The sequence below is a fragment of the Hordeum vulgare genome, chromosome 2H (genome assembly GCF_904849725.1).
Source record: "Hordeum vulgare subsp. vulgare chromosome 2H, MorexV3_pseudomolecules_assembly, whole genome shotgun sequence".
Classification (NCBI taxonomy): domain Eukaryota; kingdom Viridiplantae; phylum Streptophyta; class Magnoliopsida; order Poales; family Poaceae; genus Hordeum; species Hordeum vulgare.
Window position 1 is genome coordinate 39,592,579 of NC_058519.1, and position 72,089 is coordinate 39,664,667.

Consider the following 72,089-nt stretch of genomic DNA (forward strand, 5'->3'; position numbering starts at 1 on the left):
TATTTTGCTTAGAACGACGGTAGCATTATGAGGTGATCTCTCACTAAAATTTCAAGACGAAATTGTGTTCTCCCCGACTGTGCACCGTTGCGACAGTTCTTCGTTTCGAGACACCACGTGATGATCGGGTGTGATAGACTCAACGTTCACATACAACGGGTGCAAAACAGTTGCACACGCGGAACACTCGGGTTAAGCTTGACGAGCCTAGCATGTGCAGACATGGCCTCGGAACACATGAGACCGAAAGGTCGAACATGAATCGTATAGTTGATATGATTAGCATAGAGATGCTTACCACTGAAACTATTCTCGACTCACGTGATGATCGGACTTGAGATAGTGGATTTGGATCATGTACCACTCAAATGACTAGAGAGATGTACTTTTTGAGTGGGAGTTCTTAAGTAATATGATTAATTGAACTAATTGTCATGAACATAGTCTAATGGTCTTTGCGAATTACGATGTAGCTTGCGCTATGGCTCTACTGTTTTTATATGTTCCTAGAGAAAATTTAGTTGAAAATTGATAGTAGCAAACTTTGCAGACTGGGTCTGTAAAACCGAGGATTGTCCTCGTTGCTGCACAGAAGGATTATGTCCTTAATGCACCACTCAGTGTGCTGCACCTCGAGCGTCGTCTGTGGATGCTATGAACATCCGACATACACGTTTCTGATGACTACATGATAGTTCAGTGCAAAATACTTAATGGCTTAGAAGCAAGGCGCCGAAAACATTGTAAAACGTCACGGAACATAAGTGATGTTCTAAAGAGATGAAATTGTGATTTCATGCTTGTGCCCTTGTTAAGAGGTACGAGACCTCTGACAAGATTCTTTGTCCACAAAGTAAAGGAGAAAGGCTCAATCGTTGAGCGTGTGCTCAGATTGTCTGAGTACGACAATCGCTTGAATCAAGTGGGAGTTAATCTTCCAGATGAGATAGTGATAGTTCTCCAAAGTCACTGCCACCAAGCTGTGAGAGCTTCGTGATGAACTATAACATATCAAGGATACATACAATGATCCTTGAGCGATTCGCGATGTTTGACACTGCGAAAGTAGAAATCAAGAAGGAGCATCAATAGTTGATGGTTTGTAAAACCACTAAGTTTCAAGAAAGGCAAGGGCTAGAAGGGATACTTCGTGAAACGGCAAAACAGTTGCTGCACTAATGAAGAGACCCAAGATTAAACCCAAACCCGAGACTAAGTGCTTCTGTAATGAGGGGAACAATCACTGAGGCGGAGCAACTCAAGATACTTGGTAGATAAGAAGGCTGGCAAAAGTAAAGAGAAGTATATTTGATATACATAATGTTGATGTGTACTTTACTAGTACTCCTAGTAGCACAAGGGTATTGGATACCGGTTCGGTTGCTAAGTGATTAGTAACGCGAAATGAAAGCTACGACATAAACGGAGACTAGCTAAAGGCGAGGTGACGATACGTGTTGGAAGTGTTTCCAAGGTTGATATGATCAAACGTCGCACGCTCCCTCTACCATCGGGATTGGTGTTGAACCTAAATAATTGTTATTTGGTGCTTGCGTTAAGGCATGAACATGATTGGATCGTGTTTATTGCAATACGATTATTCATTCAAAGAGAATAATGGTTACTCTATTTGTTTGAATAAACACCTTCAATGATTTATTGAATCTCGATTGTAGTGTTACACATTGGTGCCAAAAGATACGAGTTAATGATGATAGTACCACTTACTTGTGGCACTGCCGCTTGAGTCATGTTAGTATAAATTGCATGAAGAGGCTCCATGCTAATGGATCTTTGTACTCACCTGATTTCGAATCACTAGTGACATGCAAATTATACCACATGAGCAAGGCCTTGTTGTCATTGAGATGAAACAAGATAGTAACTTGTTGGAAGTGATACATTTTGATGTATGCAGTCCAATGGGTGCTGAGGCAAGTAGTGGATATCATTATGTTCTTACTTCAATGATGATTTGAGTAGATACTAGAGTATTTACTTAATGAATCACAAATCTGAGATATTGAAAAGTTCAATTCTGTTTCGGAGTGAAGTTCATCGTAACAAGAGGATAAACTGTCTACGATATGATCATAGAAATGAATATCTGAGTTACGAGTTTTTGGTACACAGTTAAGACAATGTGGAAGTTGTTTCACAGTTCATGCCACCTGGAACATCATAGTGTGATGATGTGTCTGAACGTCATAGCCACGCACTATTTAGTATGGTGCATGCTGTGATGTCTCTTATCGAATTACCACTATCGGTTATGGGTTATGCATTAGAGACAACCACATTCACTTTAAATAGGGCACCGCGTATTTCCGTTGAGATGACACAGTATAGACTGAGGTTTAGAGAAATCTAAACTGTCGTTTCTTGAAAGTTTGGGGCTTCAACGCTTATGTGAAAAAGTTTCAGTCTGATAAGCTCGAACCCAAAGCGGATAAATGCATCTTCATAGGATATCCAAAACAGTTGGGTAAATCTCCTATCTCAGATCCGAAAGCAAAGTGTTTGTTTCTAGAAACGGATCCTTTCTCGAGAAAAGGTTTCTCTCGAAAGAATTGAGTGGGAGGGTAGTAGAACTTGATGAGGTTATTGAACCATCACTTCAACCAGTGTGTAGCAGGGCATAGGAAGTTGTTCCTGTGGCGCCTACACCAATTGAAGTGGAAGCTGATGATGGTGATCATTGAGCTTCGAATCAAGTTACTACAAAACTCGTAGGTCGACAAGGTCGCGTACTGCTGCAGAGTAGTACGGTAACCCTGTCTTGGAGGTCATGTTGTTGAGCAACAGTGAACCTACGAGTTATGGAGAAAGCGATGGTGGGCCCAGATTCCGACAAATGGCTGGAAGCCATGAAATCCGAGAGAGGATCCATGTATGAAAACAAAGTGTAGACTTTGAAAGAACTACTTGATGGTCATAAGACTATTGAGTAAAGATGGATCTTTAAAAGAAGACAGACGATGATGGTGATAAGTCACTATTAAGAAAAGCTCGACTTGTCGCAAAGATGTTTTCGATAAGATCAAACAGTTGACTATGATGAGACTTTCTCACTCGTAGCGATGCTAAAAGTCTGTTAGAATTATGTTAGTTGTTGATGCATTATTTATGAAATATTGCACGTAGGATGTCAAAACATTGTTTTCTCGACGGTTTCCTTGAGCAAACATTGTATGTGATACAACCAGAAGGTTTTGTCGATCCTAAAGATACTAGCAAGTATGCAAGCTCCAGTGATCCTTCAATGGACTGGTGCAAGCATCTCGGAGTTGGAATATACACTTTGATGAGATGATCAAAGATTTTGGGTTTGTACAAGGTTTATGAGAAACTTGTATTTCCAAAGAAGTGAGTGGGAGCACTATAGAATTTCTGATAGGTATATGTGGTTGACATATTGTGGATCAGAAGTAATGTAGAATTTCTGTAAAGCATACAAGGTTGTTTGAAAGAAGTTTTCAAAGGAGTACCTGGATTACGCTACTTGAACGTTGAGCATCAAAGATCTATGGAGATAGATCGAAAGCGCTTAATAGAAGTTTCAACAAGATGCATGCCTTGACAAGTTTTGAAAGAGTTCAAAATAGACCAGCAAAGAAGGAGTTCTTGGTTGCGTTGTGAGGTGTGAATTTGAGTAAGACTCAAAACCCGACCACGGCAGAATAAAGAGAATAGACGAAGGTCGTCTTCTATGCCTTAGCCGTAGAATCTAAAGTATGCCATGCTGTGTACCGCACCTGAAGTGTGCCTTGACTCAAAGTATGTTGAGAGGTACAGAGAGTGATCCATGATTGAATCACTAGCAGCGGTCGAAATTTATCCTTAGTAACTAATGGACTAAGGAATTTTTCTTGATTATGGAGGTGGTTAAAGAGTTTGTCGTAAAGGGTTACGTCAATGCAAGCTTTGACACTAATCCGGATAACTATGAGTAGTGAAACGGATTCGTATAGTAGAGTAGATATTTGGAGCATTTCCGAATAGCCCGTAGTAGCAGCATCTATAAGATGACATAAAGATTTGTAAAGAACGCACGAATCTGAAAGTTTCAGAACCGTTGACTAAAACCTCTCTCACGAGCAAGACACGATCAGACCCCATAACTATATGGGTGTTGGATTCGTTGGAATCACATGGTGATGTGAACTAGATTATTGACTCTAGTGCAAGTGGGAGACTGTTGGAAATATGCCCTAGAGGCAATAATAAATTAGTTATTATTATATTTCTTAGTTCATGATAATCGTTTATTATCCATGCTATAATTGTATTGATTGGAAACACAATACTTGTGTGGATACATAGACAAAACACTGTCCCTAGTAAGCCTCTAGTTGACTAGCTCGTTGATCAAAGATGGTCAAGGTTTCCTGGCCATAGGCAAGTGTTGTCACTTGATAACGGGATCACATCATTAGGAGAATCATGTGATGGACTAGACCCAAACTAATAGACGTAGCATGTTGATCGTGTCATTTTGTTGCTACTGTTTTCTGCGTGTCAAGTATTTGTTCCTATGACCATGAGATCATATAACTCACGGACACCGGAGGAATGCTTTGTGTGTATCAAACGTCGCAACGTAACTGGGTGACTATAAAGATGCTCTACAGGTATCTCCGAAGGTGTTCGTTGAGTTAGTATGGATCGAGACTGGGATTTGTCACTCCGTGTGACGGAGAGGTATCTCGGGGCCCACTCGGTAATACAACATCACACACAAGCCTTGCAAGCAATGTGACTTAGTGTAAGTTACGGGATCTTGTATTACGGAACGAGTAAAGAGACTTGCCGATAAACGAGATTTAAATAGGTATGTGGATACTGACGATCGAATCTCGGGCAAGTAACATACCGAAGGACAAAGGGAATGACATACGGGATTATACGAATCCTTGGCACTGAGGTTCAAACGATAAGATCTTCGTAGAATATGTAGGATCCAATATGGGCATCCAGGTCCCGCTATTGGATATTGACCGAGGAGTCTCTCGGGTCATGTCTACATAGTTCTCGAACCCGCAGGGTCTGCACACTTAAGGTTCGACGTTGTTTTATGCGTATTTGAGTTATATGGTTGGTTACCGAATGTTGTTCGGAGTCCCGGATGAGATCACGGACGTCACGAGGGTTTCCGGAATGGTCCGGAAACGAAGATTGATATATAGGATGACCTCATTTGGTTACCGGAAGGTTTTTGTGCATTACCGGAAAAGTTTCGGGCTCATCGGTAGTGTACCGGGAGTGCCGGGAGGGGTGCCGGGGACCATCGGGAGGGGTGTCACGCCCCAAGGGGTCTCATGGGCTATGGGAAGAGATAAACCAGCCCCTAGTGGGCTGGAATAAGTTCCCACTAAGGCCCATAAGGTTTGAGAAGGAAAAACACAAGGTGGAAAGAGTTTCCAAGTGGGAAGGTGGAATCCTACTCCAAGTAGGATTGGAGTAGGACTCCTCCACCTCCAATTTCGGCCAACCCTTGAGGGTTTGAGGCTGCCTCTTCCCTCCCCCTCCCACCTATATATACGGAGGTATTAGGGCTGATTAGAGACGACTTTCTCACGGCTGCCCGACCACATACCTCCATAGTTTTTCCTCTAGATCGCGTTTCTGCGGAGCTCGGGCGGAGCCCTGCTGAGACAAGATCATCACCAACCTCCGGAGCGCCGTCACGCTGCCGGAGAACTCTTCTACCTCTCCGTCTCTCTTGCTGGATCAAGAGGGCCGAGATCATCGTCGAGCTGTACGTGTGCTGAACGCGGAGGTGCCGTCCGTTCGGTACTAGATCGTGGGACTGATCGCGGGGCGGATCGAGGGACGTGAGGACGTTCCACTACATCAACCGCGTTCTCTAACGCTTCTGCTGTACGGTCTACAAGGGTACGTAGATCACTCATCCCCTCTCGTAGATGGACATCACCATGATAGGTCTTCGTGCGCGTAGGAAATTTTTTGTTTCCCATGCGACGTTCCCCAACACTTAGCCGGCGGAACATACTTGGATATGTAAGCATCTTTGCACTTATCACAAGAATCGATACTATTTTTGGGCAAAGAAGAAAACCAAGTTTTTGCGCGATCTCGCAACGAGAAAGGAAAAAAGCTTCAACTTGATCACGTCATTATCCACATCTCTTTTCTTTTGCATATCGCAAAGCTCAATGAAGGTATTGAGATGGGATGCGGCATCTTCACTAGGAAGGCCAGAGAATTGCTCTTTCATAACAAGATTCAGCATAGCTGCGTTGATTTCATACGATTCCACACTAGTGGCGGGAGCAATCGGAGTACTAATAAAATCATTATTATTAGTGCTCGAGAAGTCGCAAAGTTTGGTGTTTTCAGCCATGATGCCTTCAACCAACAAACAAGCACACAAACCAGCAAGAAATACGGCAAAGGCAAAAGAAAAACGGCGAAGGAGAAAGGCAAATGAAAACGGTAAATGTGAAGTGGGGGAGAGGAAAACGAGAGGCAACTGACAACAAAAGTAAATGCAAGAGATGAGTTTGTGAGACCTACTTTGATAGATCTTGATTTCTCCTCCCCGGCAACGGTGCCAGAAACACTTCTGATGTCAGTTGTGCTTCCCCGGCAACGGCGCTAGAAATACTTCTGCTACTGCAACAAAAGACCTTCCAATGGTGCCAGAAATAGGCACGTTGACGGGATAATACTTGACTTGATCATTCTGCTGCGGCTACGCCTTAAGGGACTTCCTAGGCAAGTATGCAAAGGATTTCCCCCGCGGCCTTGGAGCCTTGCGTTGGTGTTCCCTCGAAGCGGAAAGGGTGATGTAGCGTAGCGGTGGTAAGTATTTCCCTCAGTTTGAGAACCAAGGTATCGAACCAGTGGAGGAGTATCACAAGAGCCTGAACAAATACAAAGAGCTTGCTCCCAACGCTATGAAGGGGTTTTCAATCCCTTATAGATTGTTTGCCAAGTGAGAACTGAAAGCAACAAATTAACAAAGCAAAGTAAAAGCGGAGGTGTAAACGATGGATGTGAATAGACCTGGGGGTCGTAGTCTTTACTAGTGGCTTCTCTCATGAAAGCAAGTAGACGGTGGGTGAACAAATTACTGTCGAGCAATTGATAGAACCGCGCAAAGTCATGACGATATCTATGGCAATGATTATATCTATAGGCATCATGTCCAAAACAAGTAGACTGATACTTTCTGCATCTACTACTATTACTCCACACGTCGACCGCTATCCAGCATGCATCTAGTGTATTAAGTCCATAAGAACAGAGTAACGCCTTAAGCAAGATGACATGATGTAGAGGGATAATCTCAAACCAATGATGAAAACCCCATCTCTTTACCCTTGATGGCAACTACTTAATGTGTGCCTTGCTACCCCTACTGTCACTGGGAAAGGTCACCACATGGTAGAACCCAAAACCAAGCACTTCTCCCATTGCAAGGATCATAGATCTAGTTGGACAAACAAAACCCAAGACTCGGAGAGACTTACAAGGATATCAAATCATGCATATAAGAAATCAGCAAAGACTCAAATATATATCATAGATAATCTGATCACAAATCCACAATTCATCGGATCTCGACAAACACACTGCCAAAGAAGATTACATCGAATAGATCTCCATGAAGATCATGGAGAACTTTGTATTGAAAATCCAAGAGAGAGAAGAAGCCATCTAGCTACTAACTACGGACCCGTAGGTCTGAAGTGAACTACTCACGAGTCCTTGGAGGGGCGATGATGATGATGAAGAAGCTCTCCAACTCCACAGTCCCCTCTGGCAGGGCGCCGGAAAGGGTCTCCAGATGAGATCTCACAGAAACGTAAGCTTGCGGCGACGGAAAAGTATTTTCGAGGCTCCCCTGATTTTTTGCTGAATTTTTGGGAATATATAGGCCAAGGATCTAGGTCATGGGGCGGCCAGGGAGGCCACAAGCCCTGACCCCGCTGCCTCCCCTGGTGGCGGAGTGGGAGCTTGTGGGCTCCCTGGAGCCCACCTGGCTTGGCCCAGAGGCCCCCTGATCTTCTTCCGTTCGGGAAAAAAATCATTTTGGGGTTTTTATTTTGTTTGGACTCCGTTCCAAAATCAGATATGAAAAGAGTCAAAAACAGAGAAAAAACAAGAACTGACACTTGGCACTGAATTAATAAGTTAGTCCCAAAAAGATATAAAAGGTACATAAAACATCCAAAGATGACAAGATAACAGCGTGAAACCATCAAAAATTATAGATACGTTTGAGACGTATCAGTGACCACGAAGGTCTGTTTCCTGCACACAAACGAAGAACAAGCAAGAAACCGAGATGCAATCAGGATATTGCGAATATAAGAGGAAAGATTTATTGATGAAGGTGGGGTTCTATGACGCCTTTGTCTGGTCGTAGAACACAAATGAAGAACGCGAAGTTGCAGCTATGGCGAACTTGTAATCTAAACAAAACCCAAGTCTAAACGGTGCCCTAAGGGTTGTATATATGAGGGAATAGAGAGGCAATTTCGTGACCCTTGGAGGAGGGGTCCGAAAACAGCCCTAAACTCGATTTCCCCACACATACGGACTCTAAAAATAGCCTATATTATGGTATTTCGAAATTACATGGGCCTGGCCCAAAGATAAGGTGGCGCAACACCTATAATAGCCTATGGACGAAATTTATAAAGTGACGTCTTGAATATTTTGTCCAAAGCCTTCACGCTCTCCTTATGGTGGCTTTAGAGTGCGAAAATCACCAGTGGAAGCTCCATTGTTCTCTCCCGCGCGTGCACCTTCTTCTCCATGCGTGATCCCGCTCCAACGGATATCCTTCTTGTCCATGCTAGGTCCTTCATTCATGAGCACAACAAAAGTATCTAACTTAGGCATCATCATATGTTCATGAACATTAGAAGTATTCCCAAGAAACGAAAGTACCTGGTAATTCAATTGGCGTGCATGAACTCTAGTAATTGGTCGAGTATGTATACCGGCTGGGGTTGTGGGTGTTACAATGGTGTTGACGTCCTCATCATCCTCCCCTTCTTGAACTGAAGTCGCCTCGACGGAAGCTCATCTTCCTCACCCAAATATGGCTTCAAATCTGCAATGTTAAATGTGGGACTAACCCCAAAATCTGCAGGCAGCTCAAGTCTATATGCATTATCATTTATTTTCTCTAACACTTTGAAAGGACCATCAGCATGCAGCATTAGTTTTGACTTGCGCAAATCAGGAAACCTATCCTTACGCAAATGCAACCAAACAAGATCTCCAGGTGCAAAGACAACATGTTTTCTACCCTTATCTCCAGCAAGTTTATATTTAGCATTCTTGCGCTCAATGTTTTCCTTAGTTAACTCATGCATCTTTAATATCAAATCAGCACGTTCTTTAGCATCAAAATTAACCTTCTCCGGAGATGGAAGAGGTAACAAATCAATAGGTGCACGAGGTAGGAAACCATACACAACTTCAAAAGGACACATCTTTGTAGTAGAATGCAGCGAACGATTATAAGCAAATTAAATATGAGGCAAGCATTCTTCCCACAGTTTTAGATTGTTCTTCAAAACAGCCCTAAGCATAGTAGACAAAGATCTATTGACTACTTGAGTTTGTCCATCAGTTTGGGGGTGATATGTAGTACTAAAAAGCAATTTTGTCCCCAACTTAGCCCATAAACATCGCCAAAAGTGGCTAAGAAATTTAGCATCACAATCTGAAACAATCGTATTTGGCACACCATGCAAGCGAATAATTTCATGAAAGAATAAATCAGCCACATTAGCGGCATCATCACTTTTATGACATGGTATAAAGTGTGCCATTTTAGAAAATCTGTCCACGACAACAAATATGCTATCCCTCCCCTTCTTTGTTCGAGGTAAACCTAAAACAAAGTCCATAGATATATCCTCCCAAGGAACACTAGGTACAGGCAAAGGCATATATAAACCATGAGGATTAAGCCGTGACTTAGCTTTTTGACATGTCGTGCAGCGAGCAACAAAACACTCAACATCCCGTCGCATCCTTGGCCAAAAGAAATGTCTAGCAAGTACGTCCTCCGTCTTCTTTATGCCAAAGTGTCACATCAATCCTCCTCCATGCGCCTCCTGTAACAACAAAAGACGAACGGAGCTACCTGGAATGCATAGCTTGTTAGCACGAAACACAAATCCATTATTAATGATGAACTTATTCCACGTTCTCCCTTCTTTACAATTTTCCAACACATCTTTGAAATCAGCATCATGCACATATTGATCTTTGATGGTTTCCAAACCAAATATGTTAAAGTCAAGTTGTGAAAGGATAGTATAACGACGAGACAAAGCATCAACAATAACATTTTCTTTACCCTTCTTGTGTTTAATGACGTACGGGAAAGTCTCAATGAATTCAACCCATTTAGCATGTCTACGGTTCAGTTTTGCTTGACTTTTAATATGTTTCAAAGATTCATGATCGGAATGTATGACAAATTCTTTGGGCCATAAATAATGTTGCCATGTTTCCAAAGTCTGAACAAGAGAATATAATTCCTTATCATAAGTAGAATAATTCAGACTAGGCCCACTTAATTTTTCAGAAAAGTATGCAACAGGTTTACCATCTTGTAATAACACACCTCCTAATCCAATTTCACTAGCATCACATTCAAGCTCGAAAGTCTTATTAAAATCAGGAAGTTGGAGTAAAGGAGCATGTGTTAACTTATCTTTGAAAACCGTGAAGGCTTCTTCCTGTGCGGTACCCCAAGAATAAGGCACATCCTTCTTTGTAAGCTCATTGAGAGGTGCAGCAATGGTGCTGAAATCTCTCACAAAACGCCTATAAAACCCGGCGAGTCCAAGGAAACTCCTCAGTTGTGTGACCGTTCTGGGTTGCGGCCAACTCTCAATAGCTTCAATCTTGGCTTTATCAACTTCAAGTCCCTGTGGAGTAACAACATAGCCAAGAAAAGATACTCGGTCTGTGCAAAAGGTGCCCTTCCCAAGGTTACCAAATAGACGTGCATCACGTAGAGCAGTAAAAACAACACGCAAATGATCCAAGTGCTCCTCCAAAGATCTACTATAAATCAGTATATCATCAAAGTAGACTACCAAAAATCGTCCAATGAAAGCATGTAAAACCTCATTCATTAATCTCATGAAAGTGCTAGGTGCATTAGTCAATCCAAAAGGCATAACTAACCACTCATATAAGCCAAACTTAGTTTTAAATGTCGTTTTCCATTCATCTTCCAATTTCATGCGAATTTGATGGTATCCACTACGCAAATCAACTTTGGAGAAAATTGTAGAGCCACTTAATTCATCAAGTATATCATCTAGCCTAGGAATAGGATGACGATAACGAATAGTAATATTATTAATGCCTCTACAATCAACACACATACGCGATGTACCATCCTGTTTCGGCACTAGAATAATAGGAACAGCACAAGGACTAAGAGATTCACGTATATAACCTTTGTCGAGTAGCTCTTGTACTTGATGCATAATCTCCTTCGTCTCCTCTGGATTGGTACGGTATGGTGCACGGTTAGGTAGCGATGCACCGGGAATTAAGTCAATCTGATGTTCAATCCCTCTAATTGGTGGTATTCCAGGTGGCACGTCTTGTGGAAAGACGTCAGCGAACTCGTGCAAAATGTTAATGACAGCAGGAGGCAAAGAGGGTGGTGTTGGGGAACGTCGCATGGGAAACAAAAAACTTCCTACGTGCACGAAGACCTATCATGGTGATGTCCATCTACGAGGGGGATTTCAGATCTATGTACCCTTGTAGATCACACAGCAGAAGCGTTAATAAACGCGGTTGATGTAGTGGAACGTCCTCACGTCCCTCGATCCGCCCCGCGAACCGTCCCACGAACCGTCCCGCAATCCATCCCACGATCCGCTCCGATCTAGTGCCGAACGGATGGCACCTCCGCGTTCAGAACACGTACAGCTCGACGATGATCTCGGCCTTCTTGATCCAGCAAGAGAGACGAGAGGTAGATGAGTTCTCCGGCAGCGTGACGGCGCTCCGGAGGTTGGTGGTGATCTAATCTCAGCAGGGCTCCGCCCGAGCTCCGCAGAAACGCGATCTAGAGGGAAAACCGTGGAGGTATGTGGTCGGGCTGCCGTGGAAAAGTTGTCTCAAATCAGCCCTAAAACCTCCGTATATATAGGTGGGAGGGGAGGGGCCTTGCCTTGGGGCTCAAGGAGCCCCAAGGGGTTCGGCCGAAGGGGCGAGGAGGATTCCTCCTCCAATCCTAGTCCAACTAGGATTGGAAGCTGGAGTCCTTCCCTTCCTTCCCACTTCCCCTTTTTTTCTTTTCTCTTTGATTTTCTTATCTCCTGCGCAGGGGCCTCTTTGGGCTTGCCCACCAGCCTAATAAGGGCTGGTGCGGCACCCCTAAGGCCTATGGGCTTCCCCGGGGTGGGCTGCCCCCCCCCCCCGGTGAACATCCGGAACCCATTCGTCATTCCCGGTACATTCCCGGTAATTCCGAAAACCTTCCGGTAATCAAATGAGGTCATCCTATATATCAATCTTCATCTCTAGACCCTTCCGGAAACCCTCATGATGTCCGTGATCTCATCCGGGACTCAAAACAACATTCGGTAACCAACCATATAACTCAAATACGCATAAAACAACGTCGAACCTTAAGTGTGCAGACCCTGTGGGTTCGAGAACTATGTAGACATGACCCGAGGGACTCCTCGGTCAATATCCAATAGCGGGACCTGGATGCCCATATTGGATCCTACATATTCTACGAATATCTTATTGTTTGAACCTCAGTGCCAAGGATTCATATAATCTCGTATGTCATTCCCTTTGTCCTTCGGTATGTTACTTGCCCGAGATTCGATCGTCAGTATCCGTATACCTATTTCAATCTCGTTTACCGGCAAGTCTCTTTACTCGTTCTACAATACAAGATCCCGTAACTTACACTAAGTCACATTGCTTGCAAGGCTTGTGTGTGATGTTGTATTACCGAGTGGGCCCCGAGATACCTCTCCCTCACACGGAGTGACAAATCCCAGTCTTGATCCATACTAACTCAACGAACACCTTCAGAGATACCTGTAGAGCATCTTTATAGTCACCCAGTTACGTTGCGACGTTTGATACAAACAAAGCATTCCTCCGGTGTCAGTGAGTTATATGATCTCATGGTCATAGGAATAAATACTTGACACGCAGAAAAGAGTAGCAACAAAATGACACGGTCAACACGCTACGTCTATTAGTTTGGGTCTAGTCCATCACATGATTCTCCCAATGATGTGATCCAGTTATCAAGCAACAACACCTTGTACGTAGTCAGAAGACCCCGACCATCCTTGATCAACTGGCTAGCCAACTAGAGGCTTGCTAGGGACAGTGTTTTGTCTATGTATCCACACATGTATCTAAGTCTTCATTCAATACAATTATAGCATGGATAATAAACGATTATCTTGATACAGGAATTATAATAATAACGTATTTATCATTGCCTCTAGGGCATAATTCCAATAGGTGGCATGTCCTTGAATGAAAATAATACCTCTTTGCATACAAAGCATAGCGAACAGATGTAGCAATATCCAAATCAGTAATATCAGATTTAGTGGCAAGTAAACAACCACTCTTCAGTTTTATTTCAGAGGCAACACTAGATGATGATTTAGTAGGCTTATTGTGTTGCTCAAATTCCTTTGCTACAATCTGATTTTCAGTCTTATGTAGGTCTTGTTTTGCTTTACTAACTCTAGCAATAATGTCATCTTTCATAATATGTTCAGGAGACATAGGAAGCAAAGTTATATTTTGATCCTTATGAACAAGAGTATACTGATTTGTTCTACCATGGTGTACATAATTTTTATCAAATTGCCATGGTCTACCAAGTAAAACGAAGCATGCTTGCATGGGTACATGATACGTCCCAAACGTATCTATAATTTTTGATGGTTTCACGTTGTTATCTTGTCTTCTCTGGTTGTTTTATGTACCTTTTATATCTTTTTTGGGACTAACTTATTAATTCAGTGCCAAGTGCTAGTTCGTGTTTTTTCTGTGTTTTTGACTCTTTTCAGGTCTGATTTTGGAACGGAGTCCAAACGGAAGAAAATCCCTGAAATAATTTTTTCCAGAACAGAAGAAGATCGGGGGACTTGAGGGCCAAGGCAGGAGAGCCACAAGGGGCCCACAAGCCCTGTAGCCGCCACCAGGGGGGCCGGCGGCTACCAGGCTTGTGGCCCCCTGGAGCTCCCATGCCCTAGCTCTTTCGCCTATATATTCCCTAAAATCCCAGAAAAAATCAGGGCATCCACGAAAACACTTTCCGCCGCCGCAAGCTTCCGTTTCCGCGAGATCTCATCTGGAGACCCTTCCCGGTGCCCTGCCGGAGGGGACTTTGGAGTTGGAGGGCTTCTACATCAACATCATCGCCTCTCCAATGACTCATGAGTAGTCCACTTCAGACCTACGGGTCTGTAGTTAGTAGCTAGATGGCTTCTTCTCTCTCTTGGATCTTCAATACAAAGTTCTCCATGATCTTCATGGAGATCTATCCGATGTAATCCTCTTTGGCGGTGTGTTTGTCGAGATCCGATGAATTGTGGATTTGTGATCAGATTATCTATGAATTATATTTGAACCTTTGCTGATTTCTTATATGCATGATTTGATATCCTTGTAAGGTTCTCCGAGTCTTGGGTTTTGTTTGGCCAACTAGATCTATGATTCTTGCAATGGGAGAAGTGCTTGGTTTTGGGTTCATACCGTGTGGTGACCTTTCCCAGTGACAGAAGGGGCAGCAAGGCACGCATCGTGTTGTTGCCATCAAGGGTAACAAGATGGGCTTTCATCATATATTTGAGATTGTTCATCTACATCATGTCATCTTGCTTAAGGCGTTACTCTGTTCCTTCGAACTTATTACACTAGATGCATGTTGGATAGCAGTCGACGTGTGGAGTAATAGTAGTAGATGCAGAAAGTATCGGTCTACTTGTTTTGGACGTGATGCCTATAGATATAATCATTGCCATAGATAACGTCACGACTTTGCGCGGTTCTATCAATTGCTCGATAGTAATTCGTTCACCCACCGTCTACTTGCTTTCATGAGAGAAGCCACTAGTGAACACTACGGCCCCCGGGTCTATTCACAACTATCGTCTCCACTTTCACTTTTACTGTGCTTTATTTTCCTTTTTGCTTTCAGTTCTCACTTTGCAAACAATCTATAAGGGATTGACAACCCCTTCATAGCGTTGGGTGCAAACTCTTTGTGTTTGTGCAGGTACTTGTGACTTAACGCGATCCTCCCACTGGATCGATACCTTGGTTCTCAAACTGAGGGAAATACTTACCGCCGCTGTGCTACATCACCCTTTCCTCTTCAAGGGAACACCAACGCAAGGCTCCAAGGCCGTGGGGAAATCCTTTGCATATTTGCCAAGGAAGTCCCTATAGGCGTAGCCCGTAGCAGCAGGATTCCTGGCGCCGTTACCAGGGAAGGTCTATTGTCGCAGTAGCAGTACCACATCACAATCAACAAAATCAGAATATGTAGCAATGCGAAAATGCACACGAACAATACGTGTTACCTTAACCTTGCTACTGTTGTTGAACCACTTGATATAATAAGGATGAGGATGTGGTCTAGTGGTGAGAGACAACTTCTCCACCATCTCCATGCTAGCTAAGTTATTGCAACTCCCTCCATCGATGATTACGCGAATAGAACGTTCCTTTACCACTCCCTTAGTATGGAACAAGTTGTGCCTCTGATTTTGCTCAGCCTGTGTTACCTGCACACTTAAAACACGTTGAGCAATTAAGCTTTCATACCTGTCAGCGTAGTCAGCAGCCATGTATTGTGTCTCTTGTTCAGTATCATCTACACCCCGTTCTTCACTTGCAATAAGAGCCAAAGTCTCCTCGTCATAATCACTAGTGGAGTCATATCCACCATCCTCAGTAATAATCATCACGCGCTTGGATGGGCACTCTCTCGCATAATGACCTCCACCCTTGCAATTACGACAAATAACCTCATGTGTTTTCCCTGTGGATGCCATGGATGAAGAAGAGCTCTGTGCAGGCCCAGAAGGTGTGCTATTGGCGAAGGTTGTGGCAGGGGCATGTTTCCTGGTATCTCTGGTGGAATTGGCGGCTGAAGTAGAAGGTGATGTAGTAGGACGTGTGGAAGTAGATGTGGTTCGTGGCGTCCATGAGGAAGTGCGACCTGCAGAAAAATTAGTTCTCGCCAATGCATGTCGATCCTGCACTTCACGTTCAGCTTTGCAAGCAAGATGGAATAAACGAGTGATAGTGTTATAATCCTTATATTCTAGAATAGTCTGAATATCTCTATTTAATCAACCATAAAACGTGCAAGCATAGCTTCATTGTCCTCAACAATACCACATCTAATCATGCCAGTTTGTAATTCCTGATAATATTCTTCTATAATTTTTTTTCTTGTCTTAAATGCTGCAAGTTTTGAAGTAATTCACGTTGATAATATGGTGGAACCCAACGAGTACGCATAGCAGTTTTCAAAGCAGGCCAAGTAGTTGGAATATTAGCATGATGTATTCTACAATATTCAGACCACCAAACACAAGCAAAACTAGTGAAAGAACAAACAGCAGCAGCAACACGTCTATCTTTAGGAATTGCAAGCATGTAAAACGTTACTCTGTTTCTAACTCCCAAGTAAGATACATATCAGGAACATATCGACCATCAAAAGTAGGAATATTCAATTTAAGTTTAGGGAGATGGTCATGATCCCGTACCTGAGGGTGTGGTGCATCCCTACCATTGCGATTGTATCCATGTGGACGACCAACGACTTGTCGTGGTGGTTGTTGTTCCTTGTGCCGAACTCGAGCAACCTCTCCCTCATCATCGTAATCACCATCGTAATCATCATCATACTCCCCATTCTGCTCAGCCATAGAAACATCAGTAGTAACAGCAGGAAGAGCAGCAGCAGTACCAGCAACAACAGTAGGAGCAACAACACCAAAATTCTGCACTTGGCCGACAGGCACGCGTCGCGCTCGTAGCCATTGTTGTGGTTGAAGAGGGACAACAGCTGCAGCTGGTGGTGGTAAATGGGCAAGCACCTCATTGAACTTGGCGTTCATCTTGGTGTCGAATTTCTTCTCCATACCTTCGAGCTTCTCCATGGCCTCTCCAAAGGTTGTCACGAAATGCTGTACCTGGTCAGACATCATTTGTTGAAATTTATCATGGAGCGCCTGGTTGGTCAGGTTCTCCCAGTCGATCTCCTCGTCGTGTGATCCTGGCATGGTTAACAGCAATAGGAACACAGAAGAATAAGAACCTACAGACTACTAGGAAGTGGTGGTGGTGGTGTGTCACAAATCTGTCAAGCAAATCCCAATTTCTTACCAATTCTGACCCAGCAGCAGGTGGCGATCGGCAACCGGTGTAGTCAAAACTCTCAAAGCTTGGATAGAGCGATTGCCAGGTGGTGTCAAACACACGATGTAGATGTATGTGGAGCTGGGAAGGCTTATAATATGGTAGCAAGAAGGGTTAGCAATAATCAGTTCAGAGATGCAAAATTGAAAAGACGCTCAACGACGGTACCGTGCTGGTCCTAGGCTAGACCGTAGTAGAGACGCGAGCCTAGAACACCAATGAAGTCACGACGACACGTACTAATCAAGGAAGAGCCACTCTGATTTTTTTTTCGAAACCTACTCAGGTAAGGAAACGCGAAACCGAAATCAAACAGATCTCGAAATTAACCTAAGACGAAAAGGAGGCAGACTAGGATTGTGGTGGGTATATGGTGGTGGTGTATGGCAGCAAGGCTAATGGTGGCGTGGTGGTGGTATATGTCAGCAACGATGATGGTAGCGTGGAGGTGATATATGGCAGCGATGAAAGACGGTGCGGCGGTGGCGTGACAAACTGTGAAACACAACTCAAAACTCTAAAAGGACTAGACACTAAGATGAGCAACTCGACACGACGATGTAACCGCAAATTCAACTAAGCAAACTATTGAAAAGACTATGCAAAGGCTCAGATTGGTTCAGATATGATGATCTAACCCTAATTTTTTTGGCTTTTTTGTGGACGATAGGTATGAAGAACAGATGCGATATAACTACGAAAAACTGGTAAAATCTCACCGAGCAACCTGGAAATATGATACCACTTGATAGAGGCGAAGTTGTCCCTGTCTTTCAATGAGATCGTGGGAATCGTTTTGGTGGAGTAGACTTTGACGATCCGACTACGAACGTGTGAGGACGTCGCGCCTTAGCAATCGCTAAACCAACTCCGAGAGGTTATTGACCACGCCGGAGCACGATCAACCTGACCATGAAGGTCAGTTTCCTGCACGCAAACGAAGAACAAGCAAGAAACCGAGATGCAATCAGGATATTGCGAATATAAGAGGAAAGCTTTATTGATGAAGGTGGGGTTCACTGACGCATTTGTCTGGTCGTAGAACACAAACGAAGAACGCGAAGTTGCAGCTATGGCGAACTTTTAATCTAAACAAAACCCAAGTCTGAACAGTGCCCTAAGGGTTGTATATATGAGGGAATAGAGAGGCAATTTAGTGACCCTTGAAGGAGGGGTCCGAAAACATCCCTAAACTCGGTTTCCCCACACATACGCACTCTAAAAATAGCCTATATTATGGTATTTCGAAATTACATGGGCCTGGCCCAAAGATAAGGTGGCGCAACACCTATAATAGCCTATGAACGAAATTTATAAAGTGACGTCTTGAATATTTCGTCCAAAGCCTTCATGCTCTCCTTATGGTGGCTTTAGAGTGCGAAAATCACCAGTGGAAGCTCCATTGTTCTCTCCCGCGCGCGCACCTTCTTCTCCATGCGTGATCCCGCTCCAACGGATATCCTTCTTGTCCATGCTAGGTCCTTCACTCATGAGCACAAGAAAAGTATCTAACTTAGGCAGCATCATATGTTCATGAACATTAGAAGTATTCCCAAGAAACGGAAGTACTTGGTAATTCAATTGGCGTGCACGAGCTCTAGTATTTGGTCCAGTATGTATACCGGCTGGGGTTGTGGGTGTTACAATGGTATTGATGTCCTCATCACCAGTAACCCTAGGGTGGCGCACCAGCCCTTAGTGGGCTGGTGGAGCCAGCCCAAGAGGGCTATGGCGCCACAAGTGAAAAAACCAAAGGAAAAAAAGGAAAGAGGGAGGTGGGAAGGAAGAGGAGGACTCCTCCTTCCCCAAACCGAATTGGAGAAGGAGTCCTCCTCTCCCTTCGGCCGACGCACCAAGGGGCTCCTTGAGCCCCAAGGCTAGCCCCTCCCCTCCTCCTATATATACTGGTGGTTTTAGGGTTTTTGAGACACAACTTTGCCACGTGCAACTCAAACCTATACCACGTAGTTTTACCTCTAGATCGGATTTCTGCGGAGCTTGGGCGGAGCCCTGCAGGAGTAGATCATCACCACCACCGGAGCGCCGTCACGCTGCCGGAGAACTCATCTACTTCTCCGTCTCTCTTGATGGATCAAGAAGGTCGAGATCGTCATCGATCTGTACGTGTGCTGAACACGGAGGTGCCGTCCGTTCGGCGCTAGATCGGAACGAATCGTGGGACGGATCGTGGGATGAGGTGAATTGAATCACAAAGCTTTACCACTACATCAACCGCGTTTCTTAAACGCTTCCCGCTTAGCGATCTACAAGGGTACGTAGATCTAATCTCCTCTCGTAGATGGACATCACCATGATAGGTCTTCGTGTGCGTAGGAATTTTTTTGTTTCCCATGCAACGTTCTCCTACATTCCTCTCCTATTTTTCTCTCCAAAAATAGGATTATATAGTGCTGAGGTTAGGCTCCGCGGAGCCCCAAGGACCCCACTACCCACCTAGTGCCTAGTGGGCGCCTGCCCCCCTCCAATGGGTCTTGGTTCCAGTATTTTTGTTTTATTCCATCAAAAATCTCCACAAAGTTTCATCCAATTTCGAGAAATTTTATTTGTGCACAAAAACAACACCATGGTAGTTCTGCTGAAAACAACATTAGTCCGGGTTAGTTTCCTTCAAATCATACAAATTAGGGTCCAAAACAAGAGCAAAAGCGTTAGGAAAAGCAGATACGATGAAGACATATCACTGGGTCCATATATCGAGGTGGAACATTGTGTCATTTTATGGAGAAAGGAATGCATCTTGCTTCCAAACTCGGCACCAAGGCCAGTGACTCCTCCGAGTAGCAATACACCTCGATCTCCGCCGCGTGAGCCGACTCCACCCCATGTCGATATCATGGAGCTCAGCACGAGTCCACGTCGATCTCCATCACGTCAGCCGACTCCACCCCCTATGTCCCAGTAGGGCCAAAAGCGGAAGACCACTGCTCGGTCGACGGCTAGTCCTGTTCACGAGAAAGTAAAGGGCCTTCTGCCAAAAAGAAGTTAGCTTACCATAAGACTGACGAGGAACTGGACGAGGTCGTGGCTTCCGAAGTGAAATCCCATTTTGCATCGAATCCGCCCCCGCTGTCAAAGGGGAAAATACCTGAAAAAATCATGGACCATTTGTGGAATTTCTTCAGCGACCGCTGTCACATGTGGCGAATAGGCCATCAGACTATGACCGCTCTCTTAGGATATTACATAAAAAATTATGCAGGAGTCGAGACCTACACATAGTAAAAAAGCATGAAAACAATTCCCCAGCTCGGAGAATAGGCAATGCAATCGACCCTCCTACTCAAGGTGATGAGCGATGCTGCTACATACATCGGTCTAAATTTTAATCAACTTTGAGGCATAGAGGATATCCCCGTGGCTGAAGTAGCATGGCGATATTTCGCCGGGCAACCTTTGATCAAACCTGAGCAGATCCCTGATACGTCTCAAACGTATCTATAATTTTTGATGGTTTCACGTTGTTATCTTGTCTTCTTTGGTTGTTTTATGTACCTTTTATATCTTTTTTGGGACTAACTTATTAATTCAGTGCCAAGTGTCAGTTCCTGTTTTTTCCGTGTTTTTGACTCTTTTCAGATCTGATTTTGGAACGGAGTCCAAACGGAAGAAAAACCCCAAAATGATTTTTTTTCCCGAACGGAAGAAGATCACGGGGCCTTTGGGCCAAGCCATGTGGGCTCCACGGAGCCCACAAGCCCCCACTCCGCCACCAGGGGGAGGCGGCGGTGGCAGGGCTTGTGGCCTCCCTGGCCACCCCCTGACCTAGATCCTTGGCCTATATATTACCAAATATTCAGCAAAAAATCAGGGGATCCTCGAAAATACTTTTCCGCCGCCACAAGCTTCCGTTTCCGCGAGATCTCATCTGGAGACCCTTCCCGGCGCCCTGCCAGAGGGGACTTTGGAGTTGGAGGGCTTCTTCGTCATCATCATCGCCCCTCCAATGACTCGTGAGTAGTTCACTTCAGACCTAGGGGTCCGTAGTTAGTAGCTAGATGGCTTCTTCTCTCTCTTGTATCATCAATACAAAGTTCTCCATGATCTTCATGGAGATCTATCCGATGTAATCTTCTTTGGCGGTGTGTTTGTCGAGATCCGATGAATTGTGGATTTGTGATCAGATTATCTATGATATATATTTGAATCTTTGCTGATTTCTTATATGCATGATTTGATATCCTTGTAAGTCTCTCCGAGTCTTGGGTTTTGTTTGGCCAACTAGATCTATGATTCTTGCAATGGGAGAAGTGCTTGGTTTTGGGTTCTACCATGTGGTGACCTTTCCTAGTGACAGTAGGGGCAGCAAGGCACACATCAAGTAGTTGCCATCAAGGGTAAAAATATGGGGTTTTTATCATTGGTTTGAGATTATCCCTCTACATCATGTCATCTTGCTTAAGGCGTTACTATGTTCTTATGGACTTAATACACTAGATGCATGCTGGATAGCGGTCGACGTGTGGAGTAATAGTAGTAGATGCAGAAAGTATCGGTCTACTTGTTTTGGACGTGATGCCTATAGATATAATCATCGCATAGATATCGTCACGACTTTGCGCGGTTCTATCAATTGCTCGACAGTAATTTGTTCACCCACCGTCTACTTGCTTTTATGAGAGAAACCACTAGTAAACACTACGGCCCCGGGGTCTATTCACATCCACCGTTTACACCTTCGCTTTTACTTTGCTTTGTTACTTTGTTGCTTTCAGTTCTCACTTGGCAAACAATCTATAAGGGATTGACAACCCCTTCGTAGCGTTGGGAGCAAGTTTTTGTGTTTGTGTAGGATCTTGAGATACTCCTCCATCGGATTGATACCTTGGTTCTCAAACTGAGGGAAATACTTACCACCGCTACGCTACATCACCCTTTTCGCTTCGAGGGAACACCAACGCAAGGCTCCAAGGCCACGGGGGAAATCCTTTGCATACTTGCCTAGGAAGTCCCTTAAGGCGTAGCCAAAGCTGAAGGATTCCTGGCGCCGTTACCGGGGAGGAGCACATCAAGATAATTTCCCGACAACGTGCCTATTTCTGGCGCCATTGGAAGGTCTTTTGTTGCAGTAGCAATCCCGCAGCTAACAACACAAATGCAAAGATTGCACGAGTGGTACATGGAAGCAGTTGCCAACGGGCGATTGTGAAAGTCAAGGAAGAGCATTACTTCTATGAAAATGATCTATTCATTGAGTCTCAGGAATTGTTTCAGTTATACAATGAAGACACAATTAACAAATCTATCGCCAGTTGCTATTGTCTGTAAGTGATTTCTTTCTGTAATTTAAGTCTCTAGCTCAGCTTCTTCATTGCATGTAATTATCCTTACTATATTTTTTCTACGCTATTATGCAGAATGAAGATTCTCGAATGTAAAAGAGAGCAAATCTATGCCATTGGGTTCATTGACTCGTATGCCCTTACTGAAAAATTGATAGAAGACTTTTCCGGAGACTCAGAGAGGAACTTGCTAAGGTTCTTAAAGGAACAAAATACCAAAACAAAAATACTATGGCCTTACAACTTCAAGTGAGCGTTACTGTCTTGTACTATAAATTCTATTTTGCTTACTCGATGTTAAGTGTAGTTGATGAGTTATGCATGTCTGCTTATATAAACATGCACAAGTTTCACTTGATCCTGCTAAACATTATAGTTGATGCTGGAATTGCTGAAGTCAAAGACTCACTAAATAAGAATCCCGAAGATCCTGCTAAACATGCACAAGTAATTAAAATGCTCGACAGGTAATTTCAATAATTATTGCACTAGCTATATCGGTCTCTTTCGTTCATTTCCTGATATATCAAGTAACTAATAACTCCTTTATTCATTTTATTTGTCGGGCAGGGTTTGGAAACACTTCATCAAAGAGGTTAGAGGTGAATGACATCCGAAGCTTCATTGGAAAGTGGTTAAGGTAATTAATTAAATAGTACTAGCTAGGTCCGCACATCTCTTTAATTTCAGTTTCAATACCATTATCTTGCTTGATTATTATCTGATTGAATTATGTTCTCGCAAAGTGCATGAGCGAGCAACATAAAACTAATTTATTTAAAGATTGATGAAATGCGGAAGAAGCTCCTACCATATTGCACCGGATTGCAACAATGTCTCCAAATCAGACGTGACATATTATACCGGATAATTTGTTTTGTCACTTGTTTGACTTTGTGACACCCTTGCCACCCTGCCTTTGCACCCACTATGAGAGCATCTCCAGCAGCCGCGCTATATAAGTGTCGCGCTGAAAAAACAACGTCTATTGCATGTGCGCAGCCGCTTCGGGCGCTCAAGCGGAGGGGCAAAAACGCGCGCGCGGGAAAAACAATTCAACGCGCGGGGCGGGACGGCTTCTCGCGCCTCATATTTCGTGCGCCCGCTACCGCGCGCTGGACAGCGACGACTCGAGCACATTGTCTACCCATCACTGGATCCAGGCACTGGCGCCGCCCTCACCACCCCATTTGCTCCGACGACCCGACGACGCTTCCTAGGCCTATGCCCGCACCGCCTTTGTTTCCTCCTTCTCCCTCTAATCCCCGCCGCCCCTCGCGCGCCCCATTCTACCGACGTAGAGCGCTCGGCCGCCCACTGCCGCTCGACGCCCACAAGGTGTTCAACAAAACGCTTGCAAGGTATGTCTTGCTTCAACTTGACATTTTTAAATGAATTTGGTGCATGTTTTTTGTAGTTTTGTAGACTAGTTTAAATTCAATACTGTAGATGAGTTCGTCATATGATTCTTTCGAAGAAGAATTTGATATTGAAGAGGAGGAGGACCTTACAATGATCCTAGCTATGCACATCAATAAAAAACCGAACCACAGTTGTTCGGTTATGGGTCGGCAGAAAATTTGGAGGGATAAGATCGATGCCGACAACAGATTGATGAGACACTATTTTGTGGATATCCCGTGTACCCCGAGTCGTACTTCCGGCGCCGGTTTAGGATGAGCACCGGGTTGTTCAGGCGCATTGTAGAGAAACGAGCGAGCCATGGTTGTTTTTTTTCAGCAGAGGAGGAATGTCATCGGAGAACTCGAGCATAACACCTTTCAAAAGGTGACAGCCGCTTTGCGTATGTTGGCATACGACATTCCGGCTGATCTAGTTGATGACCACTTGGCCATGGGTGAGAGTCAGGCCATCATGTGTGTCAAGCGCTTCAGAGTCGAAATTGTGCAAGTGTTTGGCCCGGAGTATTTGAGATCTCCCAATGCTGAAGACGTCGCAAGGCTATTGGAGATGAACAAAGCTCGTGGGTTCCCAGGTATGCTTGGCTCAATAGATTACATGTATTGGAGTTGGAAGAACTGTCCTAAGGCATGGCATGGGCAATTCCACGGCCAAAAAAGGGTTCCACTATAATCCTTGAAGTGGTGGCCGATCAAGATACTTGGATTTGGCATGCTTTTTTTGAAATGCCTGGATCTTTGATTGACATCAACGTTGTTAATCAGTCATCACTCATGAATAAGATTGCACATGGTAAACTGCCATCGATGGAGTTTGTAGCAAACGGCCATACATACAACTATGGGTAATATCTTGCGGATGGCATCTACTCAAAGTGGCAAACATTTGTGAAGCCGTTGAAAAAACTGAAAGGTAAGAAAAATCTAGATTTTCACAATGCTCAGGCGGCGGCTCGGAAGGATGTGGAGAGAGATTTTGGGAATTTGCAAGCCCAATTTGCTATTGTGAGAGGGCCGACTAGATTTTGGGATCAAAAGATGCTTGGTACATCATGCACGCATGTGTGATCATGCATAACATGATCATCTAGAATGAGCGTGGCCAAGATTTAGACTACTCTCAGCATAAGCTCATGGGACATCCCGAGTGCGTCGTCGGGCTTCGAGGGTGGCCCGATTTGTTGCCTCCTATCATTGCCATCCGACGTGCCGAACAAACCTGGCCAAACGGGCCGTGCCAGCCGGGCCGGCCCGACTGCCCGCAGGCCAGGCACGACACGGGCCGGGCCCGGCACGGCCTAATCGTTCCCAGGCCAGGCACGAGCACGCCATGGGCTGTGCCTGGGCTGCCACCCCCAGCCCGCGTGCCAGCCCGGCACATCACGATTAGGAGGGGCGACCAGCGAATCAACGATCCAGGCATGCATCGCATATTCAGCAAGGCGGGACCGCGGGAGGGGGCGAGGGGGCGTGGGGCTGACCGTTGGCAGAGGGGGCGGTCAGCGCAGACCGTTGGCAGCGGGAGCCGAGTGGCCGACAGATGTGGGGTAGCGGGGCAGATGCGCGGGGCTCGAGGCGGCCAGCTGGCGGGCAGGAGGGAGGGGGCGCGGGAGATTAGGAGAGCTGGCGGGCGGGAGGGAGAGGGGCGCGGGAGATTAGGAATTTTTTTCGTTTTTTTTCGTGAGGGAGAGGGACGCGAGAGATTAACGTGCCGCGGACCGGCCCGATTAGGCCACGTGTCGTGCTTGGCCCTGGGAGGCTGGCACGCGGGCCGGGCCGGCCCGTGTATTAATCGGGCCCAGGCGGGCTGTGCCGTGCCTGACACGATTATGGCGGGCCGGGCCAGCCCGTTTGGCCAGGTATGGTGCCGAAACGCATAATGATCTTCAGAAAGATCTAATCGAGTGGTGGACATGGAATGACCAACGAAATGAGAGTGATGATTTATGTGTTTGATGTTGTAGTGTCCAACTATTTATTGTTGACTATTATGAAAAAGCAAACTATTTATTGTTGACTATTTTTATTTGTGATCATTTAAAAAACTTGTTTGTAGTCTCGTATGTTGTTTGTGTTGGACGCATGCTATGCGTTTTTTACAGCGTCTGCTGAGACGGCGGGTGGAATATTTTACGACGACCGCGGAGCCGGTACACTTGGACGTGCTATATTTTGCTATTTCGACAGTGCAAACCGTTTTTAGGCGGTTGGGCGTGGAGATGCTGTGAGCCTGTGAGTGTGAGTGAGTGTGTGAGGACTTTTCATAGCGTTGCACCGAGCGTAGGCTACGCCTCCGCCGACCCACACGCACGCGGGTCAGAGTGTCCGGAGACAGGAACACGCGCCTGCGCTGCCAGCCACCGCAATGGCGATGCCGCCCAAGCCCGGCGAGCCGCCGAAGCCCTCGCCGGGGCGCGGCCCCAACCTCAGCCCCAACCCCAACCCCAACCCCTGCCCGCTCCCGCCCATCCCCAGCGGCCCCCAGCCGGGCCAGGCCCCCGCGGCGGCGGCGCCGCCGCGGTCCCACCACCGCCGCGCCAGATCTGAGATGCCCTTCCGCTTCCCGGACGCCGACGGCGGGGGCTTCGACGAGATCGGCTCCGAGGACGACCTCTTCTCCACGTTCATGGACATGGACAAGATCGCCGGCGCCGCCCGCGACCGCGCCGCGGAGACGTCCTCCTCGCCGCCGCGCCCCACCAAGCACCGCCACAGCGCGTCCTTCGACGGGTTCGCCATGGGCTGCGGCGGGCCGGGGGGCCAGCAGGATGGCGGCGGGGGCGGGGGGTTGTTCGCCGACGTGCTGGAGGCTAAGAAGGCCATGTCCTCCGAGCAGCTCTCTGAGCTCGCCTCCGTCGACCCCAAGCGTGCCAAGAGGTGACCCGCCGCATTCCGAGGCTCCCTTGGATTTTGAGTTGGTGGTTGGTCGGTAGGATATGCTAGGGTTACAACTTACAAGTAGCTCTTACTTTTGATTATGCTTTTGATAAACAATTGACGGAGCGCCCTGAAGGACTAGCAAGAGTTGTGGCCTAGGTAGCCTTGATTCTGCAAGCAAAGAAATGTGCCAGAAAAAGTGCAGGTTCTAGACTATCGCGTAACCAAATCACGGGATATTGTTGGTGTTAGTGGTCTTGAATCTGGATGGATAGTGACAGGCAGATCCTAGGACAGGACTTGCTGGCCAGCTCAATTGGGTCGGACGTTTCTCGCTTATGTGGGTTTCCTTTTGGAATACAAGCACCCATAGAAGTGATTCAAATGCTAATTTTGTTGTTCTCCAAGTTGCTGTCATTGTTCGAAAAGCGGCCCGTGGCATTTAGTTCTTAAATAAGCGAAGGGCATGGGATGAAAGGGGCGGGAGATGGCAACGAATGTCGCATGCCGCCTTCTTATGGTATTTTCTCTCCATTGGCTATGGCTTCTTTGTTATCATTTTCTTTCGGTCTCCTACTTATTCAATGAAGCTTGCGGGGCATATCTTTGAATTTATAGTTCTTCTGTTTCAGATTAACCATTTCCTACGTTAGCTTACATCAAGTTTGGTTATACATTGGTTAATTTTCTCCCTCAATCTTTTTTACTGTGATCTATCTATGCAATACCTAGTCATGTGTATTTGTGATATAGGTTCTACCTGTACCAGTTGGTTACATCCACGTCTGCTTATAAATATGTTTCGTTTCAACAAGTTTCTGTAATATGGGGTTATGTATGATGTAGTAGTGTTATATAATTATTTAATGTGTTTTATTCTATATGTTATTATCTTAGTCCAAAAATCTTCTTACTGCCATGTAGTTATTTAATAAGCTCTTAAATACACAAAGCACGTGGAGTGAAAGAGGCGGGAGATGGCGATTTGTTGCATGTTGCTTAGGTCTGCACTGTTTTACGGTGTTGCCCCATTTTCTAGGCCTTCTTTATTTCATGCGTTAATGATCTGCAAGATGTTCAATGAAGTTATCGTAATCGACTTTTAAATTTGTTGTTTATTTTGGAATAACTAGCTGAAACTTAAATATATCCCTGTTTTGTGTACATTAAACAGCATTGCATATGCTTTTTTTCGAGCAAATATTTTTACTGCAATCAAGTTATATAAATACCTTTATTTCTCGTGTAGGTTTCATTCGCACAGATTTCTAGTATCAGGTGATCTTGATTGCAATAGATAAATTATACTGGTTATGAACTACTTTCTTCTGCTTAGCCTATCAAATTTGTCCCAGCTGTGGAAAGCTGATGCATCAGAACTTCACATAGGATATGATCCCTTCCATCTCCAAAAGAGAATATGTTTTTCTTTTAAGGCTATGCTGTATTTACCATCATTCTGCCCATGTAAATGTATTTATCCAGCAGGCTGTTATCTGGCTGCATTGAATAATGGCCAATATAATTCCTAAGCTTTCTTTGTTTCAGAATTCTAGCGAACAGACAGTCTGCAGCTCGGTCAAAGGAAAGAAAGGCTCGATATATAACAGAATTAGAGCGGAAGGTTCATACTCTTCAGACGGAGGCTACCACTCTTTCGGCACAACTGACGCTATTTCAGGTAAACCTTCATCCATCTGTTTGCCTCATGGATTGCAGTATTATCATTATTATGTTAGTTCATGCGTTGTCAGCAGGGCCGTCTCCAGAAATTTGGGGCTCCGGTGCAACTATGTGTTATTTCGTATAATATTTTAGAATATGAAATTAGTTTACAGGTAGTGTGCCACATGAATCCTATAATCAACTACATGCCTGCCTGACTAGTACTACTGTACTGTTAGGGATTGCATTCCAGATAAAGATTGTATAAAAAAGAAATAACTTAATGTAGTGTTTTCGTTATCTATTTTAATTACGGGCTCATGACTTACCTTGGAATGTATGTGGGGGTGACTGTATGGCTGTTGTAGTTGTGAATCCGGAGGACAACGGCCGGACACATGTCCGACTCGTAGAGGGCGACCATAATCTATCGCTGTCTCACCGAAGCAGGCAAGGCGGCGCCTCACTATTCTCGCTCGTGAAGTTGCAGAGGAACGCATGCTCGACCAGTCGGCCGTAGTACGTAGTGAGTAGGCTCAGTAGCGGCCGCCTTATTTTCCTATTTGATATTTTACCAACAGGCCTGAAGGAGTGAGGCACCATACATGGCCGACTGGGGGCCTGCTGGCTGGGTATCATACATGTCGGTGTGTCACCATAACATGTGTCCGCATCTGGCGCGTCCTTCTACAGTTTTCTCTCGGATAGAATCGGACGACCTAGGCAAAAAAAAAAAAACCCAGCCAGCATAGGAACTGGGCGTTTTTTCATGGTCTTTTCCTCCGGTTGGGGTCCTACGATTCTGGGGGATCTGTGCGATCGCACAGGCCACAAACCCTCATCGTCTTGCCTTGTTCTCACTGTACAAAAGAAAACACACTCCATAGTAATTCTGCCTTTTAAACTGCACTGAGAAGCCAGCTGCACCTAATACATGGAAATCGGTGTCAACCAAACTGCATCTGCTTTACGCTTGGTGAATCACCAGTCACCATGATATTTTCATATGAAATGGTAGTTCCAAACCAGCTGAAGTGATTTTTGTATGTGGTTATATTAACAATATGGAGGGCTGAAGGGTGATACCCTGCAGCATGAGGCAATGAAACGCTGTAACTCTGTTTACCAGAAATCCAGAACTGTTAGGTTCTGATATCCATGATGTTTGTAATGTTGTATGCATTAAGTTCTGACCAGCTGCGGGTTTTATATTTGAGCATGTACTTCTTTATAAAAAATATTGTTTGCATAAAGTTGCTGGATATCCTTTTAAGGAATAATATCTTGGTGGCAGAGAGACACAACAGGACTTTCCGCAGAAAATACAGAGCTCAAGATTAGGTTGCAGGCCATGGAACTGCAAGCTCAACTGCGTGATGGTGAGATTTTTATTACCTTGACTAGTATAATCATGTGAACTCTTGATTTCCATTGTTTCGGACAATTTTGTACAGGAAGGAGCCTCATTGTTGCTCTGTAGATTGACATAGAACAAATAACTTCGTATCCAAACAGATCTTACAGAAATAATATTTGAAAAAAAGTCATAACAGATATAGCATATGTTTGCAGCTCTGAATAATACACTCAAGCAGGAACTGGAGAGGCTTAAGATTGCTACGGGTGAGATGACAAAGCCTGATGAAGCATATAATACGGGAATGCATCATGTCCCATACAACCCGTCTTTCTTCCAGCTTTCTGAGCAACATGCACCTCAGCACCATTCAAGTGTTCACCAGCTGCCATCCCAATTCCAACCACCTCATCCCAATGTCCCAAGCCACCAGATGCTATCCCACCCAAACACGTTCCCAGATATGATGCAGCAAGACTCACTTGGGCGGTTCCAGGGGCTGGACATTGGCAAAGGATCAGCGGCCGTGAAGTTGGAGGCAGAGGCTGCCGTGAGGTCAGAGGGTAGCTCCATATCTGCAGGTGAAAAGTAATATCACCTTCTAATTATGGACCTACGTGCAAACAAGCACTCCTTTCATTTAGATTTATTTGTTCATAGTCTTACATCCTCAAACTGGTTTCCTTGTCCTGCTAGGCATAATTTTTATCCAATTCTTTCTATTTATGAGGTGTTGTTTGGTTGTAGGGATCTAGGTAGTTTTGTTTGGGTTCATTTCCCATGTGTCGTGTTGTTTCGAAGTTAGGGGGACTGGGTGATCAGTCTGTTTTCTTTGATTACCATGTAGACAATCAATCATGAGTTTTCCATTTGAAATTTACATTTTTCTGTTGATATGCTTTGCATCCTGGGAATCTAGAAGTATCAATTGTTGTAGAACCATGGTGTATCAGAAATCTGAACTTCTTAGTAAATGGTATACACGATATAAAGACAATTTACACACGTCTACAACTATCTTTTACCGGCTCAAGTACCAGTTGCTCATGGTTGATTAGTCCTACGACGTTTATTCACAGAAAAAGAAGTCCTATCTTATGACGTAATGTGTACTTAGAAACACTCGAAAAGGTGGAAGCCTTTCCGATCCGCTGCTATCGCAGTCCACCGTCGCATGATCCCCACATATAGCTGCACACACGCACTATATCCAGTCCTGTTTTAGTACTACTAGAAGAATCCTCAAGGCATAGTTCATGGTACGGCTTCAGAGCCAATATTCAGTCAGTGGTCCGTGTCTGTCTGGGCCGGCTTTTCCTTCCTGCATGTGTGTGGGCTCACCGCGTTTCAGAGTGACTGTTCCACCACGTGATTGCAATCTCCTTGCATGCTGCGTCTATAGTGCCTGTCTAAGTGGGTTTATATGGAACGAGATTCCATATTCTTGCATTCACACGTGCTGCATTTACCTTTGAATATCATTCACTGCATCTACCTTCTAATATTATGAGAGAACTTCAGGATATCCGTATTTAGCATGAATTGGGGAGTACAATTATTGGTGTTTCCTTGAACGGACTATACACACCACACCAGATATAGGTCTGGAAATGTGGCCCTTCCGTGTTGTTTTTAACCTGTACACACCACATGATTTGGAGTGCACAAATCCAAAATTACTAATGTCTTTGCTTCCTTGGGCTTGTCAACAACTGTTCCAGGTCTTTTTATGTGCCAAGTATATATACTGGTATTGTTATACCCTTTTTGAATTGCTGCTGTTATTATGCTTGTCCTTTTATATATAGGGAAAGAAACATGGCATGTATTCAGTTTGATATGTGTATATAGGGCTTTAAACACCCTGGGTAGGTTACAGGCTCAGTTTGTGTCATCTAGTTAATCTCACCAACTCAAAATAAAGATATTTCAATCCATCTCTTCTGGCAACCTTGTCTTTGAATCAGACGTGACACATTGCACTGGATAATTTTGTCACCTGTTTGACTTCGTACCACCCTCTTCACCGTCCCTTTGCGTTCAACATGACTATTTTTCTTGGCGTTGCACTGGGTGTTAGGCTACATTCACAGTCTAGCAAACTGAGTAGATCAGTTCAGTACAATATTTCTCCACTAGAAGCCTTTGTGTCCAGACCCACACGCGGTCAAAGTTCCGGAGACAGGAACCCACGCCTGCGCTGCCACCGCAATTCTGATGCCGTCAAAGCCCTCGCCGGGGTGCATCCTGAACCTCTACCTGAACCCATGCCCGCTCCCGCCCATTCCCGGTGGCCCCTAGCCAGGCCAGCCCCGGCGGTGGCGCCCCTGAAGTCCCACCATCGAGGATAACCTCTTCTCCACGTCATGGACATGGCATTGCGGAGACGTCCTCCTTGCTACAAAAATCCCATATGTTTGCAGCTCTGAATGATGCACTCAAGCAGGAAGTGGAGAAGCTTAATATCGCTACAAGTGAGATGACAGACCCCGATGAAGCATCTAATGCGGAAATGCATCATTTCCCATACAATCCATCTTTCTTCCAGCTCTCCGTGCAACACACACCTCAGCACCATTCAAGTGTTCATCAGTTGCCACCCCAGTTCTTAACCACCTCATCCTGATGTCCCACGCCACCAGAAGCTATCCCACCCCAACATGTTCCCAGATATGATGCAGCAAGACTTGCTTGGGCAGTTCCAGGGGCTGGACATTGGCAAAGGATCAGTGGCTGTGAAGTTGGACGCAGAGGCTGCCGTGAAGTCAGAGGGTAGCTCTGTATCTGCAGGTGGAAGTAATAGCACCTTATAATAGTGGACCTACCAGCAAACAAGTACTTCCATTTAGATTTATTTGTTCATAGTCGTACTGCTTCCCTTGCCCCTCCTAGGCATAATTTTTATCCAATTCTTTCTATTTATATGGCATTGTTTCGTTGTAGAGACCCGGATAGTTTTGTTTGGGTTCATCCCCCCTTGTGCTGTGTGTTGTTTCGAAGTTTGGTTGGACTTGGTGATCGACCTGTGTTCTTTCTGGTTACCTTACATTAGACTATCGTGGGTTTTCCATTTGGAATTACATACGTTTTTCTGTTGATATGCTTTGCATCCTGGGAATCTAGAAGTATCATATTGTTGTAGAATTGTGTTGTTTCAGACATCTGAACTTCTTAGAAAATGGTTTACACACTTGTGATATAAAGATGGTTTACACACTTCACATCCTTTTGGGAGCAAGTATTACTCGGTTGGCAAAATAACTTATCTTGGTGAAGTCAGAGAGTAAAAGCTACTAGCTTCGTCCGGATTTATTAGTCTCCTTCATATTTTGTGCCAATTTTTAACCGTAGATTTGACTAACGAAATATAAGTTGTATGTCACAAAGTCATATTGTTGGATTCAGATCTGAAAAAGGTTTTTAGTAATACTATTTTATGGTTTATAACTAAATCAACGGTCAAAGTTTGAATCAAAATACAATGGAGGCTGATAAACCAAGACGGAGGTAGTAGCTAACTAAGATTGCGGAAAGAAAGGAAGAGTCGACCCTACTCACGTTTATGTGAAGCTATTGTAAGCAGGAAAAGCATTGGAGGATGTCAATGAAATGATTTAACCTAAGACCATGGACAATGAGCTTCAAGATCTTTACGTTGTGCTGCGATGACACTAACTGCTTTCAACCATTGCTTAGATCATGAAAACATGGAAGATAATTAATAATAGTAGTGAGTAGCTAAGTAATTTGTTGCAGCAGATCACTGGATTTTAATAAAAGTTTAATTGGCGAATACATTTGGAAGAAATAATATATACCTGGAGTATTGTCTTGCCATCATGCCACTGCGAAGGTTCCAACAAGTAGTGACGACACTAGACTGCTTTCAACCATTGCTTGGATCATGAAAACATGGAAGACAATTAATAAAAGTAGTGAGTAGCTAAGTAAGAGGTTACAAACAGATCACTGGGATTTTAATAAATGTGTAAGTGGCGAATACATTCGAAAAAGATAATATATACCTGGAGTATTGTCTTGCCGAGATGTAGGGTGGACATCATTGTCACTGTTAAAGGTTCCAACTAGTAGTGATGACACTAGACTGCTTTCAACCATTTCCTGGATCATGAAAAAATGAAAGATAATTAATAAAAGTAGTGAGTAGCTAAGTAAGAGGGTGCAAACAGATCATTGGATTTTAATGAAAGTGTAAGTGGCGAATACATTCAGAAAAAAAAAACCTGGACGAAGGTTGACATCATGTAGCTGTGTAGGTGTCAACGAGGATGTGTATGATTCATGGACCGTAATATCAGCATCCCAGAGCAGGAGTTTTCGTAAGCTTGGAGTGTTGACAATGATGAGTTCCTCCATCGTACCATAGTCTGGGTGGATTTTTTTTTGAGGGAGTCTAGGTGAACCTTACAAGAGTTTGGGACCTGAGGTGGACGCGATGGAAGTGATAGCATGTGTTGAGGTACAAGGTGGTAAGATTTGGAGATGCGGCGATCATGGCATGGAGTGTGTTCTGGGAGTTTGTCACCCGGAAGAGAGTGAGGTCGGTGAGATTTGGGAAAGTTACACCGAAGGCTAAGATATTCTTAGGGAAATGGCAACAACCAAAGTTGGCGACTCGAAGGGAGGAAAAGTTTAACATGGACGAGTGTAGCGGCGACATTGACTCGCCAGCATGAAAGTTGTTCTGTGTTGTTCATCCGTTGGTAGCTGAAATGGAACTCCTCGTGGTAGTCGAGAACCTTGGACCGGAACCATCCGTCGAAGATGGGGTACCTACCTCGATCGTCGGAGAGACGACATAGCGTGCTTAGGGAAAGGCGACGGGCGCGTACCTCGCGTGGAGCTTTGAGGATCTCCGAGATGAGGTTGACTAGGTTGTCTTGCAAACTCCCTTTTCTGGATGTCACGGTCGTCGATGTTGAGTGGGGTGCACTTGCGCCACAGGTCTTTCCGCCCTTGGGAGATTGCGTGTGTACATGCAGCGTTATCGTTGGAGAGAGGGGGGATGATAGTGCCCAGGACGTCGTTAGTGAGGGCGGTGATGCGGCCCTCCTCCTTGGCGCAAGCAGGAGCAGGGTCGAGCGACGGCGCCACTTCTTCTCGGTCGTGCACCAGTGAAGATGATCTGCCGGCGAAGCGGCGGGCATGGCCATTCTTAGGTAGGCCGCAGCTGTTGTCATCGTATCTGGCGTGTTTCCCGGGCACCATTGGGGCCGTGGTGTAGCTCGTGGGGTTTGGGTACCATATCAGTGGCTGGGAAGCTGTAGGCGGCTTAGGGTTGAGGGAATGGGGAATTGAGCTGGGAGTTGGGGAAAGAGCGCCAGGAGATTAGGGGAAGGAAGCCATTGTTGCACAAACTTCTTTTAGGCTGTCTGTAATGGTAGTATCATAGATAGTATCATGGATGCCAACTAGACACTTTTGATGAGGTGGCATAGAATTAAATGAAGAAAGAGAGGGTTGAGTATCATATTATGATACCGTATCATATTAAATGATGTGCTATTATGTGTCTTGCATGGCAATAAATGAACTATACTACTCCCTCCGTTTCTAAATATAAGTCTTTTAAGAGATTTTACTAGATGACCACATACAAAGCAAAATGAATGAATCTACACTCTAGATTATGTCTATATACATCCGTATGTAATCCTCTAGTAGAATCTCTAGAAAGACTTATATTTAGGAACAGAGAGAGTATGATACTAACATATGATACTATGCATTACGGATGTGGTATCATATACTAGTATCATATGCATGATACTAGTATATGATACTACCCATTACAACCAGCCTTAGCCAGTTTCAGAAGCTACCGGTGGATTCGAAACCAATAGGATGCTGCCACCTTTAAAGTTGTGGGACTACGTGCATATACAGGTAAGGGCATCTCCAATGGTTGTAAGATAGTTGTTGGTAATTTTGACACATAGGATTTTTGATGATGTGTCATGCAATAAATGAAGAAAAAGAGCAAGGTTGTATGTAAATTAACCAACACCCTTGCACAAGCTCCAATGTAGAATAAGAGAGCACCTTATTTATTACCTCACATCTTATTGGGCAAACTAGATACAACCCATTGGAGTAGTTGTATGTTAAGATGTTGGCTGATGACATGTCATATTTTACCAACAAGTTAACCAACAAACTGTTGGAGATGCCCTAAGGTATTCTCATCTTTACATGGCTCGTATTTCCCTATCTGGGGTCCCACCATACATATGCAGAGGACGCATGCATTATCCTGCTTTTTTTATACAAACTATGGCCTATGGGATGCATGTCTCTCACATTATCTCTCCTCTCTCCATCTCCAAATCCATCACTTTTTATTCCCTTTTCACTATTTAGAATGTTCATATCTCAAAAAAAATCCTGTTTTTTAATTTTTTTATATATTAGCCAAGACTTTTAAAACAGGATCAATCTTGAATACATTCAAACATTTTTAATTTCAACATTTGAAATAAGTGAAATTAGCTTTCTGAAAATAGTGAAATATGATCTTTGAATTGGGTGGAACCAATTTTTTAAACAAGGGAAATATGCTTTTCATATACACGGCACATTTTTTGGTGTGAAATACGTAAAATTTGTTATTTTAGAATTTTGGAACTAGGCATTTAAAACATGTGAAACTAACTATTTCAAAGTTTTTTCTAAAATGAGTGAAATCAATTTCGAAATGAGTGAAATCGGTTTTTGAAATATTTGAAATAAGTTTTTTTGCCTTGAGTGAAATTAATTTTTAGATGAGTGAAAACAGTTTTCCCCTCTGCGTCAGTGTTTTAGGTTTGCGACTGCTCTGCGTGTGACATGTGCAGGATGGCGAGTTGACCGGATTCAATTTTTGTTCCGGCCGTACTCTACGGGTCAGTTTTCGATCTGGTCAGTGATGCTAGTAGGATTTGAATGAGTTTTTCTTTATAGAATTCGAATGAGTTTCTTTTAGTATTACACTGTTTTGTCAGCATGCACGGGGCAGAAGATGTCAACATTAGATACTACTTCCTCCGTCCAAAAATACTTGTGACAGAAATATATGCATTTAGATGTATTTTAGTTTTAGATACATCTATTTTATAAATTTGCGTGATAAGTAATTTTCATAGGAGGGAGTAGATGTTTAGGTGTAGCATGGCCTTGGACCTTTTTCTCTTCTGAACACTATTTTGATAGCAGGACTGAAATCTTTCTCTCTACCTCCCTCCCTCTCTGGGCTCATCAACATGATAACTTGATTAAGAATTGGCGTAAAGTTCAAAATTCCTCCAGCTGTTTGTCCTACACAAAGTAACTCGACGATTGATGCCTTACCCAGATGCCTCCCCGAAGTCTTCAAGGATCTCCCATGACTCTCCCTGCGCTTTGCTCGGCCTTCATAATTTTCTGTCATAACTTACATTAGCCCATTATTTGAATGATAAGGCTCTAATTTTGTTAGAAAATGTCTTTTCCACGTTTATAATAAAAATGTTATGTACACTCTACACTCTACAACGTCTTACTAGTTGACCAGCGCTACAAGCGCGGGTGCAAGCTCAACGCTATAGGTAAACCGTAGTAGCACAAATACAATAGACACACACTGGACTACTAAGTGGATCCAGCCGTGCCCTCGGATAATTAGTAATAGTAGCGAGTGGTTTAGAACCTGTGTTACTACTAAGTGGATAGTTGTAGGGCAGGTGTGACACCCTATGCTACTATTATGAATAAACATGCGAGCTGGTGGGCCATTTAGGTGTGCTACAACTACTGGACGTAGTAGTAGGATAGCTCATGTGCCCCTCGCTACTACTAAGAGCAGCACCCACCTATCCCATTCACATCTTTCCTCACGCCACGCATTCAGACCTTCCTAATCAGTTCCCCTCTTGCATCTCCGTCCGAATTCACGTTGCGTTCCAACCCATTTCCTCCCCCCTTAAATTCCCAAACCCTACCGTTGCTGCGCAGCCAGCCAACTATCGCGACCCGGCTGCCCGCCACGCGGGGCAAAATGAGGGAGCAAGGGGGGATGGGGGAGGAGAAGATGGAAGGGTGGAAGGCCTCGGAGTCCGTGCCGCATCGGTGGCGGGCGGTGCGTGCTGAGTTGTCGCTGTGAATTTCACTGAATATTTTGTCATGCTGCATTTCAGGAACCGCCTTACGAGCTTTCATCCGGGCTACATGCGGAATCAAGCGGACATCATTGATTCCAGTTACCAATACGTTTGTGGTGAGCGCTTACGCCTAATCGTTCCTAGTTGTTTTACCATGGGTGGCTGCTGCGAGAATTAGCACTACGTTTGTGCAGTTGTTATTTTGCGTGCTCATATTGATTTACTCATTCATTGATTCCAAGGACCAATGCATATACATTTGTGGTGAACGCATATGCTTAATCATCCTAGCTGTTTTATCATGCATGACTGCTGATGGAATGGGCACTACATCATGCACCTGCTATTCTGCGTGCTCAAATTCAGTTGCTCGTTCCTTAGTCACGACGGAGAATCCTAGATCATATATCCTGCATAGTTCCGTCGCATCCAGCAGTCACCTGCCTCAATCATTTACAAAACATCGTCTCAGATGATGGGATGTTCTTCGATGGCCCACAAACGTGAGATGACGTAAACACTCGCATAGAGTCACATGATGCTGACTCCACGCCTTTCACAAAGTTAGGTGACATTCTCCTGTTGCCGAAGGCAACATGTAAGCAATGATTGACGATGACGATGTGTGTTTAGTACTTTGTATACGACGAACATGGAATTTGTGTCCGACGAAACTTTGTGATGTAAACGGTCTTTCTAAACTTGCATTTCGCTCTAGTTTGGTCTGATGAACTTTGTTATGTTTGCTAACATTTTAACTCTTTCTCTTGGTGTTGCTTAAGGGACACAGAGTTTTTGAGACCGAGCTCAGTAAGATAAAAAAAATTCAAAACACATTAAAAAAATAATTTTTTTGTGATGAACATTGACAAAAGTTTTAAGTGCTTACAAAAATTCGTCATAAAATGACATTCCTACAAGGCGTGAAAAAAGGGTACTCTGAAAATGCTACTTTAAAAAGCTTTTTGGAGCACTGAATTTGTTTTTTTTTGTTACACCTTATAGGAATGTGATTTGAGGACGAATTTTTGCAAGCACATAAAACTATTGTGAATGTTTATCATAAAAATCAGGTTTTGTTGATTTGTTTAGTTTTACTGTTCACCTGAGCTCACTTGAGCTCGGGACCAGAAGAACACTTTCCTTGCTTAAGTATTATGTTGCATATTATCTATGAATTCGCTTATGACGCATCTGTGTTAGGAATATAGATGAAGAAGTAGCATGTCGTGAAGAGGGAGGATTTCAGGAGTCTACGCCAACTGGTCAGAATGTCATGCCCAAGTGAATGGCTTCCAGGGCAACAACCACAAAGGGTTTGAAAGTAAAAGTGAAGTTCAAGTTGGTGAGAGAGAGGGAGGGAGGGAGGGAGAGGGAGATCACTGGATTTTAATAAAAGTGTAAGTGGCGAATACATTTGGAAAAAAAAAATATACCTGGAGTATTGTCTTCCTGAGATGTAGGGTGGACATCATGTCATTTGAAGGTGCCAAAGAGTAGTGATCACACTAGACTGCTTTCAGCCATTCCCTTGATCATGAAAACATGAAAGACAATTAATAAAAGTAGTGAGTAGCTAAGTAAGAGGTTGCAAATAGATCACTGGATTTTAATAAAAGTGTAAGTGACGAATACATTCAAAATAATAATAATATATACCTCGAGTATTGTCTTCCCGAGATGTAGGGTTGACATCATGTCACTGTGCAGATGCCAACGAGGATGCATACGATTCGTGGACCATAATATCAACATCCCATAGCAGGAGTTGTTGTAAGGTTGGAGTGTTGACAATGATGAGCTCCTCCATCCTACCACAGTCTGGGTGAACCTTACAAGAGTTTGGGACCTGAGGTGGACGCGATGGAAGTGATAGCATGTGTTGAGGTACAAGATGATAAGATTTTGAGATGCGGCGATCATGGCGTGGAGTGTGTTTTTGGAGTTTGTGACCTCGAAGAGAGTGAGGTCGGTGAGATTTGGGAAAGGTACGCCGAAGGCTAAGATATTCTCAGGGAAATGGCAGCAGCCAAAGTTGGCGACTCGAAGGGAGGAAAAGTTTAACATGGACGAGTGTAGCGGCGACATTGACTCGCCAGCATGAAAGTTGTTCTGTGTTGTTCATCCGTTGGTAGCTGAAATGGAACTCCTCGACGTAGTCGAGAACCTTGGACCGGAACCATCCGTCGAAGATGGGGTATCTGTCTCGATCGTCGGAGAGATGACATAGCGTGCTTAGGGAAAGGCGACGGGTGCATACCTCGCGTGGAGCTTTGAGGATCTCTGAGATGAGGTTGACTAGGTTGTCTTCCAGAACTCCATTTTTTGGATGTCATGGTCGTCGATGTTGAGTGGGGTGCACTTGCGCCAGAGGTCTTTCCGCCCTTGGGAGATTGTGTGTATACATGCAGCGTCATCGTTGGAGAGATGGGGGATGATAGTGCCCAGGACGTCGTTAGTGAGGGCGGTGATGCGGCCCTCCTCCTTGGCGCAAGCAGGAGCAGGGTCGAGCGACGACGCCACTTCTTCTGAGCCGTGCACCAGTGAAGATGATCTGCCGGCGAAGCGGCGGGCATGGCCATTCTTAGGCAGGCCGCATCTGTCGTCGTCATATCTGGTGTGTTTCCCGGGCACCATTGGGGCCGTGGTGTAGCTCGTGGGGTTTGGGTACCATATCAGTGGCTAGGAAGCTGTAGGCGGCTTAGGGTTGAGGGAATGGGGAATTGAGATGGGAGTTGGGGAAAGAGCGCTAGGAGATTAGGGGAAGGAAGCCATTGTTGCACAAACTTCTTTTAGGCTGTCCGTAATGGTAGTATCATAGATAGTATCATGCATGCCAACTAGGCACTTTTGATGAGGTGACATAGAATTAAATGAAGAAAGAGAGGGTTGAGTATCATATTATGATACCGTATCATATTAAATGATGTGCTATTATGTGTCTTGCATGGCAATAAATGAACTATACTTCTCCCTCCGTTTCTAAATATAGGTCTTTTAAGAGATTTTACTAGATGACTACATATGAAGCAAAATGAATGAATATACACTCTAGATTATGTCTATATACATCCGTATGTAATCCTCTAGTAGAATCTCGAGAAAGACTTATATTTAGGAACGGAGGGAGTATGATACTAACATATGATACTATGCATTACGGATGTGGTATCATATACTAGTATCATATGCATGATACTAGTATATGATACTACCCATTACAACCAGCCTTAGCCAGTTTTGGAAGCTACCGGTGGATTCGAAACCAATAGGATGCTGCCACCTTTAAAGTTGTGGGACTACGTGCATATACAGGTAAGGGCATCTCCAATGGTTGTAAGATAGTTGTTGGTAATTTTGACACATAGGATTTTTGATGATGTGTCATGCAATAAATGAAGAAAAAGAGCAAGGTTGTATGTAAATTAACCAACACCCTTGCACAAGCTCCAATGTAGAATAAGAGAGCACCTTATTTATTACCTCACATCTTATTGGGCAAACTAGATACAACCCATTGGAGTAGTTGTATGTTAAGATGTTGGCTGATGACATGTCATATTTTACCAACAAGTTAACCAACAAACTGTTGGAGATGCCCTAAGGTATTCTCATCTTTACATGGCTCGTATTTCCCTATCTGGGGTCCCACCATACATATGCAGAGGACGCATGCATTGTCCTGCTTTTTTTATACAAACTATGGCCTATGGGATGCATGTCTCTCACATTATCTCTCCTCTCTCCATCTCCAAATCCATCACTTTTTATTCCCTTTTCACTATTTAGAATGTTCATATCTCAAAAAAAAAATCCTGTTTTTTAATTTTTTTTATATATTAGCCAAGACTTTTAAAACAGGATCAATCTTGAATACATTCAAACATTTTTAATTTCAACATTTGAAATAAGTGAAATTAGCTTTCTGAAAATAGTGAAATATGATCTTTGAATTGGGTGGAACCAATTTTTTAAACAAGGGAAATATGCTTTTCATATACACGACACATTTTTTGGTGTGAAATACGTAAAATTTGTTATTTTAGAATTTTGGAACTAGGCATTTAAAACATGTGAAACTAACTATTTCAAAGTTTTTTCTAAAATGAGTGAAATCAATTTCGAAATGAGTGAAATCGGTTTTTGAAATATTTGAAATAAGTTTTTTTGCCTTGAGTGAAATTAATTTTTAGATGAGTGAAAACAGTTTTCCCCTCTGCGTCAGTGTTTTAGGTTTGCGACTGCTCTGCGTGTGACATGTGCAGGATGGCGAGTTGACCGGATTCAATTTTTGTTCCGGCCGTACTCTACGGGTCAGTTTTCGATCTGGTCAGTGATGCTAGTAGGATTTGAATGAGTTTTTCTTTATAGAATTCGAATGAGTTTCTTTTAGTATTACACTGTTTTGTCAGCATGCACGGGGCAGAAGATGTCAACATTAGATACTACTTCCTCCGTCCAAAAATACTTGTGACAGAAATATATGCATTTAGATGTATTTTAGTTTTAGATACATCTATTTTATAAATTTGCGTGATAAGTAATTTTCATAGGAGGGAGTAGATGTTTAGGTGTAGCATGGCCTTGGACCTTTTTCTCTTCTGAACACTATTTTGATAGCAGGACTGAAATCTTTCTCTCTACCTCCCTCCCTCTCTGGGCTCATCAACATGATAACTTGATTAAGAATTGGCGTAAAGTTCAAAATTCCTCCAGCTGTTTGTCCTACACAAAGTAACTCGACGATTGATGCCTTACCCAGATGCCTCCCCGAAGTCTTCAAGGATCTCCCATGACTCTCCCTGCGCTTTGCTCGGCCTTCATAATTTTCTGTCATAACTTACATTAGCCCATTATTTGAATGATAAGGCTCTAATTTTGTTAGAAAATGTCTTTTCCACGTTTATAATAAAAATGTTATGTACACTCTACACTCTACAACGTCTTACTAGTTGACCAGCGCTACAAGCGCGGGTGCAAGCTCAACGCTATAGGTAAACCGTAGTAGCACAAATACAATAGACACACACTGTACTACTAAGTGGATCCTGCCGTGCCCTCGGATAATTAGTAATAGTAGCGAGTGGTTTAGAACCTGTGTTACTACTAAGTGGATAGTTGTAGGGCAGGTGTGACATCCTATGCTACTATTATGAATAAACAGGCGAGCTGGTGGGCCATTTAGGTGTGCTACAACTACTGGACGTAGTAGTAGGATAGCTCATGTGCCCCTCGCTACTACTAAGAGCAGCACCCACCTATCCCATTCACATCTTTCCTCACGCCACGCATTCAGACCTTCCTAATCAGTTCCCCTCTTGCATCTCCGTCCGAATTCACGTTGCGTTCCAACCCATTTCCTCCCCCCTTAAATTCCCAAACCCTACCGTTGCTGCGCAGCCAGCCAACTATCGCGACCCGCTTGCCCGCCACGCGGGGCAAAATGAGGGAGCAAGGGGGGATGGGGGAGGAGAAGATGGAAGGGTGGAAGGCCTCGGAGTCCGTGCCGCATCGGTGGCGGGCGGTGCATGCTGAGTTGTCGCTGTGAATTTCACTGAATATTTTGTCATGCTGCATTTCAGGAACCGCCTTACGAGCTTTCATCCGGGCTACATGCGGAAGCAAGCGGACATCATTGATTCCAGTTACCAATACATTTGTGGTGAGCGCTTACGCCTAATCGTTCCTAGTTGTTTTACCATGGTGGCTGCTGCGAGAATTAGCACTACGTTTGTGCAGTTGTTATTTTGTGTGCTCATATTGAGTTACTCATTCGTTGATTCCAAGGACCAATACATATACATTTGTGGTGAACGCATATGCTTAATCATCCTAGCTGTTTTATCATGCATGACTGCTGATGGAATGGGCACTACATCATGCACCTGCTATTCTGCGTGCTCAAATTCAGTTGCTCGTTCCTTAGTCACGACGGAGAATCCTAGATCATATATCCTGCATAGTTCCGTCGCATCCAACAGTCACCTGCGTCAATCATTTACAAAACATCGTCTCAGATGATGGGATGTTCTTCGATGGCCCACAAACGTGAGATGACGTAAACACTTGCATAGAGTCACATGATGCTGACTGCACGCCTTTCACAAAGGTAGGTGACATTCTCCTGTTGCCGAAGGCAACATGTAAGCAATGATTGATGATGACGATGTGTGTTTAGTACTTTGTATACGACGAACATGGAATTTGTGTCCGACGAAACTTTGTGATGTAAACGGTCTTTCTAAACTTGCATTTCGCTCTAGTTTGGTCTGATGAACTTTGTTATGTTTGCTAACATTTTAACTCTTTCTCTTGGTGTTGCTTAAGGGACACAAAGTTTTTGAGACCGAGCTCAGTAAGATAATTTTTTTTTCAAAACACATTAAAAAAAATAAATATTTTGTGATGAACATTGACAAAAGTTTTAAGTGCTTACAAAAATTCGTCATAAAATGACATTCCTACAAGGCGTGAAAAAAGGGTACACTGAAAATGCTACTTTAAAAAGCTTTTTGGAGCACTGAATTTGTTTTTTTTGTTACACCTTATAGGAATGTGATTTGAGGACGAATTTTTGCAAGCACATAAAACTATTGTGAATGTTTATCATAAAAATCAGGTTTTGTTGATTTTTTTAGTTTTACTGTTCACCTGAGCTCACTTGAGCTCGGGACCAGAGGAACACTTTCCTTGCTTAAGTATTATGTTGCATATTATCTATGAATTCGCTTATGACGCATCTGTGTTAGGAATATAGATGAAGAAGTAGTATGTCGTGAAGAGGGAGGATTTCAGGAGTCTACGCCAACTGGTCAGAATGTCATGCCCAAGTGAATGGCTTCCAGGGCAACAACCACAAAGGGTTTGAAAGTAAAAGTGAAGTTCAAGTTGGTGAGAGAGAGGGAGGGAGGGAGGGAGGGAGGGAGAGGGAGATCACTGGATTTTAATAAAAGTGTAAGTGGCGAATACATTTGGAAAAAAATAATATATACCTGGAGTATTGTCTTCCCGAGATGTAGGGTGGACATCATGTCATTTGAAGGTGCCAAAGAGTAGTGATGACACTAGACTGCTTTCAACCATTCCCTTGATCATGAAAACATGAAAGACAATTAATAAAAGTAGTGAGTAGCTAAGTAAGAGGTTGCAAATAGATCAATGGATTTTAATAAAAGTGTAAGTGACGAATTCGTTCAAAATAATAATAATATATACCTCGAGTATTGTCTTCCCGAGATGTAGGGTTGACATCATGCCACTGTGCAGATGCCAACGAGGATGCATACGATTCGTGGACCGTAATATCAACATCCCATAGCAGGAGTTGTTGTAAGGTTGGAGTGTTGACAATGATGAGCTCCTCCATCCTACCACAGTCTGGGTGAACCTTACAAGAGTTTGGGACCTGAGGTGGACGCGATGGAAGTGATAGCATGTGTTGAGGTACTAGATGATAATATTTGGAGGTGCGGCGATCATGGCGTGGAGTGTGTTTTTGGAGTTTGTGACCTCGAGGAGAGTGAGGTCGGTGAGATTTGGGAAAGGTACGCCCAAGGCTAAGATATTCTCAGGGAAATGGCAGCAACCAAAGATGGCGACTTGAAGGGAGGAAAAGTTTAACATGGACGAGTGTAGCTGAAATGGAATCCTCGAGGTAGTCGAAAACCTTGGACCGGAACCATCCGTCGAAGATGGGGTATCTGTCTCGATCGTCGGAGAGACGACATAGCGTGCTTAGGGAAAGGCGACGGGCGCATACCTCGCGTGGTGCTTTGATGATCTCTGAGATGAGGTTGACTAGGTTGTCTTCCAGAACTTCATTTTCTGGATATCATGGTCGTCGATGTTGAGTGGGGTGCACTTGTGCCAGAGGTCTTTCCGCCCTTGGGAGATTGCGTGTGTACATGCAACGTCATCGTTGGTGAGAGGGGGGGGGGGATGATAGTGGCCATGACGTCGTTAGTGAGGGCGGTGATGCAACCCTCCTTGGCGCAAGCAGGAGTAGGGTCGAGCGATGGCGCCACTTCTTCTCAGTCGTGCACCAGTGAAGATGATCTGCCGGCGAAGCGGTGGGCATGGCCATTCTTAGGCAGGCCGCATCTGTCGTCGTCATATCTGGCGTGTTTCCTGGGCACCATTGGGGCCCTGGTGTAGCCCGTGGGGTTTGGGTCCTATATCAGTGGCTGGGAAGCTGTAGGCGGCTTAGGGTTGAGGGAATGGGGGAATTGAGCAGGGAGAGGGGGAAAGAGCGCCAGGAGATTAGGGGAAGGAAGCCATTGTTGCGCAAACTTCTTTTTACCGACGCAGATGCGATGAAGGATAAACCAAAAAGATCTTGAAAGAGGAAGAGTTATCCTACATCCGCAGTGCGTAGGAGTGCGAGGGTTATTTTTGCATAAAGTACTGTTTGCCGTTGCTATGATAAATTGTGGATTATAAGTTAATTGATTGTAGCAAGATTTTTCTGCTAAATATAAACAAAGTTTTTAGAAGTGACCGCCATCTCAACATAGGAGGAACAAGGAAAGAGGTGAGAATCAGAACACCGTTTCTAGTGAAAATAGAAAAGTCAACAAAATAAGTTTTCTAAAAAGCCACCGAGAAACAGAAAAGGCAACAAAATAAGTTTTCTAAAAAGCCACCGAAATGACGAATAGGATACGCAACTGTCCGCGCTAATCGCCGATCCTCATGAACGATGAGGTATGCCCGCTCGAAAGCGACAACCGGCCTGGCTATTGCCTCTACGTTTCTATGCAAGTGGAACGACGTGCTACCTGGTTGATCCTGCCAGTAGTCATATGCTTGTCTCAAAGATTAAGCCATGTATGTGCAAGTATGAATCAATTTTCGGAAGCTACTGGTGGACTCCAAACCAATAGGATACTGCCACCTTTAAAGTTGTGGGACTATGTGCACATACGGGTAAGGTATTCTCATCTTTACATGGCTCGTATTTCCCTATCTTGGGTCCCACCATACATATGCAGAGGACGCATGCATTGTCCTGCTTTTTTTTATACAAACTATGTCTATGGGATGCATGTCTCTCACATTATCTCTCCTCTCTCCATCTCCAAATCCATCACTTTTTATCCCCTTTTCACTATTTAGAATGTTCATATCTCAAAAAAATAATAATCCTGTTTTCAAAACTTTTTATATATTAGCCAAGACTTTTAAAACAGGATCAATCTTGAATACATTCAAACATGTTTAATTTCAACGTTTGAAATAAGTGAAATCAGCTTTCTGAAAATAGTGAAATATGATCTTTGAATTGGGTGAAACCAATTTCTTTAAACAAGGGAAATATGCTTTTCATATACACGACACATTTTTTGGTGTGAAATACGTGAAATTTGTTATTTTAGAATTTTGGAACTAGGCATTTAAAACATGTGGAACTAACTATTTCAAAGTTTTTTCTAAAATGAGTGAAATCAATTTCGAAATGAGTGAAATCGGTTTTTGAAATAAGTTTTTTTTGCCTTGAGTGAAATTAATTTTTAGATGAGTGAAAACAGTTTTCCCCTCTGCATCAATGTTTTAGGTTTGCGGCTGCTCTGCGTGTGACATGTGAAGGATGGCGAGTTGACCGGATTCAGTTTTTGGTCCGGCCGTGCTCTACGGGTCAGTTTTCTATCTGGTCAGTGATGCCAGTACGATTTGAATGAGTTTTTCTTTATGGAATTCGAATGAGTTTCTTTTAGTATTACACTGTTTTGTCAGCATGCACGGGGCAGAAGACGTCAACACTGGATACTAATCCATCCGTTGAAAAATACTTTGTGACATAAATAGATGCGTCTAGATGTATTTTAGTTTTTAGATACATTCATTTTATAAATTTGTGTGGTAAGTAATTTTTCATAGGAGGGAGTAGATGTTTAGGTGTAGCATGGCCTTGGACCTTTTTCTCTTCTGAATACTATTTTGATAGTAGGACTGAAATCTTTCTCTCTACCTCCCTCCCTCTCTGGGCTCATCAACATGGTAACTTGATTAAGAAGTGGATGTTGAGAAGGCTCAGATGGCCTAAAGTTCAAAATTCCTCCAGCTGTTTGTCCTATTAGAGTAAAACGAGATTGAATGAAAGTGAATGGACGATTAGTCCTGATTTCTATTGATTCTCAAGTATATATACATCTGGAAGAGGTGCGAAGAAGAGGTGTCTGTTCGGAGGCATCCCTCCAGAACAGGTGCCTGGTGGCAATAGAGAGAGAAGACACGACTGTTCGGGGTTGGACACATCCCTTGGCTAATTAATCTACTAATTAATTTCTAACACTCCCCCTTGTACAACACCTCTCCTTGAATGTTTCATCGTTGAAAGCTTCTTGCATATAGATCTTCCATCTTGAGAAATCTTTCAGATAATCTTGAGAGTCTCCCCCAAAAACCCTGTGGGAAAAATATGAGGAGAATAGAGTAGATATGTTGCTAAAACTCCTTCAAACCCAGTGGGAAAAATAAGGAGAAAATGATGCAACATATGATGATCATTGTCTCTTGATAACTCATATGAGAAAACCTTTGAAGAAGGAGAAAACTCATTGATAAGTTTAGAGAACAATTAATATGTCTTGAATACTTCCTTTAAAAACCCTAGTAGGGAAAATAGAAAGTATGACATATGATCTTTGAGAAGATATTGCCTCACTAAAAACCATTATGAGAAACTTGAGAGAAAACTCATAAGGGAAAAAGTGCAATCGTACATGCTGTCGTGGTTTTGTCATGGCATATGTCCTCGTGAAAGGACTTAAAGATGGAGCCATCACACCTTGGTGGCGCATCAAAGGGGGTGAGCGAAAGCGAGACTCAGATTTACCCAGGTTCGGCCCCTCATGAGGAGGTAAAAGCCTACGTCCTGCTTTATGTAGATTAATGGTGGTTTCGATTACAAGGAGGGCGTAACTCGCCTGACCTAGCTCTCGATTCTCTCTAACTCGCCTGACCTTCCCCTGGGACTCGCCTTTACATACAGGTCGAGGCCCTAGGGTTTACAAAGTCCTGCTCTCCTACTCTTGGTAGTTTTCCTTATCTCTAAATCGCCGTGCTCCCCACGACCAGGAGCTTCCTTGACGTTCCATCATCCGCATGGTCTTGTTGAACCGCCCCACAACTCCTGGGCCACTAGACGCATGATCAAAGGTGAGTCGCCCCTTTGGTGACCCGGCCCATTAAGGGTGGGTTACCCATAGGTAACATCCCCAACATTAGGCCCCAGATTGTCATGAATTCATTCGTGTCAATAAACTCCCTTCAATCTTGGGGTGACTCTCCTCAATTCCAGCCTTCAGCGAACGTTGAGCCGCCATCCGTGGCACTCTAACCTGAGTCGCCAGACAGTATTTAAAGGGTGTCGCCTCATCTCCTCGGTTCCAGTCCCCAAACACTCTAACTGTCAGCGAATCTTTCGCCCATAATTGCTTATCTCGAAAATCTTGGCGCCATCATTGCGTTTACTGACTTGTCGCCTCGATTCCCGCATTGACAACCTCGTTTTCCGTTCCTGTTCTTTAAATAGTAAGAGAAATGGAGGGGGGGGGGGAGAGAAACCTCGTCACCAACCCCATCCCACCTTCGTCTTTGTCTTCGTCTTCGTGCACCGGCTCCCCGGCACCGTCTCCGAGCTCCAGCGTCCCGACATCGTCCTCGGCTCCAGCGCCCGGCGTCATCCTCGGCTCCCGGAGTCTTTCTCCATCGACCACGGCTCTCCGGGTGGCAAGGAACACGAAGCTCCGAGCCTTTGTTCCCGGCGGCGATCCCCTGTTGTCAGGTACACTCCTCCCCTCTCTTAGGTGTAGACCGAGAACTCCATGGCCGTAGCTGTCTTGTCAGCCAGCTCCATAGCAGGACGAACACCTCGAACTATTTTTAGATATGCTCCCCGTTGCAGCGATTAGCTTTAGATTGCAACAGGCATCGGCCATTTTAATCACGGCCTCCCGCTAGTTCAAACACATGTTCTGTTGACAAGCACTGTAGTTGTACTATATGCGTAGTCCATGACCATTACTTCAGATGATATTTTCTTAATTTAATCTGTCGGTAGATCCATAGCTTACCGCCTGTCCATAGAAACATGTTTTTTCACCCATTGAGAATATCTCTAAGGACAAGAACGTTTCCGTGAGTCGCCTTTTAACTTCAGCCTTCATGGCGACTCAGTTTAATTACCGTAGTCAGGACGCCTTTTCTTTCAGTCTGGAGGGCGAGTTAGAACAACCCCCGAAGGTATACTCGTAGATCGCCCAGATAACGGGCTACGATGCACGTTAACTGTTGGGCGAGTTATCAAACCCTTTTATGAACACCATAGACCCGTACCAGTGGGTTAGAATACTTTCTAATCTTTTGCTGAGTCGCCTCGCACTCCATTTTTTTGTAGTCATGGCTATTACGAAATGTGACTGGTTGCCGACGAAAGTCGACGATGCCACGCTCGAGAAATATGTTAAGGTAGGTCTCCTTGACAGTAAGGAGACTATCGGTTGGAGAACCGCCCCGGGCGAGCTGATTCCCAACCCCGCTCCAGGAGAAGTAGTGATCTTCACCGACTATCTTGAGCGTGGATTCAAGCCGCCTGGGTCAAAGTTTTTTCGGGACGTCTTGCATTTTCTCAACCTCCATCCTCAAGACCTAGGACCCAATTCCATCAGCAATTTATGCCAGTTCCAGGTCTTCTGTGAAGTGTATTTGCAGAGAGAACCCATGATCCCCCTGTTCTGAAACTTCTTCCACTTAAACCGCCAGACCGAGTTCCCCAATGGTCCCAACCACGAGCTTGTAGGAGTTAACATCCAGAGACGCCGCGAGCGTGGATTCCTGACAGTCCTTTTGCCCAGCCATCCCAAAGGATGGGGCGAGTCATGGTTCTATTGCCGAGACACTTCTCCACGAGGCGAGAACCCTCTTCCGGGTTTCAGAGCAGACCGCTTGCCAATGGATTTCAAATTTCCTGACAAGCTTACCGAAGAAGAAGAGTCGGAGTTCATCCCACTTTTTTCAGATCTGAAATTCCTGTACAACAACAGGCTCATCGGGATCGACCTGTTCCGCTGCTGGATAGAGTGGAATATCCTTCACTTGAGCCGCCACAGCGGGTTGATGTATGATTATGATGGCACTTTAGAGCATCCGCAGCGCGCCAATCGCCGCCAACTTTCAGAGAGCGGAATCGTCGGAGTCATCAAGAAATTGACCGGCGAGTCTCTGGAAGAGTGTGCCAAGATCGGCCTTAAAGGCTTCTGCCGTGCCAACCCGGTGTCACCAGTAAGAATCTAAGCCGCCACTTGTCTTGTTTATATTTAGCAACCTTCGTGGTTAAAGACCTACCTCTGTCTATCAGAAAATCGATGTGTTTTCGCGGAGGGGTCCCTAAACCATCCCCCAAAGTCCACCAAGGTGCCAACCAAGAAGAAGAAGACGGTGAGCAGGAAGAAAACCGCCACAAAAGATTCATCTTTTGTTGGCGACTCTCACGCAGACGAAGCAAATTCCGAGGTAAGGCTTTTTCCTTGTCCCTTCTCTGTATGTTCCGACTTAAGCTTATACCATATTATATTTACATGTAGGGTGATGACGATGAGAGCAAGAATGATGCAGTCGAGGTAATTTCCATTTCTTCCGACTCACCTTCTTCCCCTAGACCAGCCAGGCGGATCTGTGGAAAAGTGCCCATATCTCATCCTCATGCTTATATGGACCCTGATTTCCTTTTGAAGAAAGCAAGATTCACCCCCTCTCACAAGACCCGCAGTCGCTCTGGCGACTTGGTCACTGGACTGCCCGAGAAGACGACCGGTCGGAAATGGACCAGTGAGGTACACTTTTGTTTTGTTATATCTTTTGCCGTGTGAAATATAACCCGCTATTTTTGTGATCTTCAAGTCTTTGTCCTGTCAGACTTCTCCTCCCACATCTGGCGACTCGGCCATCTCTGCTCTCCCGCCGATGGTTCGTGTACAAGGGTAAGTCTTCACTGTTAACCCAAGCTTCTTAAAGAATAACATGTGCTTTTAACTTTGGCGCTTTATCGCAGGGCACAAGCAAAGAAGAGGAAAACCGGCAACTCTCCTTCTGCACAACAAACATCTGATGCCTTAGGCACGGGCACATCTGTTCCTGAGGCTGAAGGGGAGAAAAAGGCGGCTTGCGACATTCCTGCAGGCGATATTCCCGACGCCCGGGATGACTCGCCCGTCATCTTGAAAGAGACCGCTGGCCAGAGTAACCCGCCAAGCCCTCTCAAGGCGACCGACGACCCAGCCGTCGTGGTTACCGGCTTTGGCTACTCTACTCCCCCAACTGCCGTGCTCTCCAAACATACTTCGAAGGCAAATCGCCTTTTCCCTGATGGCGACTCAGAACCCCTCAAACTTCCTCAATACGAGAAACTGGAATTCGACCAGCTATGCTCCGGCTTCACAACTCACTTGGAGAAGGATTTTGAGCTGAACAAAAGCCTGCTCCGCCTTATGAGGACCAAACACGAGGTATGCGGATATATGTTCCTATACTCATTAGCCTTCTAAGGATCGGGTCATCTTTTTTTTGAAGATGAGCCAGGTCTTTGCATTAGAAAACTTCAACCTGTAGCCCCAATGACCGGGTCATCTTCTTTGAAGATGAGCCGGGTCTTGTATTAGTAAACTTCAACCTGTAGCCCCCAAGGGCCGGGTCATCTTATTAGAAGATGAGCCGGGTCTTGTAATAGAAAACTTCAACCTGTAGCCCCCAAGGGCCGGGTCATCTTTTTAGAAGATGAGCCGGGTCTTTGTGATAGAAAAATTCAACCTGTAGCCCCCAAGGGCCGGGTCATATTTTTAGAAGATGAGTCCGGTCTTGTATGTGGTATGACTTTTTGATAAAAAACCATACATTGGCCCCAAGTGTTAGGAGTATTGCTTGCAAAAATTCTGAGACTTGTCTCCCCAAATATTATGTGCAGGAGTCTATGGTCCAGAATGAGGCAGCGGTAGCCGACTTAAAGAAGAACTTGGCTGGTCAACAGGATGCTTACTCCGGGCTAGAGGCTAAATTCCGCTTGCTGCAGGCTGATTTAGAAAAAATGAAGGCTGACCAGGAGAAATTTGAGAAGAAATCCAATGCCGACCAAGCCGCCATCTTGAAGCGTGCTGAACAAGCAGAAGAGAAACTGGAAGCCGCCCAACAGGAGCTGACTGGCTTAAAAAAACATGTATCCAATATGACAGTCGCCATGTTTGGTAAGCTTGATCGTTGAACTCTTTTGACTAACCAGGTTGGGATCAAAAATATCCAAATACTTATGTCCCTGTTGCAGGTGCCAGAGCTATCAAGCTACCAGACGACTGTATGACTAAATTGAGAGCCATATACACCTTTGCTGAGCAGCTGTACACGGGAGGCGTGTTATCAATCAAGGCAGTGATGGGCACTAAGGGACCAACAATGACCATCAAGCAAATGCTCGGCTTCTTGTCCACGCTGCCTCCTCAAGTAGAAGAATTAAAGAGATCAGCCGCCCGAACAGGTGTGTTGAACACCCTAAGTCGGTGCCTTGCGTACGCCGCGGAGCTCAAAACCGAGGAAATAGTCGCCGCTACCCTGAGCTGAAGGTCGATGGGTCAGAATTCACCAAGGTGGATTATCAGCGGACCATCGTAGAATCTCGCTATGGGGTGACTCAACTGGCGGCGAGTTTGGATCTGAAGAAGTATCACGCCGCCTATGATGAAAACAAAAAGAAGGTGACGCCTCCTTCATATCCAATTGCTAGCCTGGTTCCCAGCCGCTCGAGGAATCCTTTTAATCTTGACTTGGACCTGTCTCACTTCCTGGCTGAGGAAGACGAGTTCATTGCCTTGTCCAAGTGTAACTGGAAACTAGGCGACTTACGAATTGAAGGCGGAGAAAGCTCAAGGCAAGGCGACTCGGCGAAGGCTTGACTTGCCCATGGATTCTTCCTTTACTGGGGAATGATATATCTTCTGGCCATGCGAGCCATGTAATTATCTTGCTAGTGTGTGTGAAACACTAAACATGCCGTATTGTCTTTTGGATAGAACCATTTGTAGTCCTTGAATCCCATGCATGACTCGCCTGCAACTTTTCCATAATCCAAGAAATAGCTCCGAACTTGTCCTGGTATGTTTAGGAAAACAGTAGCTTATTTCAGCAAGTGTATGTCCAAGAATAAACCAGCCCCCTGAATCATGGCAAGAGATAAACCAGCCCCCGGGTTAGGGAAAAAATATGAACCAGGGCGAGTTATAATCAAAACCAGTTCAAAGGAAAAAAAATATCGACTCAATGAGTTTCGATAGGATAAGACGAGTCTGCATAACTCTAGTGTTACCCTTAAGAAGCTTTTTTGCAAAAGAGCCTCATTGTTTTAGACCGGCTGATCGAGCGCGAGTCAAGCTTCTGTGAAGCAGGTTCAATGAACTGATGGTTTCTCTATTTTCCATGTGTGACTCTGGCCAGTACCCTTTATGTTTTTAAAACAAAGACGAGTTCAGGGTCCAAATAATGGATTGACTCGCCTTGAGTACATAGGTCCATGTGGCGATTTGTTGAACACATAGTCCAGTATAACCATTTGTAATGCGGTAATTTTTCGCTAGCCAAGAGGGTATTCAGTCTGAACTCAATGAGTGGAAGCCCCCAAGTGACCTACGGTTTAGGAAGAAACCAGGCATAGGATTACAGAAGCGTATACACTCTTACTGCAAAACGACTTGGGGACTAGTAGCCCCCAAGTAAGCCGGTTTACTTCTCAAAAACCATATAAGGTGCCTATGTTTGAACCGTGCGACGTGGCAACTTTGGTCCTCTTTGGCTTACCAGTATCCAGTTTTAAAATAAGTGCAGCATGGCGACTTATGCTCTTTGATACTGATAGCGTCCATGTTTGGGCGACTTATAGAACAATAAAGACTCATGGTTTCAGAAACTGAAACGACAAAGGACCCCGAATTTCGTGGGCGCCGGCTTTATTGCTTTCATAATTTATGGATTACAAAAACTTGATAAAAGAAAGAAAGGGAGCTCATGGCTTTATGTATAGTAAGGCCGCAAATGGGCTATGTTCCAGGGGCGAGTTGTCTCAACCTCCATAGTCGGCCGATCTAGACGAAGATCCATCAAATAGTATGAGCCGTTCCGAAGATTCTTGCTGACGACAAATGGTCCCTCCCATGGAGGTGTCAGCTTGTGCATACCGGTATGATCTTGAATCAAATGGAGCACTAAGTCGCCTTCTTGGAAAGCTCGGCTCTTGACCCGGCGGCTATGGTAGCGATGTAAGTCCTGTTGGTAAATCACCGACCGTGATGCGGCCAAGTCACGTTCCTCCTCCAAGGCGTCCAACGAGTCTTGTCGTGCTGACTCGTTGTCCTGCTCCACGTAAGCGGCGACTCGCGGAGAATCATGTTTGATGTCACTCGGCAACACTGCCTCCGCCCCGTAGACCAGAAAGAAAGGAGTAAAACCCATGGAGTGGTTTGGAGTCGTCCTGATACTCCACAGGACTGATGGCAACTCTTCGACCCGACATCCTGGCGTGCGTTCCAAAGGTACCATGAGTCGAGGCTTGATCCCTCGTAATATTTCCTGATTTGCCCTCTCTGCCTATCCATTAGAATGGGGGTGCGCGACCGCGGAAACATCAAGTCGGATATGTTCTCATGAGCAGAACTCTTGCATTGCACCTTTGGAAAGGTTAGTACCATTGTCTGTAATGATACTATGTGGATATGGAAACCGGAAAATTAGCTTCTTCAAGAATTTGACAGCCGTCTCGGTGTCACAACTGCTGACAGGTTCTGCTTCCACCCATTTGGTAAATTTGTCAACCACCACCAATAGATGAGTCTTTTTATTAGACGACATTTTGAAAGGGCCGACCATATCGAGCCCCTAGACTGCAAACGGCCAAGTGATTGGTATCATCCGCAATTCCTGAGCCGGAACATGCATCTGACGCCCAAACTTTTGGTAGCCATCACATCAGCGAATGATCTCCTCCGCGTGTGCGTGAGCCGTCAACCAATAAAAACCATGCCCGAAGGCTTTAGAAACCAAGGATCGGGATCCAGCATGATGACCACAGTCGCCCGCATGAATCTCATTGAGGATCATACAACCTTCCTCAGAAGAAACACATCTTTGAAATACTCCTGAGGTGCTTCGCTTATGTAACTCGCCATTATGTATGACCATAGATTTGCACCGGCGGACAACTTGGCGAGCTAGCAACTCGTCGGCAGGTAACTCGCCTCTAGTGAGATACGCCATGCAGGGAATCGCCCAATCCGGAGTAGCGTGAAGAGCCGCCACGAGTTGGGATTCGGGGTCTGGTACCGCCAGGTCTTCTTCCGAAGGCAGTTTTACTCAGGGGTTATATAATATATCCAAAAATACATTGGGGGGAACCGGCTTACGCTGCAAACCAAGGCGGGAAAGAGCGTCCGCTGCTTCGTTAAGTCGTCGATCGATGTGATCCACTTGATAGCCACTGAAATGACCCGCCACATCCGACACAGCCCGTCTGTAAGCGGCCATCAAAGGGTCTCGTGAATCCCAAGTGCCAGAAACCTGCTGCACCACCAGATCGGAATCGCCCAAGCATCTCACTCTCGTGAGGTTCATCTCCTTGGCGAGTCGCAAACCATGAAACAGAGCTTCGTATTCTGCTGCATTGTTAGTACATGGAAACATGAGTCGGAGGACATAGAAAAACTTGTCACCGTGAGGCGAAGTTATCACCACGCCAGCTCCCGAGCCTTCCAACTGTCTAGACCCGTCAAAGTAGATGGTCCAATATGTAAGATCTGGTCTTTCCTCAGGGATTTGTAACTCGGTCCAATCATTAATGAAGTCCACGAGTGCTTGAGACTTGATAGCTGTCCGAGGTGTATACCGAATCTGATGAGGACCCAGCTCGATGGCCCATTTAGCAATCCGTCCGGTGGCCTCTCGGTTATGTATGATATCGCCGAGGGGAGCGGAGCTGACGACCGTAACTGGGTGTTCATGAAAGTAATGCTTCAACTTTTGGCTCACCATGAATACCCCAAAAACCAATTTTTGCCAATGCAGGTAACGTTGCTTGGAGAGGGTAAGGACTTCGCTGATGAAATACACCGGCCTTTGGACGGGGTATTCCTTCCCTTCCTCCTTTCGCCCGACAACTATTGCCACGCTGACTGCTCTGGAATTGGCCGCAATGTACAAGAGCATAGGCTCTTTGTCTGCCAGAGCCGTCAGCACCGACGGGTTAGCTAATTGCTGCTTCAAGGCTTCGAAAGCATCGTTGACCTCATCTATCCATACGAAACGATCGGCCTTCCTGAGCAACTGATAGAGAGGGATGGCCTTCTCCCCAAGGCGACTTATGAAACGGCTCAAGGCCGCGATCCGACCCGCCATGCGCTGTACTTGGTTAACGTTGGCTGGTTTCCCAAGCGAAGTAATTGCTTCAATCTTCTCTGGGTTGGCCTCTATTCCTCGTTATGACACCAAGAAACCCAACAGCTTCCCCGCCGGGACACCAAATACGCACTTCGTGGGGTTAAGCCTCATCTGGTAAACACGCAGGTTGTCAAATGTTTCTTTGAGATCCTCCAACAGCGACTCCTTGCGATGAGATCTGACCACGATGTTGTCCACGTAAGCATGGACGTTACGGCCTATCTGGCTGTGTAGGCAGTTCTGGATGCAGCGCTGGTAAGTCGCCCCCGTGCTCTTAAGCCCAAACGACATGGACACATAACAGAAAGCTCCGAAAGGGGTTATGAAGGATGTCTTTTCCTGATCCGCCACCGCCATTTTTATCTGGTGGTATCCCGGATAAGCATCCAAGAAACACAGACGTTCGCAACCCGCCGTCGAGTCAATAATTTGATCAATGCGAGGAAGGGCGAATGGATCCTTCGGGCAGGCTCTATTAATGTCCGTATAATCGATGCACATGCGGAAAGTGCCGTTCTTCTTGAGTACCAAGACCGGGTTAGCCAGCCACTCCGGGTGAAAAACCTCGATGATGAACCCAGCGGCAAGGAGCGGGGCCACTTCTTCTCCAATCGCCTTACGGCGCTCTTCGTTAAACCGGCGGAGGTACTGCCGTACCGGCTTAACCTTGGGGTCAGTATTGAGATGGTGCTCAGCGAATTCTCTCGGCACACCCGGCATGTCAGAAGGTTTCCATGCAAAGATGTCCTGATTCTCACGGATGAATTCGATGAGCGCGCTTTCCTATTTGGGGTCAAGACCTGCCTCAATAGTGAATTTCTTGGTGGAGTCGCCCGGCGTAAAATCGATGACCTTGGTGTCGTCTGCTGGTTTGAACTTGAGGGGTGGCTCAGAATCAATAGTCGGCTTTTTGAGCGGCGTCATGTCTGCCGGGTCGACGCGGGGTTGGTGAAATTTAAGCTCCTTAGCCGCGCAAGCTGACTCGGCATAGGCGACATCTCCTTCCTCGCATTCTTGGGCTATTTTCCTGTCATCATGGACGGTGATGGGACCCTTGGGTCCAGTCATCTTGAGCTTGAGATAAACATAGCACGGGCGAGCCATGAACTTGGCGTAAGCCGGTCGTCCAAACAGCGCATGGTAGGGGCTCTTGATCTTGACTACCTCGAACAAGAGAGACTCACTCCTGTAGTTTGATTCCGTGCCAAAAGCCACATTAAGTTTGATCCGCCCAATGGGGTATGCCGACTTACCAGGCACAATACCGTGGAAAACCATGGACGATGGCATCAGGTCCTTCTTGAGGAGGTTCATCCGTCGGAAAGTGTCGAAGTATAAGGTGTTGGTGCTGCTGCCCCCGTCCATAAGGACTTTGGAAAGGGTGTATCCCCCGACTTGGGGAGCCACGAGCAGGGCTAAGTCGCCAGGGTTGTCGACTCGGGGTGGATGGTCTTCCCGGCTCCATGTTATGGGTTGCTCCGACCAATGAAGGTATCGAGGAAGCGCTGGCTCAGCTACGAAAGTTCTATGCTTTACCTTGCGGTCCCGTTCACACGTGTTAGTGGTGAACACGTGGTACTGCCCGCTGTTCAACTGCTTGGAGTTGTTTTGGAACCCGCCCCGGTCCTCTTGTTGCTGGGGGTCTCCTTGCGGGTGAGGATGTTGGAATATTCCCGGTGGGTGATATTGCTGGTTATGAACTTGGTATTGACCACCATAGTGCTGCGATCCGCCCTGTGGTCCTTGGTTGGGGAAGCCCCCGAATGTGACCTGTCGCGACCCGGACGGGCCGGGTTGCTCCTGCCGCTGGCCCTGCTCGCTGCCTTGACTCCTTTTGAGCGCCTCGTCCCGGAACTCTTGCATCACATAGCAATCCTCCCATGAGTGAGTCACTGGTACACCAGCTGTGGCGTGTGCTACGGCAACAAAAGACCTTCCTTGGCAACGGCGCGAGGAATCCTTCTGCTACGGGCTACGCCTATAGAGACTTCCTTGGCAAATATGCAAAGGATTCCCCTGCGGCCTTGGAGCCTTGCGTTGGTGTTCCCTTGAAGCGAAAAGGGTGATGTAGCATAGCGGCGGTAATTATTTCCCTCAATTTGAGAACCAAGGTATCAATCCAGTAGGAGGATCGAGTCAAGTCACAAGTACGTGCACAAACACAAAGAGCTTGCACCCAACGCTATGAAGGGGTTGTCAATCCCTTATAGATTGTTTGCAAAGTGAGAACTGATAGCAAAAAGTAAACAAAGCAAAGTAAAAGTAAAAGTGGAGACGATAATTGTAAATAGACCCGAGGGCCGTAGTGTTCACTAGTGGCTTCTCTCATGAAAGCAAGTAGACGGTGGGTGAACGAATTATTGTCGAGCAATTGATAGAACCACGCAAAGTCATGACGTTATCTATGGCAATGATCATATCTATAGGCATCACGTCCAAAACAAGTAGACCAATACTTTCTGCATCTACTACTATTACTCCACACGTCGACCGCTATCCAGCATGCATCTAGTGTATTAAGTTCATAAGAACAGAGTAACGCCTTAAGCAAGATGACATGATGTAGATGGACAATCTCAAATCTATGATGAAAGCCCATCTTGTTACCCTTGATGACTACAACACGATGCGTGCCTTGCTGCCCCTTCTGTCACTGGGAAAGGTCACTACACGGTATGAACCCAAAACCAAGCACTTCTCCCATTGCAAGAATCATAGATCTAGTTGGCCAATCAAAACCCAAGACTCGGAGAGACTTACAAGGATATCAAATCATGCATATAAGAAACCTTCAAAGACTGAAATATAATTCATAGATAACCTGATCACAAATCCACAATTCATTGGATCTCGACAAACACACCGCCAAAGAGGATTACATCGGATAGATCTCCATGAAAATCATGGAGAACTTTGTATTGAAGATCCAAGAGAGCGAAGAAGCCATCTAGCTACTAACTACGGACCCGTAGGTCTGAAGTGGACTACTCATGAGTCATTGGAGAGGCGGTGATGTTGATGTAGAAGCCCTCCAGCTCCAAAGTACGCTTCGGCAGGGCACCGGGAAGGGTCTCCAGATGAGATCTCGCGGAAACAAAAGCTTGCGGCGGCGGAAAAGTGTTTTCGTGGATGCCCTCAATTTTTTCTGCGATTTTAGGGAATTTATAGGCCAAAGAGCTAGGGCAGGGGAGCGCCAGGGAGGCCACAAGCCTGGTCGCCGCAGGCCCCCTGGCCGCGGCAACAGGGCTTGTGGGCTCCGTGTGGGCCTCGTGCCTTGGCCCTCAAGTCCCCCGATCTTCTTCTGTTCTGGAAAAAATATTTTGGGTATTTTATTCCGTTTGGACTCTGTTCCAAAATCAGATCTGAAAAGAGTCAAAACCACAAAAAAAACAGGAACTGACACTTGGCACTGAATAAATAAGTTAGTCCCAAAAAAGATATAAAAGGTATATAAAACATCCAAAGTTGACAAGATAACAACATGAAACCATCAAAAATTATAGATATGTTGGAGACGTATCAAGCATCCCCAAGCTTAACTCCTGCTCGTCCTCGAGTAGGGAAGTGATAAAGAATGAATTTTTTATGCTTTCATGCTACCTAGCATAGATGTCCTTTGTAACTCCTCTTATGTGACGTGAATTTTCAGATCCTTTAGATTCAAAACAATAGTTTGCTATTGACGTGGAGACAATAATACTTCAAGCAAACTAGCAAGGTAATCATGAACTTTCAAAATAACAAGGCCAAAGAAAGTTATCCCTACAAAATCATATAGTCTAGCTATGCTCTATCATCCTTGCACAACGAATTTAAATCATGCACAACCTCGGTATTGGCCAAGTAATTGTTTTCACACCTTTACTTTCTCAAACCTTTTCAACTCTCACGCAATACATGAGCATGAGCCATGGCTTTAGCACTATAAGTGGAATGGAGTGTGGTGGAGGTTGCAAGGCAAACAAGGAGAAGATGGTCACATTGACTAGGCATATCAACGAGCTATGGAGATGCTCATCAATAGATATCAACGTGAATGCGTAGGGATTGCCATACAATTGATGCACTAGAGCTAAGAGTATGTGAAAGCTCTTAAATAAAACTAGTGGGTGTGCATCCAACTTGCTTGCTCACGAAGACCTAAGGCAAATTTGAGGAAGCCTATCATTGGAATATACAAGCCAAGTTATATAATGAAAATTTCCCACTAGCTATATGGTGGTGACAAAATGAGAGACTCTCAATCATGAAGATCATGGTGCTTAATATGAAGCACAAGTGTGGAAAGGAGATAGTATTATTGTCCCTTCTCTCTTTTTCTCTCATTTTTTTGGTGGGCTCTTTGGCCTCTTTATTTTATTTTATTTTATTTTGGTGGGCCTCTTTGGCCTCTTTTTGTAAATGGGCTTCGCTGGCCTCTTTTATTTCCTCACATGGGACAATGCTCCATCAATGATGATCATCACACTTAACAACTCAAAACTTAGAGCAATGATGACTCTATATGAAATGCCTTCGGTAGTGTACCGTGACAATGATCTAGCATGGCATAGAGATCAATGGAAACATCATGCTAGCTATCTTATGATCATGCAATGGCAAGGTAGAAGTGGTGGCACATGTCATGGTGGTAGTTGTATGGCAATATATATTGGTATAGCTTTGAAAAAGCCATAGTAGGTAGGTATGGTGGTTATTTTGAGGGAGGTTAATGGTGGGTTTTGTGCACCGGCGAAAGTTGCACGGCGCTAAAGAAGATAGTGATGGTGGAAGGTGAAAGTGCATCTAAACCAAGGACTCAACATTAGTCATGAAGAACTCATATACTTGTTGCAAAAGTTTTAGTAGTAATCGAAACAAAGCATTCAACGCATACTCCTAGGGGAAGGGTTGATAGGTATAAACCATCGCGCGATCCCGACCGCCACACAAAGGACGACAATCAAAAGACTAATCATGCTCATACTTCATCACATAGCGGTTCACCATACGTGCATGCTACGGGAATCACTAACTTCAACACAAGTATTTATAGATACACAACACCTTACTAATATAACTTCAATATTACCACAACCACAACTCAAAACTAATTGAGATGAATCAAACTTCTCTAACTATTCAATGCACATGAAGGTGGAAGTTTTCATATCCCTTTGGATAACTACCCCATTTGAGACTACTTTCATAGCATAGATCAACTACCAAGCCACGCGCCGCTGTGCTCTAAAATATATAAGTGAAGCACATAGAGCAAAATCAACTAGCTCTAAAGATATAAGTGAAGCACATGTGAGCTGAATTGTCTAACCAAAGGATATAAGTGAAGCTCGACAAAATCATGGTGAGTGCATGTATCTCTCTCTAGGTGTGCAGCAAGGAAGATTGTGACACAACAAAAATAAAAGACTCCTACGATACAAGACGCTCCAAGCAAAACACATAACATGTGGTGAATAAAAATATAGCCCCAAGTAACGTTATCGATGGATTGAAGACGAAAGAGGGGATGCCTTCCCGGGGCATCCCCAAGCTTAGGCTTTTATGGCATCCTTGAATCAACTTGGGGTGCCTTGGGAATCCCCAAGCTTGAGCTCCTGCCACTCTTTATCTTTTTGTCCATAAGAACTTCACCCAAAACTTGAAAACTTCACAACACGAAACTTAAACATAAACTCGTGATAACATTAGTATAAGAAAGCAAACCACCACTTCCTTAGGTACTGTAGAAAACTTAAATTCTACTTATGTTGATGTTGGGTTACTGTATTTTCAATCTTCCATGGCTAATACCCCCCGATACTATCCATAGTTTCATCAAAATAAGCAACCAACTCAACAAAAACAGAATCTGTTAAAAGCAGACCAGTCTGTAGCAATCTGTATACTTTGTATACTTCTGGTACTTCAATAATTCTGCAAAATTACGACAGTCTGAAGAATTTGCATAGCAATCAGAAGAAAGAAGAATCAACTCAAAATCTCTTACAGAAAAAATGAAAATTCTTTTCGTGAGCAGAAAGTTTCTGTCTTTTCCAACATGACCAAACGATCATCACCAAGACTAATCATAACGATTTTACTTGGCACAAACGCAAAAGAAACACAAAAAACACAATCGTAACAGAATTATGAAAGTGTGGAAAACCCAAAACAGAAAGAAAAAGGATAGATTCGTTGGGTTGCCTCCGAACAAGCGCTATTGTTTAACGCCCTTAGCTAGGCATAAGGTGATGGAATCACGTATAGTCATCTTTGGTGCTCAAACCATAAGTAGCCCTCATCATTGATTCATAAGGCAATCTTATTTTATTTCTAGAAAAATGCTCCATGCCCTTCTTTAGAGGAAATTGAAATCTAATATTCCCTTCCTTCATATCTATGATAGCACCAATAGTCGTTAGGAAAGGTCCACCAAGAATAATGGGACATGAAGGATTGCAATCTATGCCAAGTACAATGAAATCCACGGGTACATAGTTCTTATTTGCAAGAATAAGAACATCATTGATCCTTCCCATGGGTTTCTTGACAGTAGAATCCGCAATATGCAAATTAAGAGAACACTCTTCAATCTCATGGAAACCAAGAATATCGCATAAAGACTTTGGAATTGCGGAAACACTAGCACCCAAATCACACAAAGCATTGCATTCATAGTTTTTGATCTTGATTTTGATAGTAGGTTCCCACTTATCATGAAGTTTTCTAGGTATAGAGACTTCTAATTCAAGTTTCTCTTCAAGAGATTTCATCATAGCATCTACGATATGAGCGGTAAAGGCTTTGCTTTGGCTATAAGCATGTGGAGAGTTTGCAATGGATTGCATCAAAGAAATGCATTCAAACAAGGAGCAACTATCATAATTGAATTCCTTGAAATCCAAAGTGGGAGTTTCATTACTACCCAATATTTTGATTTCTTCTACTCCACTCTCCACACCTTTATCATCAAGATAGGTGGACTGCGAATCATTGGGGCGTTTTTCAACCAAAGTGGAGTCATATCCAGCCCCTTCATCAATAGGTTTGACACGATAAAACAAAGATTCAAGAGGAGTCACACCAAGCACTTTAAGATCTTCGTGATCTGCATCACAAATTTTAGGTTTAGCTGCCATCTTATTGACTAAGGTAGCCTGCTTGTCAGAAATTTGGTCCACCAATTTTTCAAGGTGAGCAAGTTGAGAATTTAGTGCAAGGAATTCTTTGGCCATACCATCAACTTCTTTATTCAAACAGGCCATAAAAGAATTTTGCTCTTTTAATTCCCTACGGAAGTAACTATTTTGGTCAAACTGAGAAGACATGAAACCTTTGACACTAGTTTCTATTTCTTCCAACCTTCTGAAATAGTTTGGTTTGGCCATGAGGAAAGGTCTCTCACGAACAAGCCCAAGAGCAGGCGAGGAAAACGGCAAAAGGCAAAAGAAAACGGCAAAGGAGAAAGGCAAAAGAAAACAGCAAAAGGCAAAAGAAAACGACAAAGGAGAAAGGAAAATAAAAACGACAAATGTGAAGCGGGGGAGAGTAAAACGAGAGGCAACTGGCAAAAAAGGTAAATGCAAGAGATGAGTTTGTGACACCTACTTGGATAGATCTTGACTTGATCTCTCCTCCCCGGCAATGGCGCGAGAAATACTTGTGCTACGGCAACAAAAGACCTTCCCTGGCAACGGCGCCAGGAATCCTTCTGCTACGGGCTACGCCTATAGGGACTTCCTTGGCATATATGCAAAGGATTCCCCCGCGGCCTTGGAGCCTTGCGTTGGTGTTCCCTTGAAGCGGAAAGGGTGATGTAGCACAGCGGCGGTAAGTATTTCCCTCAGTTTGAGAACCAAGGTATCAATCCAGTAGGAGGATCGAGTCAAGTCACAAGTACCTGCACAAACACAAAGAGCTTGCACCCAACGCTATGAAGGGGTTGTCAATCCCTTATAGTTTGTTTGCAAAGTGAGAACTGAAAGCAAAAACTAAACAAAGCAAAGTAAAAGTAAAAGTGGAGACGATAGTTGTAAATAGACCCGGGGGCCGTAGTGTTCATTAGTCGCTTCTCTCATGAAAGAAAGTAGACGGTGGGTGAACGAATTACTGTCGAGCAATTGATAGAACCGCGTGTCATGGTTTTGTCACGACAGATGTCCTCGTGAAAGGACTTAGTGTTGGAGCCATCGCACCTTGGTGGTGACTCAAAGGGGTTAAACGGGAGCGAGACAGAGATTTACCTAGGTTCGGCCCCTCGTGAGGAGGTAAAAGCCTCCGTCATGCTTTGTGTTGTATTGATGGAGTTTCGATTACAAGGAGGGCGTAACTCGCCTGACCTAGGACTCGATGATTTCTAACCTACCCTCTTCTTCCCTGGGACTCGCCTTTATATACAGGTCGAGTCCCTAGGGTTTACAAGGGTCCTTTCCTTTATACAAATCGTGACTCTTACGATCTCTAAGTCGCCATCTTTCCAAAGCTTGGAGACCTTCTCTATTATGGACTCTTTCCGGAAGTCGTAAACCGCGATACAACTTTCGGTCTTACCAGGCCAAGGCCCGAACCACATTTTAGATGAATCGCCAGCTTTGGTGACCTGGCCCAACTAGGGCGGGTTATAAACAGATAATATCCCCAACATTAGGCCCCAGATTGACTTGAATTTCCTTCACGCCAATATCCTTACTCAATTAAGGGCGATTCATCTTCACTCCTCTTATGCACCATGCACTTAAAACCGCCATTTGTTGCGGAAGAACTTGAGTCGCCAAACCATTTCTTGTTGGCATCTCCTTATCCCTTGAATCCCGAAAAGGATAATGACGTAATCCCCAACGGATCCTTCGATATCGTTATCCCAAAAATTTCGGGGCGCCATCATGGCGAATCTTTATCTTTTGGTAGTTCCCGCTCGTGGCGCCTCGATCCTAGCGCCCGACTTGATAAATAGGCGGGAGGAAGGGACTGGGCGCATTTCACCTACCTGTCTTGTCGCCCTTCTCTTCCCCACTATCGCAGCGAAAACTCTCATTACCTCCCGAGAGCTCCACCGCCACCCGAAGACCTCGTCACCATCCGAAAGCTTCGGTGCCGCCCGAAGACTTCGTCGCCGTCGAGCATCTCGTCGTGGCCGAGCAGTTCGTTGCCGTCGACCATCTCGCCGCCGTCGAGCACCTTGTCGCCGTCGAACACCTCGTCGCCACCCGACGTTTTCGCATCCGTCCGAGACCTTCATCACCGTCCGCGCACCTCGTCGTGGCCGAGCAGTTCGTCACCGTCGACCGTCTCCAACCGTATCCACCAGGTTAGCTTCCTGCCATTTAATAGCAGATCCAAGTTTCTTTTCGAAGTTCATCCCTACGACGTTCTTGGTGCCTCCCGAATGGCTTTATTTGTTTTTGATTAGTTGGCGGCGATGATAACGAGAACAATGATGTCTTTCATACCTTCATTTGTTCGGCCTCTACTTGCATACTTAGAGTAGGGCTTCACCAAATCAACAGTACTATCCCCACCTTAGTCGCAGGTTGTTATATCTAGTCATTTTCCGCATTCATTTCCGTCTGCCCGGTAGATCCATAATCTATCGCTTATCAAGTGAAATCTGTTTGTAGTCTCATACTTCACCATTTTGACAAATACCACTGATGCTCTGAAACACCGCTCCCTTAAGTAGCAAAAGTTTCATAAGTCGCCCTGGCAACCTGACCCGGACCTTCGTTGGCGGATCAAAAAACTCCCTCAGCCATCAAGCAAATTATTTAGCGAGTCAAACGAACTTGTTTCACCATTTTCAGTAGATGCTTGGCATGTCAATTCACCCGTAATTTTATGCCTTTGTAGCATGGGCGCTGTTTTCAAAAGTGATTGGCTCCCAACCAAGGTTAATGATGCTATACTTAATGACTATGTGAAAACGTGAAATCTGGACCCTCAGGAGGTTATTGGCCGGCGCACCGGGTTTGGAGAAGAAGTCCCCAATCCCAAGGAAGGGGAGATAGTTGTTTTTGTTGAACACCTTGAGCGGGGCTTTAAGCCGCCTGGATCGAAATTCCTCACAGACGCCATGACTTTTATGAATGTCCGCCTCCAAGATCTAGGGCCCAACTCGATAAGCAATCTGTGCCAGTTCCAGGTGTTTTGTGAGGCTTACTTGCGGATGGAACCCTCAGTTCCCTTATTCTGGTACTTCTTCCACTTGAATCGCCAAACATAATTTCACAATGGCCCCAGCCTGGAGCTTGGTGGTGTCAATGTTCAGCGCCGCATGGATAGCCCATTTCCGTCAATCGCCATGCCAAGCCATCCCAAAGGCTGGGGCGAGTCTTGGTTCTACTGCGAGGAGACTTCGCCTGAAGGCGAGAACAAGCTTCTGGGTTATACGGAAGACTGCCTTCCAACAAATTTCAAACTCCCAGACAAGCTCACCGAAGAGGAGGAGTCAGACTTTATCCCAGTATTGTCCGAGTTAAGATCTTTGACAAACAACGGCCTTACTAGAGTTGACTTGATCCGCTGCTGGGTCGAATGGCGTATCCTCCCTTTAAGTCGCCGGGACGGGTTAATGTGTGAATTCGACGGCACCCTAGATCATCCTCAGTGCTACTTCCACACGGCTCCGACTAAAAATGATATTGTAACCATCATCAAGAATCTGACCGGCGAACCCGCGGCAAAATGCGGCCAAATAGGTCTTAAGCCTTTCTGCAAGATTAACCCGACACCAAAGGTAAATAACTTAACCCGCCTTTTGTTTTTTATTCCTTACGTCTTACTTGCACTATGACCTCTCATAAGATATGCCATTTCAGAAAGGTGATAAATTTTGGTCCAAGAGGCCAAAATAGTCAGCCATGAAGCAAGCTAGGCCACCTCCAAAGAAGAAATCCAAGGCCAAGGGCAAAGCTGCTGTTACTGAGCCATCTGAAGCCGATGAATCCCAAGTCGGCGACGCGCCTTCGGAGGTAAAAAATCCATCCTCTTTTAACTCGCCATCCATTACTGATAATTTTGTGTTCACACCTCTGTATCTCTTGTGTAGAATGAAGACAATGAAAGCTAGGAGGATTCTGTAGAGGTAATTTCTGTTTCCTCCGACTCATCTCCTTCTCCACCTAAGCCGGCCAGGCGAATTTGTGGGAAAGTTCCCTTCTCACACCCAAATGCTTGTTTGGATCCAAATTTTCTTCTGATGAAAGCGCAACACGCCTCAAATCGGAAAACTCGAAGTCATTCTGGAGACCTGGTGTCCGGATTACCAACAAGAAACAAGAAAAGGCAAAATGAGGTATCTCTTAATAACACTTCTTCAGTTCCTTTTGGATCGCGTTTGTAACTCGCTCATATCTTCGAAGTATAATTTTTTGCAGAGTTCTCCTCTTACATCTGGCGACTCAGTGATGTCGGCACTTCCACCGATGATCCGTGTCCCTGGGTAAGCCTTTGATAATATTTACCTTTAGTCTGATGGTAATAATATCCATTCCTTTAAACGTCCCCCCTTCTCCTTTCAGGGCACAGGCGAAGAAAAGGAAGACTGTCGGGTCAACTCCCATTACAACTTTGGAGCCTATCGAAAAATCGGCGCCGATCCAGGATAACCCGGACCAAGACAAACCTGAAGATCAAGTGGATTTCCCCAGTTCTCCCAAGAAAACCATGGAAGCGCCTAACCCGCCAAGTCCATTGACAACAGCAGAAGACCCGGACGCTGTAGTTATTACCGGTACTTGCTTTTCTAAACCGGCCACAACGGTTTTATCGAAGCATGTATCATCATCAGCTCAACCTGTTCTTGAGCATGAACTTTCCAAGGCTAAGCTCTCCCAATATGAGAATCTGGAATTCAAAGAACTTTGCTCTGGCTTTGCAAGTCGCCTGGAGGCGAGTTATGAGATGGAGAAGAGCCTGCTTCGAATGCTGAAGAACAAACATGAGGTACATTTTGTTGTACACTATATTATCCTCATTAACCCCCAAGGGCCGAGTCATCAGTAAAAAGATGAGCCGGGTCTTGATGATTTGAAAAACTTTCGACCTGTAACCCCCAAGGGCCGGGTCATCAGTAAAAAGATGAGCCGGGTCTTGATAATTGAAAAACTTTCGACTTGTAACCTCCAAGGGCCGGGTCATCAGTAAAAAGATGAGCCGGGTCTTGATAATTGAAAAACTTTCGACCTGTAACCCCCAAGGGCCGGGTCATCAGTAAAAAGATGAGCCGGGTCTTGATAATTGAAAAACTTTCAACCTGTAACCCCCAAGGGCTGGGTCATCAGTAAAAAGATGAGCCGGGTCTTGATACTGTATAATTTTGTCTAAAAAGTTATGCATTAGCCCCCAAGTGTCAGGGATGTTGCTTGCAATAATTCCGAGACTTGCCCCTTAACTATATGTTTCAACAGGAATCACTTATCCAAACTGAATCGGCACTTGGCGACTTGAAGAAAAGTTTATCCGATCAGCAGGATGCCCGGGCAAAATCAGAAGAGAAGTATCAACTGATCTTATCTGAGATGGTGAAGCTAAAAGCCGATTTAAAAAGGGCTCAAGCTGATCAAGATGCTTTAACAAAGCGAGCAGAAAAAGCTGAAGCCAAGTTGGATACTGTGCAACAGGAGTTGTCCGGCTTAAAGCGACACATCTCAAACATGGCGCAAGCTGTCTTTGGTAAAAAGCAACTCTTGACCTTTGTAAACAAATAGCCTTGTATAAATCACTGACTATCATTACCTCTTATACAGGTCTGAGAGCCGCCAACCTTCACGATGATTGCGTCCTGATGCTGAAGGCGATTTACACGTTGACGGAGCAGCTGTATACCGGGAGTGTGCCGACCGTGAAAGCAGTGATGGGCGCCAAGGAACCTATAACATCAATAAAGAAGATGCTTGGCTGCTTATCTACTCTTCCTCCCCAAATTGGCGAGTTAACTCGGTCAGCCGCCCGGAAAGGAGCACTGACTACACTGAGTCGGTGCTTAGCATATGCTCCAGAAATAAGCCCAGAAGAAGTAGCAGCGGGCTTTCCTCAACTCAAGGATGATGGGTCAGAATTCGCTGAAGAAGACTACCAGCGTGTTGTCAAAGACTCCCGTTTGGCGGCGACTCAGCTTGCTGCAGGCTTGGATTTATCAAAATACCAAGCCGCCTACGACAACAAAAACAAGAAGGTTAACCCGCCAACCTTTGTGACGACCAGCTTAACTCCGCGTCGACCCAAGAATCCTTTTGACTTGGACGCGGATCTCTCATCAGTGCTGACCGATGAAGATGAGTTCGCCGCACTATCCAAGTGTAACTGGGTACTGGGCGACTTGCAAATTGAAGTCGGCCAAAGCTCGCAGTAGGCTGATCCAAGGGCGTCAGCAGAATAACACTTCATAGATTTGGCCATGAGAGCCATGTAATAAGTCTCTTTAGGAATCAAACTGCTTCTGTGATATCTCAAAAAATCCTTATGTCACCCTTAAGGCGTTTTGAAATGCTTGATCCGCTGTTTGAGGCATTTATCATGATACTTGACCCCCCAATGAGGCGTTTTTATGATGCTTGATCCGCCATGGCTAGAGTGATTTTGATCATCAACCTGTTTTAAGCTTAAAAACATATATCAAACCATCTCAGTGAGTAATGGGCGATAACAAATAGCAATCTCCCCAAGATATTTTGAGGCGAGTCAGAAAAAAGTCTGAAAAACCTTGTGGCAGTGCCAGGGAGGTAAAAAATAGCAATTTCGTCGGCTCATAAGGTCCCGACAGGATAGGGCGATTTAAACAAGCTCAAGCGCCACCCAAGGGAGACTTTTGTATCAAAAGCTCAAGTATTTAGACCGGCTGATCAGGCACAAGTCAAGCTTCAGTGAAGCGGGTTCAATGAACCAATGGTTTCTCTATTTTCCATGTGAGGCGCTTGCCGGTACCAGACATGTTTTAACCAAGGCAAGTTCAGGGTCCATGAGCGGAATAACTCGCCAAGAGTTCATTGTCCATATGGCGATTCGGCCAACAAACAGTCCAGTATAACCATTTGTAATGCGGTAATTTTTCGCAGGCCAAATGGGTAGTAAGGCTGATCTCAGTGAGAGGAAGCCCCCAAGTGACCTATGATTAAGGGAAAGACCGTCATAGAATTGTAGAAGCGTATACGCTATTACCACAAAACGACTTGGGAATACACTGTCCTCAAGTAAGTCGGTCTAATCCATAGAATCATATAAGGCGCCTATGTTTGAATCACGCGCTTGTGGCGACTTTGATCCTCTTTGGCTTATCAATACCCAGTTTTGTAATAAGCGCATCGTGGCGACTTAAGCTCTTTGGTATGGATAGCGTCCATGTTTGGGCGACTTGTTGATGAAAGAATAAAGATCCATACCTTTCAATAAGATGAATTAGCAGGAAAGCCCCCAAGTTGGGAGGCGTTTAACTTTATTGCTTTAT

The 72,089-nt window shown here is 44.8% G+C and overlaps 1 protein-coding gene across 1 annotated transcript; it reads left to right on the plus strand.

Moving 5' to 3' along the window:
- The first annotated feature begins 26,398 nt into the window (after window positions 1–26,398).
- LOC123424710 (transcription factor RF2b-like) lies at window positions 26,399–30,962 on the plus strand. Its single transcript, XM_045108377.1, has 4 exons — window positions 26,399–27,046; window positions 28,595–28,727; window positions 30,006–30,090; window positions 30,284–30,962. Exons 1-4 carry the CDS (start codon window positions 26,535–26,537, stop codon window positions 30,658–30,660), a joined length of 1,107 nt encoding a protein of 368 aa, XP_044964312.1. The 5' UTR covers window positions 26,399–26,534; the 3' UTR covers window positions 30,661–30,962.
- The last annotated feature ends 41,127 nt before the right edge of the window (window positions 30,963–72,089 follow it).

Coding starts and splice junctions, on each gene's coding strand:
- LOC123424710 (XM_045108377.1), top strand. CDS start 26,535: ATGGCGATGCCGCCCAAGCCCGGCGAGCCGCCGAAGCCCTCGCCGGGG. Junction 27,047..28,594: donor GACCCCAAGCGTGCCAAGAG/GTGACCCGCCGC, acceptor TCTTTGTTTCAG/AATTCTAGCGAACAGACAGT. Junction 30,091..30,283: donor GCAAGCTCAACTGCGTGATG/GTGAGATTTTTA, acceptor ATATGTTTGCAG/CTCTGAATAATACACTCAAG.